Raw genomic sequence first — 72,089 nt, forward strand, 5'->3', positions numbered from 1 at the left:
GAGAGACTTTTCAGCTCATTAACACTTAACAATCTCTTGTAATCATAGCACTGACTACCTGGGAATGTTGTGGTGCTTGGTCTTTGGATGCGTTCCTTATTCTCTTGGCCCTTTTCCACAGTGCCCAGGGTCTGGGACTTCTTTTCATGAATCACCTGAATATCTATGTGGAGTATGAGTCTGGTACACTTTTTGGAGCAGTCAGCAAGAAAAAGATTAGCAGATATTTCTCTAGCCAAGTTCACCAGCTTTTTTATTGGGGAAAATATTTGCTCCGAATTGATTTGCTTTTCAAATTTAGTGATGTGGACTAAATCCCCTAGGAGACACTAAACACTCTCTCTCTCATCTTCTTGCTCACTCTCCTCTTGGGACAGCAAGGCAAGGGCTCTGGTCTGAGGCTTTGAGGATTTGCTTATTTGTAGATCTGCCACTAGCCAGCTGTGTAGCCTTGAGCAAATTTTGCAATCACTCTGAGCTTGGGTAGTCTCAAAATGGAGCCCCCTATTTACCTCCGTGAGTAGTTACTGCTATCAACTGGGATAATGTTTGTCAAATGTCTGGATCAGTACTCAACAAATATCAAGTCCTTTCCCCTTATCTTCTCATCTTCTCTCTCTCTCTCTTTCTCTTTCTGTGTGTGTATGTGGGGGTCAGTGGCAGTACAGACACATCTGGACATGTCAGATGATATAATGGTGGCCATCTTCAAGTTTCCATTTACATAAAAGCCAATAATTCTTGAAGAATTTAAATAAAGAGAAAGCAGGAGCTTGATGTGATAAGCCTGACCCAGTAAAATAAATGATACTCACCCTCAGAGAGGTATAAAATCTGAGAACAGTATGGAGCTATCACTGAGATTTGACTCCATGCCATTTCTCTGCCTTTTCATGGTATTAGAGGGAACAAAACCCAAAAATCTCATTGTAGTGGAAACCTCTGTAAGATGTGGCTGCACCATTAGCATTTCTCGGATTGACATGTGGCAAAAACATGTCGGCCAAACGTAAAAACGTGTCTCCACTTCACTGACCTTCTACTCTTCAGTGAACCTCTAATCTGTTAGAGCTTACGTAGCTAGCAACGGCCTGTAGATGCTGCCCCACAGTCGTGGGTAGTGCTGGGGCAGAGACTCTCCTGAGGGAGGTGTTTCTAGTACTAATGACAGTGACAATGAGAGTGTATGAGGCTGTGTGTAGAGCCTACAGTTTGGTCCAAACCTAAGTGCACTAACTAAAAGCCTCAGAAAGCTCTGGGTTTTAAAAAGGTTAAAATGCAAAACAATAAACAAGCAAACAAACAAACTAAAAAACATACAGCAAAGACAAAAACAAAAAACACAAAACCACCTCTAGCATCCTGGCTTTATACCAGCTCATCTGACTTTATAATTTTTTCATTTCTCTGCCTAGTGACAGCATCCTGAATCTTGGTGTTTGAGTGTTGACAAGTGAGAAAAGGAAGAAGAGAACTTCATCCAAATCATTCTGTCTTTATATTTCTATCTCTGTGTGACTTCTTGACCTCCATGTTTAATATCATTATAGAAACTCCCCCAGAGGAAGCACAGGAGAGTAACTGGATGTAAAGTCAGATCCATCTTCTATAATTTTATCCCCAAAGTAGTATCTAAGTTGTTTTTCACATTAGTTATTTCACTTGATCCAATACTTCAAATCTTATATCCTTTGCCTAATATTTAAAGAGAATGCCCTCCATGTGCCTGGGTGGCTCAGTCGGTTAAGCATCCAACTTGGGCTCAAGCAATGATGTCATGGTTAGTGAGTTCAAGCCCCGTGTCAGGCTCTGTGCTGACAGCTCGGAGCCTGGAGCCCGCTTCGGATTCTGTGTCTCCTTCTCTCTGCCCCTCCCCCATTCACGCTTTGTCTCTTCCTCTCTCTCTCTGTAAAAAATAAATAAAACATAAAAGATATAAAGAAATAAATAAAGAGAATGCCCTCCCAGGGCAACATATACCCTAACATTTTTTAAAAAAATTTTAATGTTTATTTATTTTTGAGAGAGAGACTGAGTGTGAGCAGGGGAGGGGCAGAGAGAGACAGAGACACAGAATCAGAAGCAAGCTCCAGGCTTTGAGCTGTCAGCACAGAGCCCGATTCCGTGCTCGAACTCACAGACCTCAAGATCGTGACCTGAGCTGAAGTGGGATACTTAACCGACTGAGCCACCCAGTGCCCCTACCTTAATATTTTTTTCAGTTGATTCTACCGTTGCCAGTGGTGGAAGATAAATCATGTAATTATGTGTATGGGAATGAAGATCAATGATTTACTGGGCTCATCAGAGAAAGAGTTATCTATCAGGAATGATTACTCTAAGTCAAGCAACACATTAACAGTTATATGTAGGGTCTCAGCTCACCTTCGATTCAGTGATAAAGTAGAACATAGAGTTACATTCCACATTGGAAGGAACTCCTGCTTTAACCATTAAGACATTGCTTTCATTGAGTCAACTTTGACGTATCCACATTACAATGAAGAATACCAGACATCTGAACATTTCTTTTTGCCTTTGGATCATATTGTATTGTACGATCAGACACCCCCACATATTTACATAACAAATTACAAATAGCTTTTTTAAAATATATTTTATTATTTAAGTAATCTCTATACCCAACGTGGGGCTCAAACTTACAACCTTGAGGTCAGGAGCCATAGTTACTTATGGCCCCATAAATAACTTCCTATTCCAAAATAAACTACTTTCATGGTGAGGCAGACACACACACACACACACACACACAAACACACACACACACACCATAATAGGATGATCTGAGATTTATTTTACTAAACATTATTCAAAATACATATGCTTCATGGGCTGTCAGTGAGTATCTTTATTATGCTTCAAGTGTAGGGTTTAAAATACACTTCCAGTAAACCCCTATGAAATAATATCTCTAGAACAACTATAAATAAAATAGATAATTATCTATAATATTTGATTTTAAGAATAAGCTAATACCATAAACTTTATCATTCATGATTGATTTTTTTTTTTGGTTAAGAGTTGATCTCATTCCAAATTTTGAGTCTACAATATGATATTCTGAACTAGAGTCACCAGGCTGTGTATTAGATCCCCAAAACTTATTCATCTTATATATGAAAATTTCGTTTTTTTTTTCTGAGAGAGAGATACAGCACGAGCAGGAAAGAGTCAGAGAGAGAGAGAGACACAGAATCTGAAGTAGGCTCCAGGCTCTGAGCTAGCTGTCAACACAGAGTCCAACGCGGGGCTCAAACTCATGAACCGCGAGATCATGACCTGAGCCGAAGTTGGGTGCTTAACCAACTGAGTCATCCAGGCGCCCCAAATGAAACCTTCTTAAAATTGTGAGTATGTGAGGTTATTGATGTCTTAATTAGTTTGATTGTGGAAACCATTCACAATGTGTGTGTGCTTGTGTGTATATCGATTCATCACATTATACACCGTAAATATATACCATTTTTATTTGTCAACTCTATCTCCAGAAAGCTGGATAAAAAAGTTGATCTCATTTTGCAATTTTTCTGGTAAATGGAAATCCTCCTCTGTAAGTTAGTCTATTTTCATGCTTCTCAGATCATGATTTTCTAGATAGGAAGTAATAGTTTTTCTTTTTTAAGTTTATTCATTTGTTTCGAGAGAGAGAGAGAGAGAGAGAGTGGGTGAGCAGCAGAGAGAGAGAGAGAGAGCCAACAGTGAGATCTGGAACCAAGAGTCAGATGCTTAACCAACTGAGCCACGCAGGCACCCAAAAACCAAGTATTGTGATTGAATTAAATGCCTTGTGGGGATAAGATGGTGAAAAGAACAAATTCAACGATATACCAGGCATGGTGCTAGGTCCTAGCAACACAGTGATGAATGAGAAATTATCCCTCTTTCAAGAGGTTCCCAAACAGTTAGGAGGCCTGCACATGCATATGTGTGGTGGAGGAAGAGCTAATGTGGTGGTCCGCACGGAAGGGAAATAGCGGGGGGTGGGGGGGTGAGGGCCTGGTGGGTTAAGTGTCTGGCTCTTGGTTTCGGCTTGGGTCATGATCTCACTGTTTGTTGGTTCGAGCCCCACATCGAGCTTCATGCTGACAATGCAAAGCCTGACTAGGATTCTCTCTCTCCCTCTCTCTCTCTGCTCCTCCCCTGCTCTCTCTTTCTCTCGAAAACAAACTTTATTAAAAATTAAAAAAAAAAAGAAATATAGCCAGGGAGGTATGACTGGTACCAAAAGCACTTTTACCCAAGAAAAGAAATTGTTTCACAGTAAGCGTTATGTTTTATTCGCCTTTTTGCCACCTCCAAAAATTTAGCATGTTTTAATGTAGTAGATACTAATTGTGAAGTCGCTGACAATAATGTCATAATTTCTGCCAAAGCCAGACCTGAGTCCAATAGTCCGTTCTGAAAATGTGGAGTTTTCATATGCATTTGTCAGTTAAGGGTGTCACGAGGGGCTCATCCCAAGATCACCAGACACAATGTGCTCCCTGCCCTGGAAACCAGTGCTGGGGCCGCCTGGCTGGTCGCAGAGCCATCCCTGACACGGTTTGCCCATAATCAGGAAGCAGAAACACTGGACTCTGTTGCCTTTATCCCAAGGTTCTTCACATCTTCCTTCCACGTTCTGTTTCCTGGGTTTTTTTTGTTTTGTTTTGTTTTGTTTTGTTTTTTTGCTTAGGACCTTTCTACTCTTTGAATATCCTTTTGTATTCACTTAGCTTGAGCAAATTCTCCCCACTTTTGAAGGCATATTCTAAAATCTACCCTCCCAGGGGTGCCTGGGTGACTGAGTCTGTTAAGTGTCTAACTTCAACACGGGTCATAATCTCACAGTTCATGGGTTCCAGCCCCACGTCGGGCTCTGTGCTGACATCTCAGAGCAAGGAGCCTGCTTCAGATTCTGTGTCTCCCTCTCTTTCTGCCCCTTCCCCACTCATGCTCTGTCTCCTTCTGTCTCTCAAAAATGAATAAACAGTAAAAACAATATTTTTACATCTACCCTTCCATAAAGATTATCTTTATCACTATAGACAATAGTGGTCTGCTCCCTCTCTGAGCTCAAACACTACTTACTGCTTAGTACACAGAGCACTGCATATAATGCTTCATTCATACAATCATTTGTCAGGCTAGTCACGTGTTGAACAATATACTCTGCCTCACTAAATTGCAGAGTTCTGAAGGGGTTCATATTAAATCCTCATTAAGTATGCCTAATCTATGATAGAGGGTTTAATATACTTAATAAACAAATTAAAAAGATTTCATCATGCAATGAACACCAGCTGTTGTATGGAAATGTTGGATCACTATAGTGTTCAGCTGAAACTAATATTACACTGTATATTATTAACGGGAATTTAAATAAAAACATTAAAAACAGTTTTAAACTTAAAAAATTTTTTAATGTTTTTATTTATTTTTGAGAGAGACAGAGAGACAGAGCGTGAGTGGGGGAGGGGCAGAAGGAGAGGGAGACACAGTGCTGGAGCCGAACTGGCCTCTCTGGATGGCAATCACGGCAAGGAAGTGACAATATTTGCAGCTCCTCCCATGAGAAATGAAAACTGGTATCTCCTTCTACTACTACTGGCTCATGTTGGATATAAGCCTGCTGGTATTGACCAGGCCTCACAATATTCCATATCAGACCCATATTCTGAATACAGATACCTCATAAGGAAAAGCATATTCCTGCCTTTGCAAGAGAGATTTTAGATGAAAGCTCTAAGGAAGATTGTCAAAAGGCTCTTCCTATGGGCCTTGCAGATCCAAGACTTAAGGGGTTAAGAACACAAGAGTTACAATTGAGCCTGGCCCTGAGACAAAGAGCCTATTTTGGGGTTAAGAGCAGCACACAGCTACTACATATATCTTTGCTAATTGGTAAAGCATAGCAGTCCCTTCCTCAAGGCCTGCATTCCACAAACACCCTCCCTTACACTGGCAACTGGGATGAGGATAGATAAAGAGTAGCTAAAACATAAACCCAGGTGCAAAGACTGACAATTTAGGGCCCCCTGTTAGTTTCCACAAATAAACCAATTCAGAAACATTTATCTTCTTGAGATAACTCCTAGCTTATCTATATACAATTTAACTTGTATGTGATGCTGTTTTTCACTAAGAACATTCTGTTATTTCCTTGGTCGAAATAATTCTGTAATTGATATCACAAAAGGCCTCCCATTGTAAGAAATTCCTTTCTATGACTTCATCTTGTTGCTGAACCTTTAAATAAAAATACCAAAACCGACAGGACAGAGATGCCTGCCTGGTGGTCAGAAAGAATCCCGGGGCTCTCTCATTCTCTTTCGCTGACACCATCCATCCTTCAGGGACCCCTGGACCTGTCGGAGCCGGCGCGGCCTCGGACAACACAGAATCTGAAGCAGGCTCCAGGCTCTGAGCTGACAGCACAGAGCCCGATGCGAGGCTCCAACTCATGAACTGAGAGATCATGACCTGAGCCAAAGTCGGACGCTTAACCGACTGAGCCACCCAGGTGCCCCTAAAATTTTTAATTAAAAAAATTAAAAGGCTTCATCGTTTGTCATTTAAAAATATATAACTAGGGGTTATATATTTTGGCTGGTTAAGCAGCCAACTTGATTTCAGCTCAGGTCACGATCTCATGGTTCATGAGCTCAGTCCCCTCGAAAGTGGATTCTCTCTCCCTCTCCCTCTTTGCCCCTTCCCAACTCGTTCTCTCTCTTTCTCAAAATAAATAAATAAACTTTAAAATATATACATAAAACTAGAAATCTACTTCTATAGTTTAAAAGAATTTCCGTGAGAAAACAATACACTTTTTAAAATCCATTCCATTGCTTTAGCATTGTGTTCTAAATAATTCCTAACATTGGGCTATATTAATTGCATTACTCTAGAAACATGACCACATTAAATTGGCTAAGTTTACTTATGTAAAAAGAGGATGATAGGCCAGCGCGGGGACAGTTCTTACAAATACACAAATACGCTAAACCCCAGGAGGTAAGAAACCCTTGAGAATTACTGATCTTTATTTTTCCAGACATACAATACTTAAACCGAGAGTAGAAGTCACAGATTCATTTAAACCTACTCTTCATTCTGCTGCGATTGAGTAGACATTTAAGGATGAACAGGTATAATTAACCCATCTTTATTCCTAACGTAGAAAGGATAAGAAAAGGAAGAGACACCCAGCAAGCATCTTCATCGGAGGAAAGGGAGTTTCACAGTTACAATGTTCGTATTTCGTATTGTAGAGGAACTAAAACAGGTTCTACCATCAGCTCCTGATTATCCACAGGCACGCTACAGCCCACTGCACCACAGAAAAAGAGGGCAGAGGCCACAGGCACTCATCTTGGACATGGCTATGTGTTGCCCCCTCATCCAGGAAACCTAGAGTCTAATCTGTGAATTAATCTGTGAAATGACAATAGGGATTTTACAAATACATGTATATAGACCTTGCAATGCACAGAATGTGTTTATACTTATTGTCTTATTTAATTTGCACACAAAAAATATTTATTATCTTTTACAGATTAAAACATGAACCTCTAAGAGAATTTACAAGGAGTCCACTATTATACAGTAAGTCTTAGAGCAGTGGTTGAACTAAATCCTGTGACTCATAGTTCAGTGATCTTTTTGCCACCTCTGTGCTAATGGTTTTCTTCTTGACCCTGGGTGGCTCAGTTGGTTAAGCGTCCAACTCTTGATTTCAGCTCAGGTCTGATCTCACTGTTCGTGAGTTCGAGCCCCACATTGTGCTCCGCACTGATGGTGCAGAACCTGCTTGGTCTTTTCTTTCTCCCTCTATCTCTGCCTCTCCCCCACTCATGCTCTCGGTCTTCCAAAATAAGGAATTTTTTTAAAAAGTTGGGGCCATGGAGATTTAACAATTAGGTCTGATTTAAAAATATATATACTGGACCTGTGCTGTCCAATACTGCAACCACTAGCCATATGCAGCTACTAAGCATTTCAAATGTGGCTCGTTTGATTTGAGAAGTGCTGTAAGTATAAAATCCATTAACAACTTTAATGATCTGTACCAAAACAAACAAACAAACCATGAAATAGTTCATTAGGATTTTTATATCTTAAAATGTTGAGATGAGAAAATTTTGGATATATCAAGTTAAATAAACTGAAGTATTAAAATTGACTTCAACTATTTGTTTTTATTTGGGGAAAAATGGACTTAAAGAATTTTAAATTACCCATATGACTGCATATATTTCTACTGGGCCACGCTGATCTGGACTCCACCTTTGTAAAATATTTTCAATTGTCATTGTTTGTTTTTTTTTAATGTTTTTTTTTTTTTATTTCTAGGAGAGAGAGAGAGACAGCGTGAGCAGGGGAGGGTCAGAGAGAGAGGGAGTCACAGACTGAAACAGGCTCCAGGCTCTGAGCTGACAGTCAGCACAGAGCCTGACGCGGGGCTCGAACCCACGAACCGCGAGATCATGACCTAAGCGAAAGTCGGACGCTTAACGACTAAGCCACCCAGGCGCCCCTCAATTGTCATTGTTTTAACAGTGCTGCGTGGTGCATTAAAATGTTTTAATTTTTTTAATGTTTTCATTTATTTCTGAGAGAGAGAGAGAGAGAGAGAGACAGCATGAGCAGGGGAAGGTCAGAGAGAGGGGGAGACACAGAATCCGAAGCAGGCTCCAGGCTCTGAGTTGTCAGCACAGAGCCAGATGTGGGGCTTGAACCCACGAACCGTGAGATCATGACCTGAGCTGAAGTCAGGTGTTTAACCAACTGAGCCACCCAGGCACCCCTAAAATGTTTAAAAACACCTTTTACTTTCGAGTTCCTGAAATTATGTGAGATCTGAATCAGGTCTGAGTCAGTGTAAGCAGATCATTTTGGAAAGTGGTCAAACACAACATAAAAAGTTTTAACCCCAGAATCACAGATCTTACTGTTTGGTAGATAGTTAAATAAAGTAGATAACTATTTTTCTGCAATGTGCTAGCTCACATTGCTAGCATTGTTCCATGTAGATTAAGATACAATTTTATAACATTTCTTCCCTGAAAACACAAAAGCTTAATACAACTTGTCATAATAAACTATTGGACACACACATTTCATTCACTGCCATGGAGTCTGAGTCTATATAGGAAGCAAAATACTGATGTGGAAAATACAGATTTTATCCTTCATCCAAGAAAGTGATTCTTAAGAAGCTGTTTTCAGGGGCACCTGAGTGGCTCAGTTAGTTGAGTATCTGCTTCAGCTGAGGTCATGATCTCACAGTTCATGGGTTTGGACTGCTGGGTTCAGGCTGTCTGCTATCAGTGTGGAGCCTGCTTCAGACCCTCTGCCCCCTCTTTCTCTGCCCCTCCTCTGCTCATGCTCTCTCTCTCTCTCTCTCTCTCTCTCTCTCTCCCTCTCTAAAATAAATAAATAAACTTTCTTTTAAGAAAGACTAAAAATGACCTTATTTTAAAAAAGAAGGAGCAGTTTTCAAAGATGGGCTTTACATGATTGCATAATGCCTTTTGGCACAAAGAAAAAGCAAAGAAAGGGGTTCAGAAGAAGAAACCAGAACAAAGAAAGGTGATTTCAGCTCCAGAAGAGAAAAACCTGCAATAGTGCTTCTCACACTTTAATTTGTATGCAGATCCTGTGGGGAATTTTGCTGAAATGTAGATCCTGATTCAGTTGGTATGGGTTAGGTTTTGAGATGGTTCATTTTTTTAAGTTTATTTCTTTTTCAGAGAGATAGAGATAGCATGAGCAGGGGAGGGGCAGAGAGAGAGGATGAGAAAAAGAGAGAACCCCAAGCAGGCTCTGCCCTACTAGCACAGAGCCCGATGCAGGGCTAAAACTCATGAAGCTGTGAGATCAGGACCTGAGGTGAAACCGAGTCAAGAGTTGGATATTTAACCAATCCAGCCACCTAAGTGGCCCCTAAGATGGTGCATTTCTTACAAATTTCCAAGTGATGTTGGTGCTGGGTCTATGGACTCCACATTGAGTAGCCAGGACCTAAATCACTGAAATGTGTGGGAAATAGGAAAGATAGGAGAGAGAAGCCTAACCTGAATAGAGAGAGGGCAGACAGGTTCAGGGCCCCAGAAGAGAGCAATGAACAGAAGGAACAAGATGGAAGATAGAGAGCCCAGTAGGAATTAGGGGAAGTGTAGGAGAATTAGACACATGGCCAGACAGATTGGTGTGTTTGTGATGCTCAGGACAGTCTGAAGGCACACATGGAAAGAGACTAAAGGCCAAAACTGAGTATATGTGTCTTCTTGAGCATCCTTTGCTATTTCTCTCCATGTTGTCTCTGAGACTAGACTATACCTGTGCATATTATTTGGTAAGGAATAAGGGGAAGAAAGACTCTGGGGGTATTTCAACATAAGGCTAAGGGCAATTGGACAATCCCTCTTTTGCACGTGGTTCTCCTATTTATATCCCTCATGATGGGAGAAGAAGAGGGGCTCCTGGGTGGCTCAATCTGTTAAGTGTTCAACTTCGGCTCAGGTCATGATTTCACGGTTAGTGAGTTCGAGCCCCACATTAGGCTCTCTGCTGTCAGCACGGAACCCATCTTCAGATCCTCTGTCTCCCTCTATCTCTGCCCCCTCCCCTGCTCACTCTTGCTCTCTCTCTCTGTCTCTCAAACTTAAGTAAAAACATTTTTAAAAAAATAAATAATTAATTTAGAAAGATGGAGGTAGAAGAGCAGATGCAAAAGTCCTTTGTTCTGCAGAATCTGGAAACCTCAGAAAACAGCTATTTGGTGTTAATGAAGCTTCTTTATTTTCACTTGATTTGGGAAATCAGGAGGAGACACCTGCATCCTTGGGAAGGCAACTGGCCAAAGGAAGTGTGTGCCTTGTTCTAACGTGTCCTTAGATTGAAAGGAAGAGGACATGAAGAGCTTCTTGAAGAGCCAAGCAGAAAGGTAGGCACTGGGCCGAGCAGGTTGAGAAAACCCTAAACCACATGTCAGAGCAGAGCTCTGTATAAACTGGGTAAACACGAGAGAGTGTAGATAGGGCCCAATGGCAACCCAACGCTAAAAGAAAATAAGAGATAGGGCCTTGGTTGGCCCCAGAGCAGGCAGCTCCAGGCCACGTGCCATCTTTGTTCCCTCATGGGAAAAGTGTGAGTGGAAGACAGCATGCACTACATGGGACCCTCAGCGGGAGCACCACTGTCTGGTTGTTTGCATTTCCAGAATCATCAGTGCCAGCCATCGGGCATTAAATTATGCTCAGGGGCCTTGATGAGAGAAGTAGAGTGAGCCCACAAGATGGCCAGAGAGTCAGAAGGCAAAGACTGTTTTAGGAAGTCTCCTGTTCTACCATCATTCGGCTTTACTGAACTATATGAAGAATAAACTACCTCCCTGGAAATTAGCTTGGGATCAGATTAAAAACGGAACAAACATGCAAATGAAAACAGTTTCTTAAAAGGTTCTGAGCTGGGGCGCCTTGGTAGCTCAGTCAGTTGAGCGTCTGACTTCAGCTCAGGTCATGATCTCGCAGTTTATGAGTTTGAGTCCTGCGAGTTTTGCTGACAGCCCAGAGCCTGAAGCCTGCTTTGGATTCTGTGTCTCCCTCTCTCTCTGCTCCTCCCCTGCTTGTGTTCTGTCTCTCTCTCAAAAATAAATAAACATTAAACATTTTTGGAAAAAACGTTCTGAGCCAAAGTAGGTTTTCTGAGACTAATATAGGTTTTGTTAAACAGTGGGTGAAGAGCTCTATCAACAGATATGTTTGGAAAGTATTGTATGTTACAGAGTTCTAGAAGATTCTGAAAGATCCTTCAGTTATGAAACCTCTTTAACTTTGTGAACTCTGTGTGTCTGAAATCATGGGCTACTTATTTCATGTAACACCTTTTAATATCTCCTGAGAATTAATATTCTGCTGAACACCCTTGGAAACCTTGACCTGAAAAATATAGTTGACCCAATAATGGACATTTTCTCCGTGGGAAAGCCTGGAGGCAGGCCAGCCCTAGGCAAATGTGCCATTAACAAAAGTATTTTCTCAGTCCACAGCCCCTTTTTTAAATGAACATCTTCGGTTGATTTGCTGAAGAAAGCCTCTCCTATGTCTTTTGTCTTCTCTCTCTGACTCTAGGCTTAAAGGCTTTATACTTGGCTGAAAGAATTTGAGACACTGGGGAGAATGTTAAAGTTTATTTATAGTTCCTAACATCTATAGTTAAATGGATGCTTACTTGCTGTGTTATAGGAGGGGTGACTTTGGGCAGGTGGATGGAGGTGGGGGTGTCAAAGTCCTTGAACATCAATGAAGGTACGAGCTTGGTGTCAAAGGGATAAGATAACCTTTGTTCCATGTTTTCATACTAGAAATACCTGTGATACAGGGAATCAGAGACAAGCGGGGATCCTGCCTGTCTGATTTGGCTCTTTTCTCTCATCTCCAGATTTCTCAGGAGAGAATGGGCATAAGAAATCATTCCACAGTGACTGAGTTTCTTCTTTCCGGACTAACGGACCGACCAGAGCTTCAGCTGCCTCTTTTCTGCCTCTTCTTAGGCATTTATACGGTCACGGTGGTAGGAAATATCGGCATGATCTCGATAATCAAGTTGAGTTCCCAGCTTCACACCCCTATGTACCATTTCCTCAGTAGTTTGTCTTTTGTAGATTTGTGCTATTCTTCTGTTATAACTCCCAAGTTGCTGGCAGAGCTTTTATGCAGAGATAAAGCTATCTCCTATTCTGGATGCATGACTCAGCTATTTTTTTTCTGTATTTTTGTCATTTCTGAGTGCTACATGTTAGCGGCAATGGCCTATGATCGCTATGTCGCCGTCTGCAACCCCCTGCTCTACAATGTCATCATGTCCCCTCGAGCCTGTTCTCTGCTGGTGGCTTCTGGCTTCTCAGTAGGATTTACTGATGCTATGATTCATGGAGGTTGTATATTAAGGCTGAATTTCTGTGGCTCGAACATCATTAAACATTATTTCTGTGACATCATCCCACTTATTAAACTTTCTTGTTCAAGCACTTATATTGATGAGCTTTTGATTTTTGTCATTGGTGGATTTAACATGATAGCCACAAGCCTGACAATCATCATTTCTTATGCGTTTATTCTCTCGAGCATCCTCCGCATGCACTCTACAGAAGGTAGGTCCAAAGCCTTCGGCACCTGCAGCTCCCACTTGACAGCTGTTCTTGTATTTTATGGGACTCTCATGTCCATGTATCTCAAACCTGCTTCCCGCAGCTCACTCATCCAGGAGAAAGTGTCCTCAGTATTTTATACCACCGTGATTCCCATGTTGAATCCCCTGATATATAGTCTGAGGAACAAGGAGGTGAAAAATGCACTGATAAAACTCTTAAAAAGAAAAATATCTTTACAATGCATATGCTCTTAGTAAGGTTTATTTATGTATTTATAATCATAGTATGTATATGTGTTTATACGTTGACTCTTTAAAAGTAATTTGAAGTGAGATGAAAATATATACCTAATGTTATAAATTAGTATATATATATTTAGCATACATTAATAATATTTAAAATGTAATTAATATAGGGCTAAGTTGGTTCAGCATCCAACTCAAGTCATGAACTCATGGTTCGTGAGTTTGATCCCCACGTCGTGATCTATGATGATAGTATGAGAGTATGTGATGACAGCTTGCTTGGGATTCTCTCTCTCTCTCTCTCTCTGACCCTCCCTGACCTGTGCTCTATCTCTCAAAAATAAACATTTTAAATGAATAAATAAATAAAATGTAACTAATATATATTTATTAAAATGTGTACTTTCCTGAGAATACCTCTTCATTTCAGTCCATGATATATAAAACAGATAAAATTTTATAGAGGGAAAAGTCAATAAATTCAAGTAGCAGAGAAGTCACTAACCACAACACAATAAAACAAATTAGTAGGTGCAGTTTAAGCACAACAAGTCTTATATGGACATTTAAAACAACCAAACTCCTTGGAATAGTTCCTGAGTCAAAAGAAAACAAAGCTCTAATAAATGAGAAGCTTCTATACTGCCTGTGATAAAATAATTGAGATCAGAGAAAATTTCCTGCCATAAACAACTAGAAAAACAAAACATCTTTAGAGTTTACACAGTGTGTCCTTCTCAATTCTTTCACCTTTAACATGTCTGTGCTCTTATATTTAAGGTCTTTATAGAAGCATATGGTTGGGATTTGCATCTAGTCTGGTGATGTAGATCTTTTAATTTGAAATTTTAACACATTTACATATAGTATACACTGACATATTTGTATACATATTTGCCATCTCATTGTTTTTTCTACTTAACCAACCAGTTTTATTTGTTTTTCTTTCATCTCCTGCTTTCTTTTGAATTGAGCAAGTTATTTAATTATTCTATTTTTCTATTAATTTTTAGTCATACATGGGATTTTTAGTGGTTACACCAGAAATTAAAAATACATCTTTGACTAATTACAATTGTGTACGAATGATTACTCTTATTAGTTCCCCAATTGTGTTAGAAATTTAGAATCCTGAACTACTTGTACTTTATTATCATAAATTTTTATTATAAATATATTTTAAATTTCATAAAATCATATATTTTTTGTAAAGTCAAGATTAATTCTTATTATCCATGTATTTACCTTCTATGTTATTCTTAGTTTCTTTCTATATAATTTCTCCTTGGGATTATAGTTTTCCATATTAATAACTACCCTTAATATTTTGTGTGTGTGCAAATGTGCTGATAATTGCCACTCTTGGGTTTCCATTTTTTTACCTAAAAATTACTTTATTTTGTGTTTTTTTAAATTTTTTAAAATGTTTATTTGTTTTTGAGAGAGACAGACAGAGCATGGGTGGGGAAGGGGCAGAGATAGAGGGGGACACACAGAATCTGAAACAGGCGCCAGGCTCTGAACTGTCAGCATAGAGCCTGATGCAGGGCTTTAACTCAGGAACGGCAAGATCATGACCTAGGCCAAAGTCGGAGGCTTGACCAAATGAGCCATCCAGGCGCCCCTGTTGTTACAGCAAATACTCGGCACCCAGGAAGAGACAAGTGACATGCACTTGGGGAATCAGTCAGCCCAATGGAGTCACCTCCAAAGGCTGTGACCAAAGCCCTGGTGCTGGCCCTCTTTTATGCCTGGCTGGCTTCCAGCTACTTGGAAACATTCTATTGGCTGCACTGGGGTTACACTGAGCCAATTGTGCTCAGCAGGCAGTTGCCTGATGCAAGAGGCAAGCAAGATTACAGAAGTCAAAAGCATGCAGGGGAGTATCTAGCCTTAGACATCTTGCTGGCTTGCCTTCTCACTGTGCTTATTTTTGATGGATTTTTTTTCTAGACTTGGAGTCTAGGTTATGTCATGTTATGTCTTGGTGATGTTATCTGCATTAACAAACAATCTCCCAAATTTCGATAGCTAACAAAAATTTTGGAGGATTTTTTTCCCCTTCACATTGCATGCTGGTGAATCCCAATCTGCTCAGTCTCTATCCCACATATGCTTTCATTCTAAATTCAGATGAAAGGCATCCCCCACCAGCAACATCCCAGTCTTGTGACAGAGGGAATAGAAGAATAGCACAAATTTTCGCTCAGACATGCTTCACTTTAGGGATGACACATGGTCAGTGACACAATGAGATGTGTATGTGGAAATATGTAATCATCTTATAGAGAAAGAGGGGAAGGGAGGAGGGGAGATGGGCAAAATCCATGAAGGGGAGAGAGGGATAAAGACTTCCAGTTATGGAATGAATAAGTCATGGGAACAGAAGGCACAGCACAGGGAATAATACAGTCTATCGTATTGCAATATGTGTTACGCGGTGACAGATGGTAGCTACCCTTGCAGTGAGCACAGCCTAACACATACACTTGTTGAATCACTGTATTATACATCTGAAACTAATGTAACATTGTGTGCTAACTGTATTTCAGTAAAAAAAAATTGTTTTAAAAAGAAAAGTACATAAGAATTGGGAACAGTAATACAATCCACCAACGTTGGTGAATGTTCGCCATGTGTATCCTTTTTGGGTCCTTGCATTTTCCAGTCATTATTTCTGCTTCTGTTTTAGATGTGTCTCCAATAACCAGAAGATAGTTGGAGTTTTTCATCGAATCCAAGTTTCTGGCTTTTAATAGAAATGTTAATGTTTCAAGCCTTTGACAGGAAGAATTGATGGGCCCTGGAAGCTAAGTGATGCTGTGTGCTGGGACCAAATAGACAAGAGCCACAATGGAAATAATAACCACAGGAGGACACTGCTAGACAGTAGTGTCAATTGGACCCTTCTCCATCACATGTCTGACTACTTCGGAAGGTGTCCACCCCATATCTTTTGGAGATTATTTTCAGCCCATTTAGAAAATGTCTGTATTCACTTCCTTGTGCTTACCCATTACCCCAATTCTCCAGCCTAAGGATTTTTAGGCTACTATAAGGATTAGGTATAGACTAGTATAATAAACGAAGAGAAAGTCACCTTTTATAGATTTGGGCAGTAGGAGAACATTTCTTCATTTTGACAGAGGAAAAAAGGAGAATTTATCGTATTCAGAGCATCGGAAGGATTATTATTGCCAGCATTCCCAGGAAAGGAAAACTGACATCATTTTGTCAATTATTGGAGAACATCAAAAGTTTTCCATGTTTTGTTACCCTTAAGCTCAAAAGCAGGCCACCAAGCTTTGATTCATGGAATAAAACAACACCCCTGGGATAATTCCCCTGGAGCCCTGAATATGTCTGTTTGGCATCTCCAACTAAACTTTGTGATCGTGATTGGTTTTTCATGATTAAAATTCTTTGATTACAAAATAGTAATTAACCTATTTCACCTCCTATTCCCAAGAGCTATCCTCAATTAAATCCTTGAGAGCAAGCAAGAGCTTCAAATATTACTGCTGATTCGTGGCCTATTTTCATAGCAGAAAGGACTCATCACATCCCAGATACAGAAAAAAAAAAAAAAAAAGGTAGAGATTCAAAGTTCCATTTATCTTAAAAGGATTCAGAGTTTTCAGAATAAATACAGAAAACAAGTGGTAATCAGCTTCCAGGTCAATGTAATGACGTTTTATGTGGAACTGTACAAAGATAAAACAGAGAGTAAGTCTCTCCGGGGAGAGAAATATTTGGGAAGGATGTGACATTTAGACCTTGACAGAACTACATGATCCTAAATATCTCTTCTAATCATGAGATTTTTCTGAATCTAAAATATTATGGTTATTCAATTAGTCAAAGTAGCAAGACTAGCATTTCCAGACTCGTAACATGAGGTGACAGTAACATTTCTGTCCTGGCTGAACTAGAGAGCTGTGTCTTGGTTTGACTTTATGTGTCTTACCCCTCATTCAGTCCACTCAGACCTTTTTATTCTCTCTACAAGAGTGGGATAAGAGTCTACATTATGCTTATCTCTAAAGAATGCGTCTTTGGAGTCAGACAGACCGTATTTCAATCTGGCCCTGCCACACACTAGCTATGGGACTTTGGGTAAGTTATTCAGCCTCTGTAAATGTCAGTTTTTTCATGTGCAAAATGTAGACCACAGCCACACCTACCTCCTACTTCAGAAGGTTGTTCAATTTATACCTATGAAAGAGCAGAGCCTTGAATAAATTAAAACAACTACCAGAAGAATATGACAAAGTCAAAATCAATCATAGGGATGATTTAATACTCATCTATCAGAAACAGCTCAAACCAAAAAGGTTGTGTGGAAACAAAACCTCCAAATCTAAAAATTAGCAAGAAAATACTGCATTTAAGAAATAGCTGATACACATTCTTTTCTGTTGTTTTTTTTTAAGGCTTGTTTATTTTTGAGAGAGACAGAGACAGAGTGCAAGCATGGGAGGGGCAGAGAGAGATGGAAATACAGAATCAGAAGCAGGCTCCTGGCTCTGAGCTGTCAGCACAGAGCCCGACACGGGGCTCGAACTCACAAACTGTGAGATCATGACCTGAGCCAAAGTCGGACGCTTAACCAACTGAGTCACCCAGTTGCCCTAATACACATTCTTTTCTGATGCCACTTAAAGCTTTTTAAGAGGCTAACTGAGTGCCTGGCACAAAATACCAAGAACTCAGTGTATGTTAGCTAGTATCACAGCATGACTTGAAACCTAAAAAGGAGAAATCAAGGTGTTTTGATGAGATGAGAATAGTGACTTTGTCTGAACAAGCCTCAGTCTAGTACTAGGAACAACGGGTGGAAGTAGATGGAAAAAAGGTATTACCTCAGGTTAATAAAGGATTTTCAAAGGGTCAGAGACAATCAAATATGAAATAAGATACATGAATTAGCAGTGAGTTCCCCACAACTTAAACATCCTAAGCATAGATGGTTTGACTTTTGCAGAGGAAGAAGCAGTAAGTTTGTACAACGACCCCTGGGCAGCCAATATTGTGAAATTTTCCAAGAAATCCAAACCAGAGGGGAAAACTTTTTATCATACAGCATTTAGAAGGAATAAAACAAATGCAATTCTGAAAAATTAAAGTTCTTTCTATGTTTCTTTTTAAGTTTATTTATTTTGAGAGAGAGCACGAGTGGGGAAGGGACAGAGAGAAAGAGAGAATCCCAAGCAGGCTCCACACTGTCAGCACAGAGCCCAGTGCAGGGTTCGCTGAAATCAAGAGTTGGATGCTCGACTGGCTGAGCCACCCATGTGCCCCATCTTTTTATATTTAAATATAAAAACAGATGCTGAAAATTGTGAGGTCAATTTTTAACTGTCTTCAGGGTATAAAGAATATCTTCTATTTTATTGTTATGATAAAAAGATATGCTAAAAAGATGCATATGCAGGAAGCAGTGTGGCTTACAAGGTCAAATAGTTTAGGGATCTTCACACAAATTTTATTGTGGACAAAGTCAAGCAGGTTTAGTAAAGGTCTGTGTTACCACATCTCCACTGCATATTAATATTTTTACATTTTGGGGCACCTGGGTGGCTCAGTCGGTTAAGTGTCCGACTTGGTTTCGGCTCAGGTCATGAACTCACAGTTTGTGAGTTCGAGCCTCACACTGGGCTCTGTGCTGACAGCATGGAGCCTGCTTGGGATTCTCTGTCTCTCTCTCTCTCTGTTCCTCTCCCACTTGCTCTCTCTGTCTCTCAAAATAAGTACTTAACAATATTTTTGCATTTTTATTACCCATGGAGATGGAGTTGTCAATATTTTTCTCTTCATGTTTTATCCTTATAGGTGCGTCCTTTATTTCCATCCACTGCTCACAGTCTTGTTTATTTTGTTTGCTTTTTAGCAAGATGCGTCAAGTCCTGTTAGTTATTCGCTGATAAGAACGTTTTGTCCTTCCAGCCCTCACTGTCATCCTAAGCAGAAGATATTTATGGCATTTTCATTTACAAGTGAGAGAACTAAAGCCACATCTAGAAATCAGGGGACCAGAACTCATGCTACCACTTTCCAACCACAACCACACTTACCACTATATCGCTCAGCTTATACGTGAAACTTGAGACATTATTTGAGGGTTTTTTTTTAATTTTTTAATGTTTTATTCATTTCTGAGAGAGTGAGAGAGACAGCATGAGCAGGGGAGGGTGAGAGAGAGAGGGAGACACAGACTCTGAAGCAGGCTCCAGGCTCTGAGCTAGCTGTCAGCACAGAGCCCGACATGGGGCTCAAACCCACAAACTGTGAGATCATGACCTGAGCCGAAGTCGGATGCTTAACTGACTAAGCCACCCAGGCGCCCCTATTTGAGTTTTTAAAGACTCATCCACAATTTCAGATATTTAGGGTTTGTGAAAGGATTTCAGAGTAATTTGTATTTGTATGAACTGACCCACGGAAATGAAGGGGAATATAAACGATACTAATGAGACTGAGATCTAGAATTTAACAGAGATTGTTAAAAGATCAAATATTTAATTATTTTCAGATTTCAGTTCAAGTTCAGTGACCTGTTTTGTCTATAGTCCAGTCAGCAGGGAACAAGTTTATATGGCTAGAAGGAATACTAACACATGCACAGGAATCTTGGCTAAACTTTGAAAGAGGTAAGCCTCAGTAACTCGCAAAAGGGGTCACATAAAATTCTTTGTGTGTTTAATGAATTGTTCATGTAAACAGTGACTTGCTGAGGTTGTTACACACACACACACACACGCACAAATGTTTTAGAATTTATTTTTTTTTTAAATTTTTTAATGTTTTATTTATTTCTAGGAGAGAGAGAGAGAGAGAGACTGCGTCAGCAGGGGAGGGTCAGAGAGAGAGGGAGTCACAGACTGAAATAGGCTCCAGGCTCTGAGCTGGCAGTCAGCACAGAGCCCGACGCGGGGCTCGAACCCACGAACCGCGAGATCATGACCTAAGCGAAAGTCGGACGCTTAACCGAATAAGCCACCCAGGCGCCCCTCAAATGTTTTAGAATTTAAAATATTATAAAATAAGTGTGCCTGGTGGCCTAGTTGGTTAAGCATCTGACTCTTGATTTCAACTCAGGTCATGATCTCGCAGTTCCTGAGTCAAGCCCCATGTCAGGCTCTGTGCTGACAGCATGGAGCCTGCTTGGGAAGCTCAGTCTCCCCTCTCTCTGCCCTTACCCTGCTCACTCACACTCTCTCTCTCCTTCAAAATAAACTTTTAAAAATATTATAAAATAAGTTTATGTACTGAATTCTTCCACTATGATGATACTTTGATCTTACAGCTCTGGGATTTTTTTTTCTTTATGTGTGTTGAAGCTGGTTACTAAATATCTATGTATTTAAAAGGGTAATGAGTTAATGATGAATTGAAATTTTTAAAATCAAACAGTGGCCCTGTCAATCCCTAATGCCACATTTTGTCTTACTATTTTGTCAGTTATTAATACAGATGTCCCCACTCTCCAGAAATAGAGCATTCATTCCTATGAAATCTTTTGTAAGCCAAAGTGGCAGAAAATGAAGCAATTACCATTAATTTATATGGGTAACTTTTTGAGCATTCCAGGACTCCAAATATAACCTCTCTTAGGTTTGTTTTTTTTTTTTATCACCTTTAGGACACATCTTGTTAAGAGATGCACAAAATAAATCAAGATAAAGAACAGATACTGGCAGCCACAGTTCAAAGCGGAGTTCAATGCTGAGGCGCTGAGTGTAGTTCCTTGGGAAAAACGCTTGGTGGCGCCACTCTGCTCAGCGTGGGTGCTGCCTCTGCAATGGTTTGGCTCCCTGAAAAACAAACACGAAAGTTCTCATGGAATTTCTGGATTCCTTTAAGATAGCAAGAACAGGTACAATATATTGTCCATGAAAATGAAGTGGCAAAATGGAAATTTTCAAACAGTGGGGGACACTTGCTTAGCCACATTAATTTTCTTGGGGATTAGTATATGTTTGGCATATCTTTCTTAAAAAATCCTTTTATTTTCAATTCTTCTATGTTCTTGCCTTTTATATCTCTTATAAATAGAATACAACAGGAATTTTTTTTTTAATATAGTATTACAAACGTCTGTCTTTAAAGAATTTAGTTCAGTTTTCTTTACTGTGAAAATTGATATGTGAGAACTGGTTTATACAGCTTACTTTTTATTTTTATTTGTTCCAATTTTCTATTTTTCTGTTTCTTTTTCCATAATTTATTTCTTCTTTTTTTTGGGGGGGGGGATGGAATTGATGGATTGCTATGAATGCTGGTATTTATTTATATCTTTGTTATAGTTGAGTTTTGTTTTCCTTACATCATTTTTGCCTTTCCATAAATTTGGAAGTTATCTACTTATTTCTATTCTTTCAGTGAATACCCTAGAAATTTTTTTAGGCTTTTTTACCTTAAAACCTAAAAGACAGGTGCTTGAGTGGCTCCGCAATTAAGCATCCAACTCTTGATCTCAGCTCAGGTTTTAAGCTCAGAGTGGTGAGTTCAAGCCCTGCTTTGGGAATCTCACTGCGCATGGAGACTTCTAAAACCAACCAACCAACCGAACAAACAAAAACTAAAAGAAAACAATGTTTCATCCCCTCACAAATGGTACAAGAAGGCTTTGGCTCCAATTTTCCTCTCCACACTTTTTTCCTGTCATCATCCATATGCCAATTCTAGCTTAACTCCAGAAATTCAAGTTATTACTTTAAAATTTTTTTTTTAATGTTTACTTATTTTTGAGAGAGAGAAAAAGAGAGAGAGAGAGAACGAGAACAAACGGGAGAGGAGCAGAGAGATAGAGACACAGATTCCAAAGCAGGTTCCAGGCCCTGAGCTGTCAGCACAGATCCCGATGTGGGGCTCAAACCCATGAACCACGAGATCATGACCTAAGCTGAAGTCAGACACTCAACCAACTGAGCCACCCAGGTGCCCCCAACACTGTTATTACTTTCTACAAAGAATTTCTGTTTAGATTTATGTACATGTTTACCATTTCATGTCTTTATTATTCCTCTTTATACCTTAAATGATCTCCATTATTTTCTTTATTCTTGAATTATATTTTGAAATTACTATATCATTTGTCCTTTGATAGTAAATTCCTGAAGCTTTTATCTAAAATAGATTTATTTTACAATGGAAGAGAATCTTCCTGGATTACCTGAGTTGGCAGTTGCTTTCTTGCCACACTTTAGAGATATTATTTAATTAATTTTTGCCTTGCATTGCTGCTGTGCGGAAGCGAACAGGTCATGCTCACTGCTGATCTACCCTTTCTTGCTGATTTTCATGTCTTCCCTTTTGTGCTCTGACTCTGTCTGTAACTACTATCCAGCTTCACTTCCTGTGTTCTCTCCTGCAGGACACAGAACACACATATAAATGTTCCCATTCCATTGTTATTTTTAAAAACTAAATTCCATCCCTTTGCACTCTTCCATATTTTGCAAGCTTATCTCTGTTTCATGAAAGAGAAATTCTTTAGATAGATCTGCCTATTTGCTAATCCATTTATTTAAAATTTTAGGAGGCATGAGATGACCTAAGAAGAAGGGTTTTCTTTTTGTTTCATTTTTGAGTACAGTTGGCACACAATGTTACATTAGTTTCAGGTGTACAACCAGGTGTTTTACATTACATCTGATCCATTGTTTATCCCATCTAACCTCACTTGAAACAACTGAATTGTTACTTCCACAATAATCTTTTTTTTTTAATTCTGTAAGTTCCACTGGGTCTTTTTATTTTTATTTTTTGTTTATTTATTTAATGTTTATTTGAGAGAGAGAGAGACAGAGAGAGAGCGTGAGTGGGGGAGGGGCAGAGAGAGAGAAAGACACAGAATCTGAAGCAGGCTCCAGGTTCTGAGCTGTCAGCACGGAGACAGATGTGGGGCTCAATCCCACAACCCTGGGAGTTGAAGTCAAGAGTCAGATGCTCAAGTGAATGAGCCACCCAGGCTCCCAACACTGGGTCTTTTTAAAAAGTCAATTTGGTAGTTTTTAAAAGCCTTGATTCTTGTGGCATTCTCACTTTTAAAATTGCATCCTTTATTTCTTGAAATATTCCATATATAAGTGTCCTATATAACACATCTAACAATTCCAAATTCTGTTGTCCTTGTGCTGAATCTCTATCATTTCTTTTTTTCTACTCTCATTTATAGCAGTGCAATTGTTAGCATGTTTGGAAATCTTTGTCCAAAAGTTCTTTGTTTCTTCTTAATGCCTGGGAGTTCTTGGTGGCTATGTTGGGGAATTTTTCTTCTGGAAGGGATTTGCTTCTCCTCCTGTCGTTCGGCATGCCTCACCCAGGACCCCTTCACCTTCTCGCTTCACATTTGGTTCAGAGAGGAAGTCTCAGGTTTGCTTTTCCAGCTTTGCTGATGTTCCAGCCCTGGATGTGCCATAGAAATGTCTCCTTAAACATATGATCACAGGGCGACCCTTCTCCTCACTGAGGCTTGTCGGTACAAATCTTCTGCTTTGGTTCCCTGTTTCATCAGTTCTCTGTGTTTCCCTTACCAATTCTCTGTTTTGGCTGATTCATATGCCAGCCATCCTGATCTTGGCTATTGGGTCTTCAGGCTCCAACTCCAGCCACCAAAGCTCTGACCTGACTGCCCGGCCTCAGTCCTTCCTACTGTTTCTTTGTTCGTTTTTTATAACATGGATCCAGACACCTCTCCTAACTTTTGACATAATGAGCAATATCTCAGAGAGTGTGTCTGATCCGACTCTTGTCATGACTTAAAAGGATTCTTCATTCAGATCATAATATGCTGGTCAGCCTTGATACAGGAACGGTAACAGAATTTTCATCTGATGACTTCTCTTTCCTCGATAAAGTATGATATGAGGCTATCAGCTAAGATATCCATATTATTAAAGATTAAAATATACCACGATCAAAATGAGTTGAGTGAATTTCAGTTAATTATACACTTCAGTTAACTTGCACAGATTTGGATTTAAGGAAGGAAATAAAGAGAAGAAATATATACATGAAGTAGAAATTGAAAAGTTAAAGTTTAAAGGGACCATAGAAAAATTTTTTCCAACCCATCAACTATGAAGATGAGAACTGAGGCCAAGCAAGCTAATTTGATTTGCCTGAGGCCACATGATACGGGACACAGGACCACACCCTCTTGAATGTTTTCTCTAATCTATATTTAGTAAGATCGTAGAAAAACCGGAAAGAGATCTTCAAAGATTCTACGTTTTCTTTGTTTCTTCCCCTTCCAGTTGACATGGCTATGAGAAATCAGACTACCTTGACTGAATTCACATTGGTCTCCTTTCCTGTCATCCAGGAGATTCAGGTCTTGCTGTTTGTCATTCTCCTGCTGGTTTATATGCTCACTATAACGGGAAACATTATCATCATTTCCTTAATATGGACCGATAATCGTCTCCAGACACCAATGTATTTCTTTCTTAGTAATTTGTCATTTTTGGACATCTTGTTCACAACTACTATTGCCCCAAAGTTGCTAGCCTGTCTCTTAGAAAAGAAGAAAACCATATCTTTTGCTGGCTGCATCACTCAAGTTTATTTCTACTTCTTTCTGGGGACAGTGGAGTTTCTCCTCCTAGCGGTGATGTCCTTTGACCGCTACGTGGCCATCTGTAACCCCCTGCGCTATACCATCATCATGAACAGTAGGGTCTGTCTCCTACTGGTTCTGGGGTGCTGGGTGGGAGCCTTCCTCTCAGTGCTGTGCCCAACGATTGTGGTGTCCAGACTGCCCTTCTGTTTTAGAGAAATCAGTCATTTCTTCTGTGACATTGCACCTATAATACAGGTGGCCTGAATAGAAACACAATTAATTGAGATGATAAACTTCCTCTTATCTTCAATAGTAATCCTGAAATCACTGGTACTCACCAAAAAGTCCTACACCTACATCATCTCTACCATCTTGCGCATCCCCTCAGCCCAAGGACGTCAGAAGGCCTTTTCCACCTGTGTTTCTCACATCACAGTCGTCTCCATTGCCTACGGCAGCTCCATCTTCACGTATGTGAGGCCCGACCAGAGCCATTCACTGGATTTTGATAAAGTGACGGCTGTCCTCACTACAATGGTGACCCCTCTCCTGAACCCCTTCATTTATAGCTTGAGGAATGAAAAGGTAAAGGAAGTCTTGAAAGAGTCAGTTAGCAGGATAGTTCCACCACATTCCAAGGGAACATAATACTAAGCAATTTCAGGACATATAAGCTATGCTTTCTCTCTATGGCACCTTGTGCTTTATGAAGAGTGACGCCAAAGTGTGACTGAAGACTCAGAACTTGTCAGCAGGATGGATAAGCATCATACATCATCAATAGTGAAGTATAGACAACCAGGAGAAAAAAGGAATTCTATGTCTGTTCAGTCCTTGAAACATTTTTCATATAGTAACATAGGATCATGGAAACTCTCCAGACCCTGAGTCACAAGAGCTAATGTCTAATATTTGTTTAGGCACTAACTTAAATGGACTTGGGAACTTAGTTACTTAGTTACAGGATTTCTCCAAGATTCCACTTGCCCATCTGCAAAGTGGTGGCAGGAATGTCTGCTCTGATTATTTTCCAGGGCACTTGTGGCTATAAAATGAGATCATTTGTATAAAAATAATATTGTCATCACACAGAGATATTGGTAAGGTGGAAAGTGAGACATTTTCACCAGGCTCTGAGATGCTTCTCCTTTGATGATCTTGACTAGATTAAGAGGCACAATTTAAAAAAAAAATTTTTTTAATGTTTTATTTATTTCTGAGAGAGAGAGAAAAAGAGACAGAGCATGACCCGGGGAGGGTCAGAGAGAGAGGGAGACACAGAATCTGAAACAGGCTCCAAGCTCTGAGCTGGCAGACAGCACAGAGCCTGATGTGAGGCTGGAACCCACAAACCGTGAGATCACAACCTGAGCTGAAGTTAGACGCTTAACCAGATGAGCCATCCAGGCACCCCAAGAAGCAAGATTTTTAATTCTCTTAGTCAATATAGAAGAAAAAATTTAAAAGACTGACAAATGCAAAGACTCTCAAATGCTGCTCTAGGAAGAAGGTCTGTCCTGCATACAAGTTAGGTATGTGCCTGCTGTGGCATTGGGAGCTTCAAGTTATCTTTATTTTTACCTGATTCCATTAAACATTTTCTTTGAGTTACAAACTTTTTCTTGTGCTGACTCTAAGTTCACCAAGCACCTTTGTACTTATTTTTGCCTTTCCCATATAGCTTGCCTACTTGGAGAAAATATTTTGGTCAAAGCAAAGGTTGCCTAGCCATGACATACTGTCTTTGTTGTTGAAAATTAATTACTATTATATTTTTGATTAATGTGAATCTGATCTCAGATTCATTGTGATGATACATAGAAATGTGCTGAATTTATCAATATAATATGACCCTACAAGGTACATAGCTAGAAGGTAGAATCACCTTTTATTTGTTATTTTATTTATTTATTTATAATAAATAAATGCAGGGCTCTATGCTACCACCTTGGGATCATGACCTGAGACGAAATCAGAAGTTGGATGCATAACTGACTGAGCCACCCAGATGCCCATAAGTTATTATCATTTCTATAACAATGTGCATAGTGTTGTTCTTCAAACTTTTATATTCTGCTGGGTCTTCACTGGTGAGAAAGGGCAACTGGACACTGCACAGTGTAGCCAAGAAGAGGTGGGAAGGAGAGGATTATTAGGAACCAAGATTATAAAGAGGGAAGTAACCATGGAAATTCAGATCTTGTTGTCTGAGAGAAAAAGAAAGCCTGATTTACATCAAAGGGGGATGAGGTGTTCAACAATGAACTATAATCTTAAGAAACAAAGCAGGATTACTACCAAAATTCAAACAGGAAGAGAGAAAATCTGAATAGACACATAATTAGAGAAGAAATTGAATCAGTTATCAAAAATTTCCCAACACATAAGAGCCCTGGGCCAGATGGCTTCCCTGGAGAATTCTACCAGACATTTAAATCAGAGTTAATACCCATTCTTCTCAGGCTATTCCAAAAAAATAGAAATTGAAGGAAAACTTCTGGACTCATTCTACAAAGCCAGCATCACCTTGATTCCCAAACCAGATAGAGACCTAGCAAAAAAAAAAAGAGAACTACAGGCCAATATCCTTGATGAATACGGATGCAAAAATCCTCAACAAGATACTTCCAAATCGAATTCAACAGCATATAAAAAGAGTTATCTACCATGATCAAGTGGGATTCATCCTTAGGTTACAGGACTGGTTCAATATTCACAAATCAATTGTATATTATTTGTACATCATACAGCAATTAAAATATGCACGTAGACATAAAACCTATGCAATAATCTCTGTAAAGCATCTTAAAGCATTTTTTCAATTTTATTTTATTTCATTTTATTTTTGTTGTATGATATTTATTTATTTAAATATAACTTTTTGTCAAAATTGGCTAACATAGAGTGTGTAAAGTGTGTTCTTGGTTTTGGGGGTCAATTCCCCTAGTTCATCACCCTTAACACTTATTTTAATACATTATGATCATTTCAGAAAAAAAATGTGTTTTAAGTTTTCCAAGTCTTTAGTTCCCTGAGACTTTAAAGCAGCTCTGTAAATTTCACTTTAAATAAATAAAATAAACAAACATGGATTCTCCCAGGAGACCTTAACTTTATAACTGATTAGTTACTTCAATTCTAATGTTCTGCCATTGCAATAATAATAATTAACCTTTTTTTATGCTATAATCCCAGGTGCCATTGCAAACCAAATCTCTGAAGGTAACACAAAATCTCATTAACTATCAAAGTTCATATTTAATAGAGGCAGAGTACTGTTATTTTCTGGAGAGAGGAAATAAAGGCGGTTACATTTAAAATCAAGTCACAATATACCTGATGAATGAACAGGGATGACCTGATAAATGGGGACAGTTTAGAGAGATGTTTCAGTGAAAGCAAATATGAGTTCTTGTAACATTCAGGGCCGTTCGGGTAGAATGAGTTGCCTCAAGAAACAGTGAGTTTAGCATCCCTGGACAGTACCTGGGTGGAGACACTGCAGAATATTTGAGGGCCAGACTGACTCATCTGCCTATGAAGTTCTCTTTTGGTCTAATGTCCTGTGGCTTGAATAATGCCAAGTTTCCAGGTTCATCCACAGAAGAAAGAGAAATTCACCAACTAGAGAGGAAATTACATTCCTGCAACTAAAAACAAACAAACAAACAAACAAAAGCCCAAACAAACAAAAAACCCCTGAAATTTGAGAAGCTCTTGGTCACTTTTGCCAGAGATCAAAATAGAAGTCAGGGGACCTGTTGGTGATTCAGGGTGTGACTTCCCCATTTGTCACCAAACCTCACTCTTCCATTCTTCTGGACAAAAATGTGCTCCAGGATACACATTACTTGAAAGTCAGGGGAATATCTGAGATTAAGATACACTGGACATGCAACACGAAAAGATGATAACACTAAGGACCTCTGCTTAGTGTATGTCGACACTTAACTTTTCTGTGGAAATGCGAAAAGAGAACTGAGAAAAATCCACAGAGGTTATTAAAAAGGATGGCTTTTCATTCAGAGGAAGGCAGATGGAACACTTCAGCAAAAACTGAATAACCATTTGGTGTGGTTTTCAAAGGGCGATTACATACCACGTGGGGAAAAGGCTCAGACTAAGCCTGAGATATACTCAGATTTCAAAACTGAAGCAATAACAGAATTTAAAGAAAAATAGATAGAATGCAGTAGGAAAAACATACCCAAATTTCGAGTTTCTTGGCATACTTGAATGGAGAAAATACCAACTGTGCTACAATCAGCATGATGTAAGTATACTGTAATATGCAATTATCCATAATTATATGTTAAGCAGTTTGAGTCTCTCTTTATTTGTTTATATGTATATTTGATGAATTAAAGTGTAATTACTGCTTTCCCAAAACGTAGGCTGTCGGCAGATGTCAAGTATTAGAGCTTTACCATAAGTCTGTAGATGAAAGTTTTTAATGTACTTCAGTTACAATTAAACTTTGTCACATTTTACTGACAGCAGCGAAGATCCCAAATTATCTCTAATCCCCACCTCCTGCCACATCCTAGTCCTTTTCTGTTTCTACTTCCTCAACCCTATGTTCTTAACAGGTACATACTGAACATCAACTACATATACATTGCTGTGCTAGATGCTAGCTGAGGACCTGAACCTGCCATGTTCTAACAAGTCATTATCCTCACGTTAGAGATGAGACAGTAAGCACAGGATGCTTAGGGCTCATTAAAGACCCAAAGCTACAAGTGGCCACATGAGAAAAAAAACACAGGCTCTCTGATTGAAAATCTGCCATGACTTTTCCAATAGTCCACATTTATCTCATTAAATCTGACATCTTGAAATGTGCAAACATGCAATTCAAACCCATTTTTTAAGGATCCACAAATGGTAATGAGGAACACTACTCCCCCCCCCCCCCCCCCCCCCCCCCCCCCCCATCCAATGAAAGCTTTAACCTGGCAAAGTTGTCATTAAATTGTTAAACACAGATGGTCTAAGCCAGAACCATTCCCCCTTACACCAGATGGGCTCTGGAGGGTGCAGAGGTCATCTAGAGAAGACCAACACAAAGCCAAGTTATTTCCCACTATCATGAAGTTAAGAGACTCCCCAAAGGAGAGAAATGCTACATCTTTAGTTCATCTCAGAGAAGTTTATTGGACTTCAGCAGAACAGAAAGCTCTCCATGCCCATTTTTTCTATTCCTATGTGACCCAATGACAACCACGACAAAGAGCAACTCTATTTGTGTTCAACCATCCCAGATTCTTGTTATTAAAAACTGGCACAGTGCTTTGGAAGATCCTGAACTGTTTAACTCTTATATTACCAGAGGGGAATCAAGCTCCTATCAGGCTCATCAAAGACTCCAGAGGCAAGAAGGAAAACGATTACATTACAGAGGTTGTGAAACAGTTGTCTAGACAAATGGAAAGAACAATGGAATAGATGAGAGGCAGCTCCATAAGAATCCACATCAGTCTGTCTTAACACCCACTAGTCTCTGGAGTTGTCAGCAAGGAAGGTGAGAAGGGGGAAATGAAAGGGAAATTCAAAGCATTTTTACTTGTCCACATATCATGCTCTATTATGCTTTAGTATTAGACCACAGTAATATCAACACGTGTCCACCCTGCTATGGTTTTGCCTTTTTGTCCAGTAGGAATCAGTCTGGAAATTTATTATGTGGGGGGAGGAATCAATATTTTAGTATTAGTGGTGGAAGCATATGTACTGGTACCAAGACCCTATTTCAATAGATCAGACCCGTTAAGGTCTTTGATTACTTAAAAGCAGTTTATTTTTGGAATAAATGAATGCTGAATACAAATAATGAACAACTATAGGGACCAGAAAAGTCACAGCAAACTTTTCAAATGGAAATCAATTCAAAAAAAAAGTCTTTAAGGCAAAATAATCCTAGGAATTATTCTTCAGAGAGAGAGAGAGAGCCTGAGGAAAACGAACTTCTTTCAAGAGGAACACAGTAGGTTCCAAACCTAAAAACAACCTAGCTCAGGTTCATAAATTTGTCATTTTAACCAATTTAATTGTGACACAAAACTAAAGGATTAGCTACAAAATAAATTCAGCTTCACTGAATTATAGAGACATGCAATGGATGTTCACATTCCAAGATGAGCATTTCAAACACCATCACCTGCAAGTACTTTCTTTCACTACTATTAACAAGCCGATGTTCAAATTGCTGAAAAGAATACAAGGTATAAGGGACTTATTAAAGAGAACCCATAAGCATTCCTAGTTGGAGAATGGAAGGGAAAAGCTTTGTTACTCTTCTGGATCCTGACATATACATGACATTGCAAGCAACAAAGAGGAAATACACTAATCATTTTCCCAGTAGACGGTTTTCAAATGTTCGAAATAGGTTATGCAAATGATGAACCATACATCATGCACCTACTTGCTCTGGACACTGTAGACATCAAAGACTTTAATCAGTATAAGAAATAAAAACAAAGGAAACCTATGTGGCCTTATGGAGATCAATTATTATCCCATCAGAATAGCTCGGGGACAACCAGATATCACCTTGAGACCCATACAACACCAGTCACAAATGTGAGGTGAGACAAATACAGGTTCCCTTTCATTGGACTCTCTTGGTCAGTTTCTTAGTTTCTGCTCTTTTATGTAGATGATACCTGAAGGGTTGAGATGACTTGGAGAAAAGTAACTCAACTTTTATTAATATTCCCTTTTACCATTTTGCAAATGGATTTAGGAGATTCTCAGTTAAGGATTCTGTCTTCTCAGGCACAGAACTTACCTAGGAAAATAGTAGATCAGGAAGAATGAAAGAGAGAAGAGAAGGAGCATTGAGTCAAAGAGATCACCATCATAAAGACTAGAGCTTAATGAGACCATGGAGAAAATTTCAATCAATCAAAAATGTTAAATATGACAATACCGAGGTTGGAAGAAGTCATGTAACTTATCCAAGGTCCTACATTTTTTAGAGCGAGTGGAAGGATGAAAACACTCTTGACTCTTCATTCACTCGCTTTTACTACTTGGGGCGCCTGGGTGGCTCTGTCGGTTAAGAGTCTGACTTTGTCTCAAGTCATGATCTCATGGTTCGGCTTTGTGCTGACAGATAGCTCAGAGCCTGGAGCCTGTTTTGGATTCTGTGTCTCCCTTTCTCTCTGACCTTTCCCTGCTCACGCTGTCAATCTCTCTCTCTCAGAAATAAATAAAACATAAAAACGAGCTTTTACTGCTTTAAATGTATTACTGATAAGAGGATTGAAAACTCATTTAAGCTGATTTTCATCTCTATAATTTTTTTTTCAGAGACGTGCTGCCCACTAGGTATTGCATGCAATGGATGTGCAAAATCAGAGCACAGTGACTGAATTTACCCTGACCGCCTTCCCTGTTATCCGGAAGCTTCAAATCTCCCTCTTTGTGGTCCTCTTGTTTACTTACATGCTAACTCTCACAGGAAATATTGTCATCATTTCCCTAATATGGGCTGATAATCGCCTCCAAACCCCGATGTACTTCTTCCTCAGTAATTTGTCATTTTTGGACATTTTATACACTACCTCAGTCACCCCAAAACTGTTAGCTTGTCTCCTAGAGGACAGGAAGACCATATCTTTTGCTGGTTGCATGATTCAAACATACTTCTTCTTTTTCTTGGGGACAGTGGAGTTTATCCTCCTAGCGGTGATGTCCTTTGACCGCTACGTGGCCATCTGTAACCCCCTGCGCTATACCATCATCATGAACAGTAGGGTCTGTCTCCTACTGGTTCTGGGGTGCTGGGTGGGAGCCTTCCTCTCAGTGCTGTGCCCAATTATTGTGGTTTCCAGACTGCCCTACTGTTATAAAGAAATCAGTCATTTCTTCTGTGACATTGCTCCTCTGCTACAGGTGGCCTGCATAGACACTCATTTCATTGAGATGATAAACTTCCTCTTATCTTCTTTTGTCCTCCTGACCTCCCTGGTACTCACCATTGTGTCCTACACCTACATCATCTCTACCATCTTGCGCATCCCCTCAGCCCAAGGACGTCAGAAGGCCTTTTCCACCTGTGCTTCTCACATCACAGTCGTCTCCATTGCCTACGGGAGCAACATCTTCATGTATGTGAGGCCCAGCCAGAGCCATTCACTGGATTTTGACAAAGTGACTGCTGTCATGACCATAATGGTGACCCCTCTCCTGAACCCTTTCATTTATAGTCTGAGGAATGAAAAGGTGAAAGAAGTTTTGAGAGAAGCAATCAACAAAATCATGGTCTTATTATGCAAGAGAATATGAAAGTTTGTTTGCTAGAATGGCTTTTTTTTCAACCCTTGGACTGTGTGTGGAGAGAAGCATGGTTGAAGACCAGAAAATCACAGATTCATGGGAAGATATAAAAAGACTTCATGCCACATCAGATACAAAGTATTGTAGTCACATGCAGAGCAGAAAATTCAAGGATAGAGAAAATAATATTCTTGAAACCTTTGAAAATACTATGTTTGAATCCTTTCTGGCCAATTCACACACAAAATATCATGAATTAATGAAAAATACTTCTGTCAAAAATTTGAAATTTAAGCCTGGCTCTATTATATATTTTATCCCATGATACTTAGTCTATTTGAACCTTAGCTTTGTCATCTTTAAAGTAGGAAATATTTTATGCTTTTCTTGTCTCTTTTTTTTTTTTTTTTTTTAACGCTAGGCTTAACCAAGATAGTCTAAGAAATGCAACCACAGATAAACATAAATCATTGTTCCCTCTCGGTATTAGAGACGATGCAAGAGGATTGGCTTCATCCATCGTATAGAAAATTATAGTAGAGGGCGCATGTGTGACTTCGTCGGTTGAGCGTCCAACTTTCACCTAGGTCATGGTCTCGCGGTTCGTGGGTTCGAGCCCCACGTCGGGCTCTGTGCTGACTGCCAGCTCAGAGCCTGGAGCCTGTTTCAGTCTGTGACTCCCTCTCTCTCTGACCCTCCCCTGCTCACGCTGTCTCTCTCTCTCTCTCCTAGAAATAAATAAAACATTAAAAAAAAGAAAAAAAGAAAATTATAGTAGCAATGATAATAATATTAATAATAATACTACAAAAATAAGGAAGAGCTGAAACATATCCCAGGATTTGTATAGTGAACCTAAATATGAACTTATATATCGATACACAGGGAATTTGTAAGAATATGTATTATAACTCCTCTGAGTTCAAAATCCAAATTCCTGGAAAGAGGAGGCAATTGGTCCAATTGAAGTGAGATGTCCTCTCCTGATTCACATCTTTGTACAAGGAAAAATTGGCAAGGGATTGCATTGCCCTCTGTCTTCACCATCACTGAACGGGTGCTATGGGACAAGTACTCTGAAAGATGATATAAATATAAGCGTCTGTAAGATCAAAATAGGATTATGACTGGAGTGGCCATTAACCTTCTAGCTGCATGAACAGTGACTGACACTTTAAGAGTTGGCATGACTCTATCTTAGAAAAACAGGTAGAGAAAGTGCTACCTTAAGAATGGTTTCAGGGGCACCTGGGTGGCTCAGTCGGTTAAGTGTCCGACTTCAGCTCCGGTCATGATCTCATGGTTCGTGGGTTCAAGCCCCACGTCGGGCTCTGTGCTGACAGCCAGCTCAGAGCCTGGAGGCTGTTTTGGATTCTTTGTCTCCCTCTCTATCTGACCCTTCCCTGCTCATGATGTCTCTCTCTCTCTCCCTTTCTCTCTTTCTCTCTCTCCGTCTCTCTCAGAAATAAAACATTAAAAATTTAAAAAAAAGAATGGATTCAGAATATCATAAAGGAACACCATCCATCCTAAGATATTGCAGGAAACAAATGTTCAAAGATCAAAAGAAACTAGAACAATATCACCAGAAACGAAGCAGTCATATAGGACCTGCTCTGCACTCACTTTCAGACACTAAATAAAATAGGATTTGGAAAGTTAGTATATTAGCTTTCTATCACTGCCATAATAAAGTTACACAGCTTAACACAACCCAAATGTATCATCTGACTGTTCTGTAGGTCACAAGTTCAATACAAGCCTCCCCAGGCCAAATTCAGCAGGCTGCATTCCTTTCTAGGGGCTCTAGGGGAAAATCTATTTCCTATTCATGTGAGTTGTTGACAGAATTCCCTTCCTTGAAGTCATGGGACCAAGTCCTGTTTTCTTGCTGGCTATCAACCCAGGGCCAGTTCCAGTTTCTAGAAGATGCTGCAGTTCTTGGCTCATGGCCTCCCTTCCTCCATCTTCAAAGCCAACAACAGCAGGACATGTCTCTCTCAAGTTTCAAATGTCTCCTTTTTCCATCTCCCCTATGACCTGGCTGACAAAGGTTTACACTTTGAAGGACTCATTTGGCTGGAGTGGGCCCACCCTCGTATCCAGGATGATATCACCAACTCAAGGTCCTTTTCCTGAATTACATTTGCAATGTCCTTTCTTCCCAGTAAAGTAACAGATTCGCAGATTCTGGGGATGAAAACAGGAGTATGTTTAGGTGCCATTATTCTGCTTGCCAGCGCCGCGTTGTTAGTGGTGATGATCCAAGAAAGGATGAATAAAGATCAGAGCACAGAAGGATTTTTTTAAAGCCAATATTAAATCCTGAACTGTCTCTATTGCCATCACTTAAAACAAAAAAATATTTATAAACCCCAAATAATGACGGGCTAGAAAAAATCAGCAAAATATCTGGACAATGCATATTTAAAATTAACCATGCTTGTTTTTCTTTAAGTTATTGTTAGGTAAAGATGAACATAGCTGCCCCTTTGTGCTGTTTTGCTGTTTATCATGAGTTCCCATGTTATTCAAAACCCCTGTTCCAGTATCCTTAATACAGAAAAGAAAAACCCGAGTGAATAAGGGAAATTACGCATAATTTTGGTACCCAGCTGGGGCTGGCCCCAGGTTGGCGAGGCTTGAAAGTGCAAATATAAAAAGGCTTCATAAACTCTGAAAAACAACATAAATACACTGTTTTACTTTGATGTTTATTATTCTTATGATCAACATTTCTTATTTATTTTGACAAAGAGAGAGAGAGAGAAAGAGAGCCCATGAATGAGGGAGGGGTGCAGGCAAAGAGGGACAGAGAGAATCCCAAGCAGGCTCACCCTCATCAGCACAGAGACTGAAGTGGGATTTGATCCCACAAACCATGAGATCATGATCTGAGCCAAAACCAAGAGTTGGACACTTAACCGACTGAGCCACCCAGGTGCCCCATGATCAATATTGTTATAAGAGAGGATAATAATAGCAGTTTCTACATTGATTCTAATTAGTTGAGTAACTTGCCCCAAATTTTTGTAAAGTCCCTTACTTGTCCCATATTCAACCATGACGAGGCATTTTACCCTTTTCAATATGGGGGAAGGAGGAGGAACAGACCAAAATAGCCAGTCGACATTCCAAAGCACTTCCACTTGCTCAGTAAACTCTATTCCTCCAACTATGGATGAAGGGAATCCAAACCAGGGAAACACTGTCATATGTAATGAGTTTAACGAATTCATTGATCCTTCCACTTGCCAGGTAATTCTCACGTGCTCCTTCCTCCTGACTCCGTTGTGATTAAGTACTCAGTAACAACAACTATTAACACACATCTCAACTACATCACCAGAATGCAGTAAAACATACCACATTATTTGTTATCGGTGGTCAAGGGTTTAGCTAAGCTACTCCATGGCATTGCTGCCCTGGCACCAATTTGGCCAAGCTGCCTGCTGTGACTTTAAACTGACACTAGTCCCCTCATGCAAGCACACACCCTAGACAGAAGTCTGCAGGGTCACAGACATATGNATCACAGTCGTCTCCATTGCCTACGGGAGCAACATCTTCATGTATGTGAGGCCCAGCCAGAGCCATTCACTGGATTTTGACAAAGTGACTGCTGTTCTCACCACTATGGTGACCCCTCTCCTGAACCCCTTCATTTATAGTCTGAGGAATGAAAAGGTGAAAGAAGTTTTGAGAGAAACAACCAACAAAATAATTTACTTATTACACAGAAGAACTTGAACTTTATTGCCTAGGCAAACTTGTAAGTTAGTTTGCTAAGAATGCCTATTTTCAACCCTTGGACTCCAAATGGAGATATGCATGCTTGAAGACCACAAAATCACAGATTCATGAGAAGATATAAAAAGACTTCATGCCACATCAGATACAAATGTCCAGAGGAGGTAATTCAAGCATAGAGAAAATAACACATTTTGAATCCTATTATTAGCCCATCTCACACACAGAACATCATGAATTAATGAAAAATACTTAACTGAAATCAGAAAAACATGAATTTTAAGCCTGAGTCTATTGCTTTTTTCATCATTTGACACTTAGCCTATCTGAACCTTACTTTCTTCAACAGTAATGTGGGAAATACATTTGGTGATTTTTCTTTCTCTCTTTGTTATCATAGGCCTACCCAAGACAGTCTAAGAAATACAATAGTGAGCACTCCTGACTGGTTCTTTTCAGATGTTTGATATGACGGGCTTCATCCCTGACAGCTAAATACTGTAAATAATAACAGAAACAAGGAAGAAGAATCCCCCAGGTTCGTACAGCATACTTAAATATGTACATCTGTATATCTCACTTCATCCTCTTAACCTTGAGAAGCTGTTACTATTACCTCTGCTTTACAGATGAGAAAACCAAGGTTCACAGAGGTGAAGCTTCTTGCCCCAAACCATACCCCTGGAGGGTGGCACAAATTTAGAGAATGCAGACTTCAGTCTACTTTACACCTCACTGTACCAGGAAGTGTGGAACAGGAAGAAACTTAAGAGGGAAAAGAGTCAGCCTGGAAGTTAGCCACTTTCTTCTGAAACCAAGGCCTTGCCTGCCTGCCCTAACCTTCTGGCAGAGTTGCAGATGAGGACAGACCAAGATACAGTCAGAATAGATTGTGAGAGGCAATTGACTTGAAAGGAAAACAAGTTAGCCTGAGGCCATAATGGATCAGGGGTCTAGACTAATCCACTGTGGCAGCTGACCAAAGTGGCAATCGTATACAGAAAAAATAATCATCCTAGAATTCCTCTCGTTTGTGGAAAACAAAATAAAAAATGAATCAAGCCAGTTTAAGTAAAATGGTGTTTATGATAATAATAATCAAGATATATGGAATCCCAGAAGGTAAGGACCAGGAAGACCTACCTGCTAAGGGTTTGAGAATCAGGAATTAGAAAACCTTAAGGAACCAAGGCAGGTACCCTCTTCCCCTCAGAACCTCTGATCTTTCTCTTGCTCTCTCTGGGGTTATATGATCTCTATATTACTGTTCTCCCCCATGTATCTTGGAGTAGGCTGAATAATGGTCCCCCAAAGTATTCAGGTCTTAATCTCTAAACCTGTGAATGTAAATAACAAATAAGGTATATATGGCAAAGGGATTTTGCAGATGTGATTAAATTAAAGATCTTGAGAGAGGGAGATAATCCTGGATTCTCTATATGGGTCCTAATTATAATCACAAATGTCGTTATGTGAGAGGCAGTAGAGGGAGATTTTACCTCTCAAAAGTCAGAGATGTGATAACAGAAGCAGAGAGAAATTTGAAGATGCTGTGTTGCTGCCTTGAAGGTAGAGGAAGGAGCCATGAGCCAAGGAATGAACTTCTAGAAGCTGGAAAAGGCAAGAAAATGGGTTCTTTCCTCTGGCACAGCCCACTGACCCCTGTTTAGGCCACAAAAACTGATTTTGGACTTCTGGTCTCCAGACTGTAATAAAATATCTTAGTGCCATTTTAAGACCTCAACTTTGTGGTAATTTGCTATAGCAGGCACATTTCTCTCTTTGCCAACTATTTTACTCCACTTTTTTGTGCACACAGAAGATGATGGTTGCCTCAGTCATTTGTATATATGCATACAGCCAGTCATAGCTATATATTCATATATAAGCATATATACTGAATACATTTTAATATATATATATAAGACAGAGAGAGAATTTATTTGGATATATATTTAAAATGATCTCAGGTCAAAATCCAAATTCCTGGAAGGAGAATCCAATTGGTCGATTGGAGGTGAGATGCCCTCTCCTGATTCACTGATTTGTAAGAGGAAAGGTTCACAGGGAGTTAAATTGCCTTCTATTCATGCAGCCACTGACCGGGTGGGATGTGACGGAGACAAGCACTCTAAAAAGACAGCATAAGAACAGGGAGAAAACAATAGCTATCTCTAGGATCAAAAAGAGTCCCTACCAGTGTGGTCATTAACTTTAGCTCCATGGATAAAGATGGAGACCTTAAGAGCTGGCATGACTCTATCTTGGGAATACAGGTAGAGAAAGTGCTACCTGAAGAATGGATTCAGAATATTATAAAAGAACTCTATCCATCCTAAGATACTGCAGCAAACAAATGTTTAAAGATCGAAAGAATCTAGAACATTATCACCAGAAATGAAGCAGTCATATAATGATCTGCTATGTACTGATTGCTAGACACTAAATAAGATAGGATTTAGAAAGGTACTATATTAGCTTCCTAATGCTGCCATTACAAATTTAGCAGCTTAACACAAACCAAATGTATCATCTGACTGTTCTGTAGGTCACAAGTTCAATACAAGCCTCCCCAGGCCAAATTCAGCAGGCTGCATTCCTTTCTAGGGGCTCTAGGGGAAAATCTATTTCCTATTCATGTGAGTTGTTGACAGTATTCCCTTCCTTGAAGTCATGGGACCAAGTCCTGTTTTCTTGCTGGCTATCAATCCAGGGCCATTCACAGTTTCTAGAAGGTGCTGCAGTTCTTGGCTCATGGCCTCCCTTCCTCCACCTTCAAAGTCACCAATAGAAGGACATGTCTCTCTGAAGTTTGAAATCTCTCCTTTTTCCATCTCCCCTATGACCTGGCTGACAAAGGTCTCTACTTTTAAGGACTCATTTAATTGGAGTGGGCCCACCCTCATATCCAGGATGATATCACCAACTCAGGGGCACCTGGGTGGCTCAGTTGGTTAAGCGTCCCACTTCAGCTCAGGTCATAATCCTATGGTTTGTGAGTCCGAGCCCCATGTCGGGCTCTGTGCTGATGGCTCAGAGACTGGAGCCTGCTTCAGATTGTGTGTCTCACTCTCTGCCTGCCCTTCCCCAACTTGTGCTCTCTCTCTCTCAAAAATAAACATTAAAATTTTTTAAAATAAATAAACATTAAAATTTTTAAAAATATATATCACCAACTCAAAGTCATTTTCCTGAATTACATTTGCAAAGTCCTTTCGGCCAAGTAAAGTAACAGATTCACAATTCTGGGGATGAGGACAGGCGTATGTTTAGGTGCCATTATTCTGCTTGCAAGTACTGCATTGCTATTGGTGATGATCCAAGAAAGGACAAATAAAGATCAGAGCACAGTAGGGTTTTTTGAAGCCAATATTAAATCCTAAACTCTATCTTTCATCACTTAAAACCAGAAGAATTTACAAATCCCAGAATATGAAAGACTAGTAAAATGCAGCAATGTATGAAATACATATATGAATTAGCTATGTTTGTTTTTTATTTAAGTCCTTATTTGATAAAAATGAATATATTTTTCCCTTTCTGCTCTTTTAATTTTTTAAAGAAATTCCCATGTTACTCAAAGGCCCTATTCTGGTATCATTAATACAGAAAAGGAAAAGCAGAGCAAATAAGTGAATTTAAGCATGATTTTGGTACTCAGCTGGGGCTGGCCCCAGGTTTGGCCAGGTATAAAACTGCAAATATTTTAAAAAGTTCATACTCTGAAAAATAACATAAATATATTGTTTTATTTTGATGTTGGTTATTATTCTTATGATCAATATTGTTATAATAGAAGATAACCATAGCAGTTTCTATATTGATTCTAATTAGTTGAGTTACTTTTCCCAAATGTTGGGACACCTGGAAGGTTCCTTACTTTTCCCATCCTCAACTATGACCAGGTATTGTAAACTACTCTCTTTTTCAATATGGGCGGGGGGTGGGGGGGAAGGAGGAACAAACCAAAGCATATCCACTTGCTTGGTAAACTCTATTCCTCCAACTATGGATGAAGGGAATCCAAACCAGGGAAACACTGTCATATGTAATGAGTTTAACAAATTCATTGATCCTTCCACTTGCCAGGTAATTCTCACGTGCTCCTTCCTCCTGACTCCATTGTGATTAAGTATTCAGTAACAACAACTATTAACACACACCTCAACTACATCACCAGAATGCAGTAAAACATACCACATTATTTGTTATTGGTGGTCAAGGGTTTAGCTAAGCTACTCCATGGTATTGCTTCCCTGGCATCCATTTGGCCAAGCTGCCTGCTGTGACTTTAAACTGACACTAGTCCCCTCATGCAAGCACACACCCTAGACAGAAGTCTGCAGGGTCACAGACATATGTCACTTTGTGACACGACCTCCCCAGTGGCCCTTGTGCTCAACTGTCTTCCCCATCCACCGGCATCTTCCCTTCATGTGCCCCTTCAATAAGGCCCTGGTGGAACTAACCAAAACTCACTCTTTTGGTTACAATTGGCCCATGTGGCCTTAGCCCTGGAGCCCAAAGCCTTCCACCCATAGGCTCTAATGAAGGCATGTGCCCCGGGTCCTGCCTCAGTCTGCACTCTGCCTCCAAGAGCAGCTCCCAAGGTATGCCAGGCACTTCCACCAGGACCTGTGAGTGATAGACTCTATCATAACCACTCTTGTGGTCTGTCGAACTACAGCTCACCATCGGCACCCTCTTCTCCACTTAAGAAATGTTACCTTGACAAATTAAAAATAGGGTGGTACAAGTACATGAGTATTTGCTTCATTTTTAATATATACTTGTATATACTTAAATGTGTGTGTGTGTGTGTGTGTGTGTGTGTGTACGCGGGTGGTACATTTCAGAGGTGTGTACTTCGCCTGATATCTTTAAAAACTATTTAAAAAATTATTTATTGTCTAGAATTGCTGGCTAAAACTAATTAGGGATTCTTTCATTAACACACTTCTTTTTTTTAATGTTATATTCATTGACTTATTTTTGAGAGAGAGAGATTGAGAGTGCACCAGTGGGGGAGGGGCAGAGAGAGAGGGAGACACAGAATCTGAAGCAGGCTCCAGGCTCTGAGCTGTCAGCACAGAGCCCGACAAAGAGCCTGACACAGGACTCAAACCCACAAACCGCAAGAGCATGATCTGAACTGAAATCAGACATTTAACTGACTGACCCACCCAGGTGCCCCAAAATTCTTTCTTATTTTCAGCATTTGGCACCAAATAAGCCCCCTCTTTTTAAAATATGATGTCAAAAATAATAATGTATAAGCTCTTTCTGGTTATAAATTTATAGTAACTAATAGTTTTTTAAATCTTACCCTCTTTTAGGTTTTTTTTAGCCATTCTGAGTACAGATCTTGAGAAGAAATGACCATCACATAACTATGTAATTATTGGGTTATGGGGGTTTTGTTAATGATTATTTATTTATTTTTGAGAGAGACAGAGCACAAGCAGGGTAAGTGCAGAGAGAGAGAGGGAGACACCGAATCCAAAACAGGATCCAGGCTCTGAGCTATCAGTGCAGAGGCTGATGCAGGACTTGAATCCATGAATCATGGGATCGTGACCTGAGCCTAAGTCAGACACTTAACTAACTGAGCCAACCAGGTGACCCAACCATTAATTATTGTAAAAGAGAGAAACTTGAAATGACATGTTACATAAGAGAACACTATATATGACCAATAGATAAAATATAAAGCTATTCTACTGCTATTTATAATTATATAGTCTCTTCATGGCAGAAATGCACGTATATGTCCTCCTGAGGTAGAACTAAATTCAGAGTCATCACCTGACTTTAGGAAGAGTATATAAACAATGTAGTGGGGGCACCTGGGTGGCTCAGTCGGTTAGGTGTCTGACTTCAGCTCAGGTCATGATCTCATGGTTTGTGAGTTGAAGCCCCAGGTTGGGCTCTGTGCTGACAGCTCAGAGCCTGGAGCCTGCTTTGGATTCTGTGTCTCCCTCTTTCTCTGCCTCTCTCCGCTCACGCTGTCTCTCTCTAAAAAATAAATAAAAACATTAAATAAATAAGCAAAAATCCCAAATTCAAAAGAACCATATGATTACATTTTGTGAAGTCCACAAACAGGCAAATCTGACCTGTGCTAATAGAAATCAGAAAATTATTGCAAGCAATGAAAGGTATATAATGACTGGCAAGGATATGAAGGAACTTTCTAGGATGAATAAAATGTTCTATATCTTCTTTGAACTGGTGGTTTATGGTCATATACCATCATCAAAGCTCTCAAACTCAATTTTAAATTATGGTGCCTTTTATATATAAATTAAACCTCAATAAAAAGTTTTCTTATATCCCCACATAAGGAAAACTCCAGGCTAAGATAAATTTACAAGTAAATTTACCAAATATATAACTCACCAAGAGAATGTTTTAATGTAAAATACTCTTACTAATATTTTAATATAATTTATGGTAAAATTGGCTAGCATACAATGTGTAAACTTTTAAAGGCTACTTTAATTTAGATCCCAACACCAGATTGTATAAGAAAGGAAAAGTATAGGCTAATCTCACCCAGACATGAAATCTATATGAAAAAACACTTCAAGAAAATACTAGCAAACGGGATTCAGATATGTGCAAAAAGAGTTGGGTGTATGCCAGGAATGCAAAAATGGTTTGACATGAAAAAAACATAAGTCATAATTTGCCATGCCAACACAAACTATTTTTCCTTATAAGAGAAGCAGAATATAGCTGATAATATTCAACCTCCATTAATTATAAAACTTCTTTGCAAACTAAGTCTAGAAGGAAACTGTCTTAATCTGATAAACAGTATCTATATCTAATACATTCAAAAATTATCATTTTTAATAATGATACATATTCCCCTTAAAATAACAAGTGATGGGTGCCTGAGTGGCTCAGTCAGTTAAGTATCCAACTCTTGATCTCAGCTCAGGTCTTGATCTCAGGATTGTGAGTTCAAGTCCTTAATTGGGCTCCATGTTGGGCATGGTGCCTACTTAAGAAAAATAAAATAAATATAAATACATACATACATACACAAAGAAACAAATAAAAAATGAGAAAACAGTGCCCATGTCACCATTTCTATTAAATATTATATTAAAGCCTAGCCTATGGAATAAGAAAAGAAAAAAATTAAAATGCACAAGGCATGAAGAAAAAGTAAAACTGTCTTACAAGATTCATGCATAACATGAGTGGAAAACTCTTATCTTTTTGCTCTATCACCCTCACAGACCATTTTCATCCTCAACGCCAACTTGTCCTGAATGGTTGTTGGGACCCCAAATATTACATGTTAACTCCCAAACATGCAAGAAGGAGAAAAGGAGAAAAGGATCATTCCCTCTCTTTTAAGAAACCTTACTGGTAGACTCACTCAAAAATTCTACTTGCATCTGTTTGGCTAAAATTAGTCACATAGTTTCACCTACATGAAAAGAAGATTAAGGAAATAATCTCTTTTTTTTCAGGCAGCAATACACTCAACTTATAGTCATACTAAAAAGGAGAGAGATCATGAATTTTAAATTGTGCAAAATATATTCTCTGACCAAAATAGAATTAAACAAACTTCATAATAAATTGTATGAAATCCCAAAACATTTGGAAATTAGAACACAAAGCATTAAATGATCTATGGTCCGAAGAGGAAGTCAGGTGGGAAATTTTAAAATATTTTAAGTCAAATGAAAATAAAAACACAGGGGGCATCTGGCTGGCTCAGCTGGGGAAGCCTGTGACCGTTGATCTCGGGGTTGTGATTTCAATACCCATGTTTTGTGTAGAGATTACTTAAAAAATAAAATTTTTAAAACGAAAAAGAAAAGAAAAACACAATATAACAAAATTACTAGGGCACAGCTAAGGGAAAGCTTAAAGAGAAAAATATAGCATTAAAAGCTTAGATTGGCAGGATTGGTGTAGCCACTCTGGAAAACAGTATGGAGGTTCCTCAAAAAATTAAAAATAGAACGACCCTACAAACCCAGAAATTGCACTACTAAGTATTTATCCAAGGGATATGCTGTGCTGTTTCAAAGGGACACATGCACCCCAGTGTTTATAGCAGCAGTATTGACAATTGCCAAAGTATGGAAAGAGTGCAAATTTTCATCAATGAATGAATAGATAAAGAAGCTGTGGTATATATATAGAATGGAGTATTACTTGGCAATCAAAAAGAATGAAATCTTGCCCTTTGCAACAATGTGGGTGGAACTAGAGAGTATTATGCTAAGTGAAATTAGTCAGAGAAAGACAAATATCATATGACTTCACTCATGAGGAATTTAAGATACAAAACAGATGAATATAAGGGAAGGGGAGCAAAAATTATATGTGTATATATATATGTGTGCGTATATATATAATATGAGGGCAGCTGGGGGGCGAGATTGTGGGTGGGGGCATGGGGTAAATGGGTAAGGGTTATTAAGGAAGACACTTGTTGGGATGAGCATTGGGCATTATACATAGGGGATGACTCACTGGATTCTACTCCTGAAATTATTATTGTAGTGCAATAACTAACTTGGATGTAAATTTAAAAAATTAATTAATTTTTTAGAAAGCTTTGATCCAAAAAGAAGTGAAGTCTCATACCAATGATCTAAGCTCACACCTTAATAATCTGGTAAAAGAAGAACAAATTAATCCAAATGGAAAGAAATAGCAAAAATGAGGAACCAATAAAATTAAATAGAGAAAAATCACAAAGAAAATCAACAAACCAGAAGTCTTCCCTGGTGGCCACACAGAGAAAGGGAAATGGTCTTTTTTGGGTACATTTGATCTACTTTGGTCTGTCATGATCTTTTACCATAATGTTGAATATAAAATGTGAAAGTAGGAGACATGCAAATAAGCAAGAAAATAATCCCAAATTAAGAGAAAAGATGAGTCAATAAGAACATACTCCCAGATGCTAGAATTTTTACACAAGAACTTCAAACCCACTACAGTTCATCTGTTAAAGAAATTAGTGAAAAGGGTGGAAAACAATCATGAAAAGATGTAAAATTTACTCAGAGACATGGGCAATGTTAAAGTGAAATTAATGGGGGCACCTGGGTGTCTCCGTCAGTTAAGCTTCCAGCTCTTGGTTTCAGTTCAAGTCATGATACCAAAGCTTGTGAGCTTGAGCCCCTCGTCGGGCTAAAGTGTGAAGCCTACTTGAAATTTTCTCTCTCTCTCTGTCTCTCTCTCTCTGTCTCTCTCTCTCTCTCTCTCAAGTAAATAAACTTTAAAAAAAGAATATAAATGAATTTAATGAAAGGCTATAAGCAAAAGCTACACTATGAAAAATAACAAATCCATTCCATGGTGTTAACAGAAGACGAAAGGATCAGTCAACTTAAAGAGCACTTAGTATAAATTATTCAAACTATAATACAAAGAAAAAAAAGAGTTTTTAAATGTATCCAAGACCTATGGGTTAGTAGCAAAAGGTCTTACACATGTGTAAGTGGAATTCCAGAAGAGAATAGAAAAAAAAACAGGGCAGAAAACTATTGGAAGAGAGAAGAGAAAACATTTTCTGAATGTAGTGAAACATAACAGCCCAAAGGTCTGAGAACCTTAGGAAGCCCAATTAGGATAAATTCCAAAAAAAAAAAAAAAAAAAAAAAAAGGGGGGGGGATCACAAGAAAATGCTGAAATGCAAAAGAAAAGAAAGAGACAATATTAAAAAATAGACAACAAAAAGCATTATGCCTCACTTCTCATCAGAAATAATGGAGGCCACAGGGCACCTGGGTGGCTTNAAAAAAAAAAAAAAAAAAAAAAAAAATGGGGGGGGAATCACAAGAAATTGCTGAAATGCAAAAGAAAGCAAAGAGACAATATTAAAAAATAGACAACAAAAAGCATTATGCCTCACTTCTCATCAGAAATAATGGAGGCCACAGGGCACCTGGGTGGCTTAGTCTTGTTAAGCATCAACTTCAGTTCAGGTCATGATATGTCTTGTGAATTCAAGCCCCACGTCAGGCTCTGTGCTGACAACTCAGAGCCTGGATCCTGCTTCAGATTCTCTCCGTCTCTCTTTCTGCCCCTCTCCGACTTGTGTGCACATGTGTGCACGCTCTCTCTCTCTCTCTCTCTCTCAAATATAAATAAACTTTAAAAAACATTTTTTAAAGAGAGAAAATGGAGGCCAGAAGGTGATGCAATGGCTTTTTAAAGTGATAATAGATTATAACAATATTTAGAGGATAAAGAACTGCTTACTAATGTCTCAGAGCTAAGCTAAGCTAAGATGTAAGTGTTCAGAGACAGACATCCCTGTGAGAAGCAAGACAATTTACCCTGATGAACTCAGATAATCTCAAAATATAAAGACAATAACCATTGTTGACATGGTTGGAGGGGAGGTTAGAAAGAGTGGCTGATAATAGTGATAAAGGTGTCAATTCGTCAAGAGGATATAACAATTATAAGTATAAATGCATCCAAGATCAGATTGCTTAAATAGATTAAGCAAATACTAGCAGATCTGAAGGGAGAAGTAGACAATAATGCAGTAAAATAATAGGGAGCTTCAATTTCTCACTTTCAACAATGGAAACATCATTCAGATAAAAAATCGGTAAGGAAACATTGGACTTGAACTATATGTTAGACTGAACACAACACATTCAAAACATCGCATCCAACAGCCACAGAACACATCTTATTGTGGACACATCTATCCACAATGTGGTTATCTATCTAAGGATGTGTCTATCTAAGGACACATAGAACATTCTTAGGATAGAGCCTATGTTAGGTCACAATGTAAGTCTTAAGAAACTTAAGGAGATTGAAATCATATCAAGCACCAGAATTTCCTAACCACAATGGTATGAAACTGGAAATCAGTCACAAGAAGAGAATTGGAAAAACTACAAATATTTGGAGAGTATTGTAGAAAACTACAATATGTGGAGAAATCAGTAACAAGAGGAAAGCTGGTTATGGATTAGAAGAACTTATACTGCAAACATGTTCATATTAACCAAAGTGATTTACAAATTCGATGCAATCTTTATTAAAATTCTTCTGGAATTTTTCACAAAAATAGGAAAACAATCTGAAAATTCATGTGAAACCATAAAAGACCCCCAAATAGCCAAAGAAATTTTAAGAAAGAAGAACAAATCTGGAGGATTTCTACACTCTCTCAGTTCACTCTGTACTGAACATGGAAACATCTGCACTCTCATGTTCATCATGTCATGTTTCACAAGATAGGGAAACATCCTCAGGGTCCACTGATGGATGAGTAGATAAAGAAGATGCAGTATATATACAGTAAAATATTATTCACCCTTAAAAATAAGGGAATTCTGACACTTACAACACCATGGATGAGCCTAGAGGGTATTATGCTAAGTGAAAATAGCCAGAACATGTAAGAAAAATATGGTATGTGCTCTCACTTTTATGTGGAATAAAAAAAAAGTCAAACTTGTAGAAACAGAGAGTAGAATGGTAGTTATGAGAAGCTAAGGAATAAAGGAAGATGGGGATGGGAAGGGAGGAGAAGGGAGGGGAAGGGAGGGGAAGGGAGGGGAAGGGAGGGGAGGGGAGGGGAGGGGAGGGAAGGGAAGGGAAGGGAAGGGAAGGGAAGGGAAGGGAAGGGAAGGGAAGGGAAAGAAACGAAAATATATGTGGTGAAGGATGTGACAATCATTTTCCAAAACGTATACTTGGGTCAAAGCTTCATGATGTACACTTAAAATATATGCAATTTTGTTTGTGAATTATACATCAATAAAGGTTAAAAATTAAAAAAAAAATATATAATACATTAGATTATGCCACCAAACGTGCACTAGAATGGCTAAAACTTAAAAGACTGACACCACCAAATAAGGGTGTGGGACTCCGAGAGTCTGATAGATAATCAGTACAAATGAAAATGGTACAATGATGTTAGAGAACATTTTGATGGTTTCTTATAATTAAACGTTTACTTACCATAAAACATAGTAATCTTACTTCTAGGATGTATCTAACAGAAGTGAAAACAGATACTCAGATAAGGCCATGAACTGTTCTGGGCACCTGGTGTCTCAGTCAGTTAAACTCCCACTCTTGATTTCTGTTTAGGTCATGATCTCCCAGTTCAAAGGATTGAACCTCATGTGGGGCTTGAGGTGACAGCGTAAAGCCTGCTTGGGATTCTCTCTCTCCCTCTCTCATTCTGCCACTCTCCTGCTCTTGCATGTATGGGTGCTCTCTCTCGCTCTCTCTCTTTCTCAAAATACATAAATAAACATTTTAAAAAATGAACTATTCATAGATGTTTTATTCATAATAGCCAAATACTGAAAAGAACTCAAGTATCCCTCATCTGGTGACTAGATAAACAAACCATTCTGTACCTACACAATTTACATTATAGATAATCCTCAGTAATACAAAGAAAGAAACTTCTGATACCTGAAACACGTGGATTAACCTCAAAGCATCTGATTACGTGAAAGAAAACAAACACAAAAGACTACATGCTGTAACACTGCATTTAGATAAAAATCCGAAAAATTCAAAGTTACACTGACAGAAAATGCATCAGTGGTTATCAGGGGCAGAGGTGGGGAGGGAGCGCATTTACTGCTAAGGGCACAGGAAACTTTCTAGGACAATGGAAGTACCATCGTAGAGGTTACCATGAGGCTACATGAGTGTATGCATGTGTCAAAGCCCAACCAACTTTACACTTAAATTGTCTATTATGTGTCCATCACACAGCAATAAAATAGATTTAAAATATGGACATAGGGGCAGCTGGGTGGCTCAGTCGGTTAGGCGTCCGACTTCGGCTCAGGTCATGATCTCACGGTTCGTGGGTTTGAGCCCCGCATCTGGCTCTGTGCTGACAGCTAGCTTGGAGCCTGGAGCCTGTTTAGGATTCTGTATCTCCTCTCTTTGACCCTCCACTGTTCATGCTCTTGCTCTCTCAGAAATAAGTAAAATATTAAAAAATTATTTAAAAATAAAATAAAATATGGACACAGACATAAAAATCTATGCAAATAATCTGTTTGGAAAGCAGCTTAAACCTTCTTTCAGTACATTATGATCCTTTCAGGGGGAAAAAAACATGCTTTAAGTTTTTCAAATTTCTAGATCCCTGAGGCTTTAAAGCAGCTCTGTAAGTTTCACTTTAAATAAATAAAATAAACAAACATGGATTCTCCCAGGAGACCTTAACTTTATAACTGATTAGTTACTTCAATTCTAATGTTCTGCCATTGCAATAATAATAATTAACCTTTTTTTAAGGCCATAATCCCAGGTGCCATTGCAAACCAAATCTCTGAAGGTAACACAAAATCTCATTAACTATCGAAGTTCATATTTAATAGAGGCAGAGTATTGTTATTTTCTGGAGAGAGGAAATAAAGGCAGTTACACTTAAAATCAAGTCACAATATACCCGATGGATGAACAGGGATGACCTGATAAATGGGGACAGTTTAGAGAGATGTTTCAGTGAAAGCAAATATGAGTTCTTGTGACAGTCAAGGCCATTTGGGTAGAATGAGTTGCCTCAAGAAACAGTGAGTTTAGCATCCCTGGACAGTACCTGGGTGGAGACACTGCAGAATATTTGAGGGCCAGACTGACTCATCTGCCTATGAAGTTCTCTTTTGGTCTAATGTCCTGTGGCTTGAATAATGCCAAGTTTCCAGGTTCATCCACAGAAGAAAGAGAAATTCACCAACTAGAGAGGAAATTACATTCCTGCAACTAAAAACAAACAAACAAACAAACAAAAGCCCAAACAAACAAAAAACCCCTGAAATTTGAGAAGCTCTTGGTCACTTTTGCCAGAGATCAAAATAGAAGTCAGGGGACCTGTTGGTGATTCAGGGTGTGACTTCCCCATTTGTCACCAAACCTCACTCTTCCATTCTTCTGGACAAAAATGTGCTCCAGGATACACATTACTTGAAAGTCAGGGGAATATCTGAGATTAAGATACACTGGACATGCAACACGAAAAGATGATAACACTAAGGACCTCTGCTTAGTGTATGTCGACACTTAACTTTTCTGTGGAAATGCGAAAAGAGAACTGAGAAAAATCCACAGAGGTTATTAAAAAGGATGGCTTTTCATTCAGAGGAAGGCAGATGGAACACTTCAGCAAAAACTGAATAACCATTTGGTGTGGTTTTCAAAGGGCGATTACATACCACGTGGGGAAAAGGCTCAGACTAAGCCTGAGATATACTCAGATTTCAAAACTGAAGCAATAACAGAATTTAAAGAAAAATAGATAGAATGCAGTAGGAAAAACATACCCAAATTTCGAGTTTCTTGGCATACTTGAATGGAGAAAATACCAACTGTGCTACAATCAGCATGATGTAAGTATACTGTAATATGCAATTATCCATAATTATATGTTAAGCAGTTTGAGTCTCTCTTTATTTGTTTATATGTATATTTGATGAATTAAAGTGTAATTACTGCTTTCCCAAAACGTAGGCTGTCGGCAGATGTCAAGTATTAGAGCTTTACCATAAGTCTGTAGATGAAAGTTTTTAATGTACTTCAGTTACAATTAAACTTTGTCACATTTTACTGACAGCAGCGAAGATCCCAAATTATCTCTAATCCCCACCTCCTGCCACATCCTAGTCCTTTTCTGTTTCTACTTCCTCAACCCTATGTTCTTAACAGGTACATACTGAACATCAACTACATATACATTGCTGTGCTAGATGCTAGCTGAGGACCTGAACCTGCCATGTTCTAACAAGTCATTATCCTCACGTTAGAGATGAGACAGTAAGCACAGGATGCTTAGGGCTCATTAAAGACCCAAAGCTACAAGTGGCCACATGAGAAAAAAAACACAGGCTCTCTGATTGAAAATCTGCCATGACTTTTCCAATAGTCCACATTTATCTCATTAAATCTGACATCTTGAAATGTGCAAACATGCAATTCAAACCCATTTTTTAAGGATCCACAAATGGTAATGAGGAACACTACTNTTACCCATGAAAGCCTAAACCTGGCAAAGTTGTCATTAAATTGTTAAACACAGATGGTCTAAGCCAGAACCATTCCCCCTTACACCAGATGGGCTCTGGAGGGTGCAGAGGTCATCTAGAGAAGACCAACACAAAGCCAAGTTATTTCCCACTATCATGAAGTTAAGAGACTCCCCAAAGGAGAGAAATGCTACATCTTTAGTTCATCTCAGAGAAGTTTATTGGACTTCAGCAGAACAGAAAGCTCTCCATGCCCATTTTTTCTATTCCTGTGTGACCCAATGACAACCACGACAAAGAGCAACTCTATTTGTGTTCAACCATCCTAGATTCTTGTTATTAAAAATTGCCACAGTGCTTTGAAAGATCCTGAACTGTCTAACTCTTACATTACCAGAGGGGAATCAAGCTCCTATCAGGCTCATCAAAGACTCCGGAGGCAATGAACACCATGACATTACAGAGGTTGTGAAACAGTTGTCTACACAAATGGAAGGAACAATGGAATAGGTGAGAGGAGCTCCATGAGAATCCACAGTACTCTGTCCTAACACCTACCAGTCTCTGGAGTTGTCAGCAAGGAAGGTGGGAAGGGGGAAATGAAAGGGAATTTCAAAGCCTTTCTTTTTTTTAATATTTTAAAATGTTTTTCTTTGGGGTGCCTGGGTGGCTCAGTCAGTTAAGCATCCGACTCAGGTCATGATCACATGGTTTGTGGGTTTGAGCCCTGCATCTGGCTCTGTCCTGACAGCTCAGAGCCTGGAGCCTGCTTCAGATTCTGTGTCTCCCTCTCTCTCTGACCCTCCCCTGCTCACGTTCTCTCTCTCTCTTTCTTTCTCTCTCTCTCTCCTCTCAGAAATAAATAAAAAACATTTTAAAAAATAAGAAAAAACTTTTAAATGTTTTTCTTTATTTTTGAGAGAGAGAGCAGGAACAGGGAAGGGGCAGAGAGAGAGGGAGACACAGAATCTGAAGCAGGCTCCAGACTGAGCTGTCAGCACAAAGCCCAATGTAGGGCTCAAACCTGTGAACTTTGAGATCATGACCTGAGCTGTAGATGGATGCCTGACCAACTGAGCCACCCAGGTGCCCCAAATTTTAAAGTACTTCTATTTGTCCACCTATCATGCTCTGTTCTGTTTTTGTATTAGACCTTAGTAACATTAACATGTGTCCACCCAGATATGGATACGGCTTCTTGTGCTGTAGGAATCTGTCTGGAGGTTTATTACCTGGCTCCGTGAGCAGTAGGGAGAGAGGCCAATATTACAGTATTTGTGGTGGGGGAATATCTACTAGTCCCAGACCCTATTTTAATAGATCAGACCCTTTAAGGTCCTTTGATAATGTAAAGGTAGTTTGTTTCTAGAATAAATAAATGGTGAATACAAATAATGAGCAACTACAGGGACCAGAAAAGCCATAGCAAATTTTTCAAATAGAAATCCACTCCCCTCCACTAAAAAAAAATCTTTAAGGCAAAAAAGACTCCTAGGAATTACTTTTCAGAGAGAGAGAGACTGAGAAAAATGACCTTTCAAGAGGAACTCCATGGGTTCCAAACCTGGAGACAATCTAGCTCAGGTTCATAAATCGGTCATTTTAACATAAAACTAAAGGATTAGCAGCCACAAAATAAAACACCAAAGGGCAGAGCTTCACCGAATTATACAGACATGCACTACATATTCAGCCAACCTGAGCCATATTCCAAGATAAGCATTTCAAACACCATCACCTGCAAGCACTTTCTTTCACTACTATTAACAAGCCGATGTTCAAATTGCTGAAAAGAATACAAGGTATAAGGGACTTATTAAAGAGAACCCATAAGCATTCCTAGTTGGAGAATGGAAGGGAAAAGCTTTGTTACTCTTATGGATCCTGACATATACATGACATTGCAAGCAACAAAGAGGAAATACACTAATCATTTTCCCAGTAGAAGGTTTTCAAATGTTAGAAATAGGTTATGCAAATGATGAACCATACATCATGCACCTACTTACTCTGGACACTGTAGACATCAAAGACTTTAATCAGTATAAGAAATAAAAACAAAGGAAACCTATGTGGCCTTATGGAGATCAATTATTATCCCATCAGAATAGCTCGGGGACAACCAGATATCACCTTGAGACCCATACAACACCAGTCACAAATGTGAGGTGAGACAAATACAGGTTCCCTTTCATTGGAATCTCTTGGTCAGTTTCTTAGTTTCTACTCTTTTATGTAGATGATACCTGAAGGGTTGAGATGACTTGGAGAAAAGTAACTCAACTTTTATTAATATTCCCTTTTACCATTTTGCAAATGGATTTAGGAGATTCTCAGTTAAGGATTCTGTCTTCTCAGGCACAGAACTTACCTAGGAAAATAGTAGATCAGGAAGAATGAAAGAGAGAAGAGAAGGAGCATTGAGTCAAAGAGATCACCATCATAAAGACTAGAGCTTAATGAGACCATGGAGAAAATTTCAATCAAACAAAAATGTTAAATATGACAATACCGAGGTTGGAAGAAGTCATGTAACTTATCCAAGGTCCTACATTTTTTAGAGCGAGTGGAAGGATGAAAACACTCTTGACTCTTCATTCATAGCTTTTACTACTTTAAATGTATCACTGATACTGAGAGTTGAAAACTCATTTAAGCTGATTTTCATCTCTATAATTTTTTTTTCAGAGACGTGCTGCCCACTAGGTAATGCATGCAATGGATGTGCAAAATCAGAGCACAGTGACTGAATTTACCCTGACCGCCTTCCCTGTTATCCGGAAGCTTCAAATCTCCCTCTTTGTGGTCCTCTTGTTTACATACATGCTAACTCTCACAGGAAATATTGTCATCATTTCCCTAATATGGGCTGATAATCGCCTCCAAACCCCGATGTACTTCTTCCTCAGTAATTTGTCATTTTTGGACATTTTATACACTACCTCAGTCACCCCAAAACTGTTAGCTTGTCTCCTAGAGGACAGGAAGACCATATCTTTTGATGGATGCATAAAACAAAAATACTTCTTCTTTTTCTTGGGGACAGTGGAGTTTATCCTCCTAGCGGTGATGTCCTTTGACCGCTACGTGGCCATCTGTAACCCCCTGCGCTATACCATCATCATGAACAGTAGGGTCTGTCTCCTACTGGTTCTGGGGTGCTGGGTGGGAGCCTTCCTCTCAGTGCTGTGCCCAAAAATTGTGGTATCCAGACAGCCCTACTGTTATAAAGAAATCAGTCATTTCTTCTGTGACATTGCTCCTCTGCTACAGGTGGCCTGCATAGACACTCATTTCATTGAGATGATAAACTTCCTCTTATCTTCTTTTGTCCTCCTGACCTCCCTGGTACTCACCATTGTGTCCTACACCTACATCATCTCTACCATCTTGCGCATCCCCTCAGCCCAAGGACGTCAGAAGGCCTTTTCCACCTGTGATTCTCACATCACAGTCGTCTCCATTGCCTACGGGAGCAACATCTTCATGTATGTGAGGCCCAGCCAGAGCCATTCACTGGATTTTGACAAAGTGACTGCTGTCATGACCATAATGGTGACCCCTCTCCTGAACCCCTTCATTTATAGTCTGAGGAATGAAAAGGTGAAAGAAGTTTTGAGAGAAACAACCAACAAAATAATTTACTTATTACACAGAAGAACTTGAACTTTATTGCCTAGGCAAACTTGTAAGTTAGTTTGCTAAGAATGCCTATTTTCAACCCTTGGACTCCAAATGGAGATATGCATGCTTGAAGACCACAAAATCACAGATTCATGAGAAGATATAAAAAGACTTCATGCCACATCAGATACAAATGTCCAGAGGAGGTAATTCAAGCATAGAGAAAATAACACATTTTGAATCCTATTATTAGCCCATCTCACACACAGAACATCATGAATTAATGAAAAATACTTAACTGAAATCAGAAAAACATGAATTTTAAGCCTGAGTCTATTGCTTTTTTCATCATTTGACACTTAGCCTATCTGAACCTTACTTTCTTCAACAGTAATGTGGGAAATACATTTGGTGATTTTTCTTTCTCTCTTTGTTATCATAGGCCTACCCAAGACAGTCTAAGAAATACAATAGTGAGCACTCCTGACTGGTTCTTTTCAGATGTTTGATATGACGGGCTTCATCCCTGACAGCTAAATACTGTAAATAATAACAGAAACAAGGAAGAAGAATCCCCCAGGTTCGTACAGCATACTTAAATATGTACATCTGTATATCTCACTTCATCCTCTTAACCTTGAGAAGCTGTTACTATTACCTCTGCTTTACAGATGAGAAAACCAAGGTTCACAGAGGTGAAGCTTCTTGCCCCAAACCATACCCCTGGAGGGTGGCACAAATTTAGAGAATGCAGACTTCAGTCTACTTTACACCTCACTGTACCAGGAAGTGTGGAACAGGAAGAAACTTAAGAGGGAAAAGAGTCAGCCTGGAAGTTAGCCACTTTCTTCTGAAACCAAGGCCTTGCCTGCCTGCCCTAACCTTCTGGCAGAGTTGCAGATGAGGACAGACCAAGATACAGTCAGAATAGATTGTGAGAGGCAATTGACTTGAAAGGAAAACAAGTTAGCCTGAGGCCATAATGGATCAGGGGTCTAGACTAATCCACTGTGGCAGCTGACCAAAGTGGCAATCGTATACAGAAAAAATAATCATCCTAGAATTCCTCTCGTTTGTGGAAAACAAAATAAAAAATGAATCAAGCCAGTTTAAGTAAAATGGTGTTTATGATAATAATAATCAAGATATATGGAATCCCAGAAGGTAAGGACCAGGAAGACCTACCTGCTAAGGGTTTGAGAATCAGGAATTAGAAAACCTTAAGGAACCAAGGCAGGTACCCTCTTCCCCTCAGAACCTCTGATCTTTCTCTTGCTCTCTCTGGGGTTATATGATCTCTATATTACTGTTCTCCCCCATGTATCTTGGAGTAGGCTGAATAATGGTCCCCCAAAGTATTCAGGTCTTAATCTCTAAACCTGTGAATGTAAATAACAAATAAGGTATATATGGCAAAGGGATTTTGCAGATGTGATTAAATTAAAGATCTTGAGAGAGGGAGATAATCCTGGATTCTCTATATGGGTCCTAATTATAATCACAAATGTCGTTATGTGAGAGGCAGTAGAGGGAGATTTTACCTCTCAAAAGTCAGAGATGTGATAACAGAAGCAGAGAGAAATTTGAAGATGCTGTGTTGCTGCCTTGAAGGTAGAGGAAGGAGCCATGAGCCAAGGAATGAACTTCTAGAAGCTGGAAAAGGCAAGAAAATGGGTTCTTTCCTCTGGCACAGCCCACTGACCCCTGTTTAGGCCACAAAAACTGATTTTGGACTTCTGGTCTCCAGACTGTAATAAAATATCTTAGTGCCATTTTAAGACCTCAACTTTGTGGTAATTTGCTATAGCAGGCACATTTCTCTCTTTGCCAACTATTTTACTCCACTTTTTTGTGCACACAGAAGATGATGGTTGCCTCAGTCATTTGTATATATGCATACAGCCAGTCATAGCTATATATTCATATATAAGCATATATACTGAATACATTTTAATATATATATATAAGACAGAGAGAGAATTTATTTGGATATATATTTAAAATGATCTCAGGTCAAAATCCAAATTCCTGGAAGGAGAATCCAATTGGTCGATTGGAGGTGAGATGCCCTCTCCTGATTCACTGATTTGTAAGAGGAAAGGTTCACAGGGAGTTAAATTGCCTTCTATTCATGCAGCCACTGACCGGGTGGGATGTGACGGAGACAAGCACTCTAAAAAGACAGCATAAGAACAGGGAGAAAACAATAGCTATCTCTAGGATCAAAAAGAGTCCCTACCAGTGTGGTCATTAACTTTAGCTCCATGGATAAAGATGGAGACCTTAAGAGCTGGCATGACTCTATCTTGGGAATACAGGTAGAGAAAGTGCTACCTGAAGAATGGATTCAGAATATTATAAAAGAACTCTATCCATCCTAAGATACTGCAGCAAACAAATGTTTAAAGATCGAAAGAATCTAGAACATTATCACCAGAAATGAAGCAGTCATATAATGATCTGCTATGTACTGATTGCTAGACACTAAATAAGATAGGATTTAGAAAGGTACTATATTAGCTTCCTAATGCTGCCATTACAAATTTAGCAGCTTAACACAAACCAAATGTATCATCTGACTGTTCTGTAGGTCACAAGTTCAATACAAGCCTCCCCAGGCCAAATTCAGCAGGCTGCATTCCTTTCTAGGGGCTCTAGGGGAAAATCTATTTCCTATTCATGTGAGTTGTTGACAGTATTCCCTTCCTTGAAGTCATGGGACCAAGTCCTGTTTTCTTGCTGGCTATCAATCCAGGGCCATTCACAGTTTCTAGAAGGTGCTGCAGTTCTTGGCTCATGGCCTCCCTTCCTCCACCTTCAAAGTCACCAATAGAAGGACATGTCTCTCTGAAGTTTGAAATCTCTCCTTTTTCCATCTCCCCTATGACCTGGCTGACAAAGGTCTCTACTTTTAAGGACTCATTTAATTGGAGTGGGCCCACCCTCATATCCAGGATGATATCACCAACTCAGGGGCACCTGGGTGGCTCAGTTGGTTAAGCGTCCCACTTCAGCTCAGGTCATAATCCTATGGTTTGTGAGTCCGAGCCCCATGTCGGGCTCTGTGCTGATGGCTCAGAGACTGGAGCCTGCTTCAGATTGTGTGTCTCACTCTCTGCCTGCCCTTCCCCAACTTGTGCTCTCTCTCTCTCAAAAATAAACATTAAAATTTTTTAAAATAAATAAACATTAAAATTTTTAAAAATATATATCACCAACTCAAAGTCATTTTCCTGAATTACATTTGCAAAGTCCTTTCGGCCAAGTAAAGTAACAGATTCACAATTCTGGGGATGAGGACAGGCGTATGTTTAGGTGCCATTATTCTGCTTGCAAGTACTGCATTGCTATTGGTGATGATCCAAGAAAGGACAAATAAAGATCAGAGCACAGTAGGGTTTTTTGAAGCCAATATTAAATCCTAAACTCTATCTTTCATCACTTAAAACCAGAAGAATTTACAAATCCCAGAATATGAAAGACTAGTAAAATGCAGCAATGTATGAAATACATATATGAATTAGCTATGTTTGTTTTTTATTTAAGTCCTTATTTGATAAAAATGAATATATTTTTCCCTTTCTGCTCTTTTAATTTTTTAAAGAAATTCCCATGTTACTCAAAGGCCCTATTCTGGTATCATTAATACAGAAAAGGAAAAGCAGAGCAAATAAGTGAATTTAAGCATGATTTTGGTACTCAGCTGGGGCTGGCCCCAGGTTTGGCCAGGTATAAAACTGCAAATATTTTAAAAAGTTCATACTCTGAAAAATAACATAAATATATTGTTTTATTTTGATGTTGGTTATTATTCTTATGATCAATATTGTTATAATAGAAGATAACCATAGCAGTTTCTATATTGATTCTAATTAGTTGAGTTACTTTTCCCAAATGTTGGGACACCTGGAAGGTTCCTTACTTTTCCCATCCTCAACTATGACCAGGTATTGTAAACTACTCTCTTTTTCAATATGGGCGGGGGGTGGGGGGGAAGGAGGAACAAACCAAAGCATATCCACTTGCTTGGTAAACTCTATTCCTCCAACTATGGATGAAGGGAATCCAAACCAGGGAAACACTGTCATATGTAATGAGTTTAACAAATTCATTGATCCTTCCACTTGCCAGGTAATTCTCACGTGCTCCTTCCTCCTGACTCCATTGTGATTAAGTATTCAGTAACAACAACTATTAACACACACCTCAACTACATCACCAGAATGCAGTAAAACATACCACATTATTTGTTATTGGTGGTCAAGGGTTTAGCTAAGCTACTCCATGGTATTGCTTCCCTGGCATCCATTTGGCCAAGCTGCCTGCTGTGACTTTAAACTGACACTAGTCCCCTCATGCAAGCACACACCCTAGACAGAAGTCTGCAGGGTCACAGACATATGTCACTTTGTGACACGACCTCCCCAGTGGCCCTTGTGCTCAACTGTCTTCCCCGTCCACCAGCATCTTCCCTTCATGCGCCCCTTCAATAAGGCCCTGGTGGAACTAACCAAAACTCACTCTTTTGGTTACAATTGGCCAATGTGGCCTTAGCCCTGGAGCACAAAGCCTTCCACCCATAGGCTCTAATGAAGGCATGTGCCCCGGGTCCTGCCTCAGTCTGCACTCTGCCTCCAAGAGCGGCTCTCAAGGTATGCCAGGCACTTCCACCAGGACCTGTGAGTGATAGACTCTATCATAACCCCTCTTGTGGTCTGTCGAACTACAGCTCACCATCGGCACCCTCTTCTCCACTTAAGAAATGTTACCTTGACAAATTAAAAATAGGGTGGTACAAGTACATGAGTATTTGCTTCATTCTTAAAATGCACTGAAAAATAATTTGTGTTTGTGTGCATACACATGTGTAGTATATTTTAGAACTGTGTATTTCTTCTGCGATCTTTAAAAATCTCTTATTAAAAAAAATCTTTTATCGTCTAGGATCACTCGCCCTCCCTAAGGATGTTGTTTGAAACAAATTAGGAATTCATTCATTAATATGCTTCCTTACTTTCAGCATTTGGCAGAAAGTAAGGCCCCCTTTTTAGATGATGAAAATGTTGAGGGGAACCTGGGTGGCTCAGTTGGGTAAATGTCTGACTTCAGTTCAGGTCACAATCTTGTGGTTCATGAGTTTGAGTCCTGCATCAGGCTCTGTTCCGACAGCTCAGAGCCTGGAGCCTGCTTCGGATTCTGTGACTCCCTCCTCTCTGCCTCTCCCCTGCTCATGCTTTGTGTCTCTCTGTTTCTCAATAAATAAATAAATATTAAAAAAAATTTTTTAAAGATGATAATATTGAAAATGATAATGTAAAATTCTAGTTACAAAAATTTTATTAATTATTTTTTACTCAACCTATTTTTTTATGTTTATTTACTTTTAAGAAAGAGAGAAAGACAGAGTGCAAGCAGTGGAGGGGCAGAGATAGAGGAAGACACAGAACCAATACAGGCTCAAGGCTCTGAGTTGTCAGCACACAGCCCAAAGAGGTGCTCAAACTCGTGAACTTTGAAATCATGACCTGAGCCCAAGTCGGATACTTAACTGACTGAGCCACGCAGGTGCCCCATATTCTTGACCTGTTTTAGATATTTTAGCCATTCTGAGATCTTGAAAAGAATTGACCATGATATAACCACACAATCAATGTAAAAGAGAAGAGGTTGAAATAATACGTCAAATGAGAGAATATTATGTATGACCAATAAGTAAAATATCAAGTTATTCTAATACTATTAGTAGCTATATAGTCTCTTCATGTGCAGAAATGCATATATATGCCTTCCTGACTTAGAACTGAGATCAGGGTCATCACCTGACTTGAGGAGAGTATATAAAAAATATATAAAATGTAGTGAGTCATTTTACTTGTTTAGACAAACACATCTCATCCTGTTCGGGCAGCAGTCACAACAGTGACTGTGTAAAAACCTTGCACTTAACGTACACAACCATTTCATTCATAATATCTAAAAATTTTAAAAAATCCAAATGTCTATTTGCAAGATAATGGATAAACAGATATAGTATTTTTTTTTAAGTTTATTTGTTTATTTTTGAGGAGAGAGAGAGAAAGACAGGGGCAGAGAGAGAGAGAGAGAGAGAAATGGAGAGAGAGAATCCCAAGCAGGTCCCGCGCTGTCAGCACAGAGCCTGACATGGGGCTCGAACTCCTAAACCATGAGATCATGACCTGAGCCAAAATCAAGAGTTGAATGCTCAACCAACTGAGCCACCCAGGTGCCCCAGATGTTTTTACAATGGGATATTATTCAACATTAAATGGAAGCAACCAATGATGCATTAACCTGGAGGAATTTTGAAAAACAGTATGTTGAGTGAAATAACCCCATTGTCAAAGAACTACATGATTACATTTGTGAAATCCATGAACAGGCAAATCTGACCTATGCCAGTAGAAACCAGAAAATCATTGCAGGAAATGGGAGGTATGTAATGACTGGGAAGGACATGAACGAACTTCTGGGATAATTAAAATGTTCTGCATCTTGTTGGAACTGGAGGTTTATGGTCTTGTGCCATCATCAAAACTTTTTGAACCAAATTTTAAAGTATAGTGCCTGTTATATATAAGTTAAACCATAATAAACAATTTTCTTATATATCCACACAAGGAAAACCCAGGCTCAAATTTACAAGTGAATTTACCAATTATCAAAACAGATCATTTCAATCTTGTATCTCATCAAACTATTTTTTTAAATATATAATTCTCTCTCAATGATTTTAAGGGTTACTTTAACTTAGATCCCACCACCAAATTTTATGAGAAAGGAAGAGTATAGGCTAATCTCACCCATGAATCTAGATGGAAAGGTTCTCAAGAAATGCTAGCAAACAAAATATATTAAGAGTTGGGTAGGGGCGCCTGGGTGGCTTAGTCGGTTAAGCGTCCGACTTTCGCTTAGGTCATGATCTCGCGGTTCGTGGGTTCGAGCCCCGCGTCGGGCTCTGTGCTGACTGCCAGCTCAGAGCCTGGAGCCTGTTTCAGTCTGTGACTCCCTCTCTCTGACCCTCCCCTGCTCACGCCGTCTCTCTCTCCTAGAAATAAATAAAAAAAACATTTAAAAAAATTAAAAAAAAAAAAAAAGAGTTGGGTATAGGGGCGCCTGGGTGGCTCAGTCCATTGGGCATCCGACTTCGGCTTAGGTCATGATCTCACAGTTCATGGGTTCGAGCCCCACGTCGGGCTCTGTGCTGACAGCCAGCTCAAAGCCTGGAGCCTGCTTCAGATTCTGTATCTTCCTCTCTTTCTGACCCTCCCCTGCTCACGCTGTCTCTCTCTCTCTCAGAAATAAATAAAATATTAAAAAATTAAAAAACAAAGAGTTGGGTGTATCCCAGGAATGCAAAAATAGTACGACATTAAAATATCAAGAATTATAATTTACCACATCAACGTAAACTATTTTTTTCATTGGAAGACATCTGAATGGAAAAAAAAGAAACAACAAAACAAAATGACAACAACAACAACAACAACAACAACAACAACTGTGGTATCCAGACAACAGAATGTGACTCAGGGCTAAAAAGAAATGAGCTGTCAAGCTATGAAAAAACATGGAGGGGAACGTAAATGCATATTATCAAACAAAACAATTTGAAAACGCTACTTCTCTATGACTCCAATTCTATGACATTCCAGAAAAAGCAAAAGAATGGAGCCTGTAAAAAGGCCAGTGGTGCTGTGAATGGAGGGAAGTCAACAGAAAGCACAGAGGATTTTTAGAGCAGTGAAATACTCTGTGTGATATATAATAATGGGTACATTTGTCCACACCCACGGAAGATACAACACCAAGGGTGAGCCCTAAAATAAACTATGGGCTCTGTATGATGTGACAGTGGTAGGTTCATCAATGGCAATAAATGTACCACTTTGGTGAGGGATGTTGCTAATGGGGAGGCCATGCATGCAGAGGGGCAGCGGGCATATGGGAAATCTTTGCACCTTCCTCACACTATCGCTGTAGACCTAAAACGGCTCTAAGGAAATAAAGTCCTTTGAGCAAATAATGGAATTAATACTAAGAAAAAGTATCTTTCAAAGGAAAAGAAATACTTAAAATACCCTCCATGTATCGACACGTGAACAGTATTAGCATAACGCAAACGCATAAAAAGTCAGTTTGGGGGCACCTGGTGATTCAGTCAGTTAAGCGTCCGACTCTTGATTTCAGCTCACGTCATGGTCTCACAGCTGTGGGATCAATCCCTGCGTCAGTCTCTGTACTGACAGCATGAAGCTTGGTTGGGATTCACAACCTCCCTCTCTCTCTGCCTCTCTCCTCCCCTCTCTGGTTCTTAAGATAAACAAATAAATAAAACATTTTAAAAAGCCAGTTTGTTGAACCAGAAGTTATGATATCTCTGTACAGGAGATATAGGAGAAAGAAAAATGACCAAAGAACTTAACACTCATCTTCATAACAGGAATTTAATAGACAATGTGTAAATCTTATAAATTAAGAAAGAAGAATATAAGCATTCATTTTAAAATATGAAGGAACATTAGAAGAAACAAAAGCATTTAAAGGGCTAAGAGAAGGGAAGGAGTAAGTGACCTCTCATTTTCTATACAAAAATTTTAATATTCATTCATTTTTAACTATGTAATCTGTTTAGTTTAGTTGTTTTTTTTTTGTTTATTTATTTATTTTGAGAGAGAGTGCATGCGCGTGCATGAAGGGTACAGAGATTGAGAATACCAAGCAAGCTGGGAGCTGTCAGCACAGAGCCCCGTGCAGGGCTGGACCTCACAAACTGCAAGATCATGACCTGAGCTGCAATTGAGAGTCAGATGCTTAACTAAGCCACCCAGGCTCTGCCTGTACTCTGTTTAGTTTTTAAAATGAATATCAACTTTAAAACAATGGGAGGAAAGGGGCACCTGGGTGGCTTAGTCGGTTAAGCGTCCGACTTTCGCTTGGGTAATGATCTCGCGGTTGGTGGGTTCGAGCCCCGCGTCAGGCTCTGTGCTGACAGCCAGCTCGGAGCCTGGAGCCTGTTTCAGTTTGTGACTCCCTCTGTCTCTGACCCTCCCCTGCTCACGCTGTCTCTCTCTTTCTCTCCTAGAAATAAATAAAACATTAAAAAAAAAACTTTAAAAACAATGGGAGGAAAGTATATCAGTTCAGAATGAGGGAAAATGAGATCAGAGGACAACAGCTTAGCTCCCAACCAGGAGAGCACGGAAGTAAAGATGCCAACACTCCCAGAAAATTCTCCGCTCACAGTGATGGACCGCAAGTTACTTAAGGAGCCAAGAAGAGTTCATCTCAGGGTAGATGGAAAAGCCATTCAAGTGTCTGAGTTACTGGCTCTTAACACCCTTGAGATAAACAGCAGGGACAATTGACTTTCAGCTAAAACAGTGAACATGAAGGCTGGTGCTGAAAAGTCAAAGCAGTAGCTTTCAAGTACTTAGGGACCCCAGGGAGACCAAGAATCCCCATCGCCAAAGCACAAGCTATGGATTCCTCCACTATGGAAACGAACTTCTGTAGCAATACCCGTATCATGTACATGTAGAAAGATGAATGAATCCCAGGCCACAATGACACCCCTGAAAACACCCCAAGTGCCAATTTCTTCCCAAGGGTAGAGCACAAAGGAGAGAATCAGAGTGACTGCATCAGTATGTTAATGCTGATGATCTCTATAAGAGAGTTTTAATTGGTTGTATTTTTCCCTTCATAGTTTCAGATTTATCTTCTTATGTTTATGTATTATGTCAAGTGTCAAGCGTTAAAAAATGGCACTGTTGTTCAGATGAATCATTGCCCATATGGTCTTAGGGCAAGATACAACTTGAATCAACCTTGGTGCCTGACCTCTAACTTGAGAAAGAGTTGGGAACTCTTCCTAAAACACTATATTTTATCAAAACAGTGTCTAGTTAGTCCTTCTGCAAATATGTTCAATATTTTCAATCTGTCTGTTTCATTAAAAAAGAAGGAAAATGTATTCAAGCATAATGATGTATTTAAAGAGTCATAGAAAATCCAATGTCTGTAGCCAGAAGATACCATAGAAAAAGTCCATTACAGAATGTCTATGAACACCCAAGGAGGATCCAATACAAATGAGTGCATGAATGATAAATTCATGGATAAGCAAAAAGAATGAAATAAACTATGGAACTAAGAATATTTAAGGCAGCACATTCAGAGACAAAACAGCATGACCTAAATTACAAAATTCTTCCCAGGTCTTGTTTCCTGACTGTTCTGAATTTGTTATAGCAGAATTATGTAGAGCTACTTCATTAGACTCTGCTCTTCTGGATTCTCTTTCCTTATGGCTCTCAGCCTTCTTCCTTTGGTAATTATTCCCATGCTTACTGTTCTCCAGCTCACCTCCTGAGTCCACAAGGAATAGCCTGGAAAGGTTGAGGAGTTTAAGAGTCCAAAATGTAGTTCTCGGGTTCTTGGCAGTTGCAGAGTTAGAATACAAGATACAAACAAGGTAGTTAAAATAACAGCATCAGACACAAAAATCAAATAAGTCCTGCTGGGAAAATCTTATTGCCAGAAGAAGATGAACTAATATTCATAAATTAAAATTTTTTCGGGTAGGTACAAGTTCACAGACTCCTTAAATACGTATGAGCAGTCTATAAACTTGGGAGTAAGTAGCTTAATTCTAGACAGAAATTTATTTCTCTATACATCTTTGTAGATAGAGACCTATCACAAGTTCAGTTAAAATCCAACAGCAGTCCATCCTAGACGAACGATTCGAGAACAAAGCTACTACATTTTAGGGAACGTAAGAAGCATTGCTACTTCCTCCTTTGAGCACTGATCCTCAGGGATTATGAGCTTTAATCCCAGGCACAGCTAAGTGAACTCCTGAGCACATAACCATGGGCACACGCAGGGAAAACTGCCAGCGCCTTCCAAGCTTCATTGTGTCTCACTTTGAGATAATGCTACCATGATAATATTATCCCCGCTTTACAGATGAGTTAACTGAGGAGCTGATTAACTGTCCCACGGGCACTCACCTTGTAAGTGGAGTCAAAACAAGAACTCTCTGATGTCAAAACCCATGATCTTACTTCCTACGCCATCCTGTTTCCCTCTGTGGTAAAACGCTGCAGGAAAGGTACTTGTGGTGAGTACGTCTCACAGATAGAGATGTAAAACCGAAGACATGGAAAGAGAGGATTTCAAAGAGCATCCTGCTCAAGTATTTCAGTTTACAGATGAGGGAACTGAGACTCAGTGGGGTAGAATTTCCTAGATCTAGGTGGTAAGAAAGGCAGAACAAGAATCTGTCATTCTGGTTGCCAATTTAATATTATTTCTTTTCACATTTATTAAACATTTATTAAATGTTAAAAGAGAGTTCTATAAATACAAAATAGAAGATAACAGATGATAACAAATCTATACTGGTGTGGACATAGAAGAAGGAAAATTCAGGAAAACACTGAAGAAAATTTGTGTTCAAGTCAAATGCATTTGTTCTAAAATAACACTCTTGGTGGGGTGCTTGGGGTGGCTCAGTTGGCTGAGTGTCTGACTCTTGATTTCAGCTCAGATCATGATCCCAGGGTTATGGGATTGAGCCCCACACGGGGTTCTACAGTGGACATGGAGCCTGCTTGGGATTCTCTCTCTCTCTCTGCCCCTTCCCCATTCATGCTCTCTCTCTCTCTCTTTCTCTCTCTCTCAAAATAAATAAATAAACTTTAAAAATTTTTTTAATAAAAATAAAAAATAAATTAAAATAACAGTCTTGGCTTGTTAGTAAATGAAAAGGTCCATTCTATCATAGAGCACCCCTCTCACATTTTATCCCCTTTATACTGGACTCCTTAAAAACAAATTGTTTTGGTTTTCTAAACGTTAATAATAAAGAATAAAGCCTGGGTGGCTCAGTACATTAAGCCTCTGAATTTGTCTCAGGTCATGATCTTGCGGTTTGCGAGTTCGACCCCCGTGATGGGCTCTGTGCTGACAGCTCAGAGCCTAGAGCCTGCTTCTGATCTATGTCTCTCTCTCTGCTCCTCCCCTAATTGTTCTCTCTCTCTATCTATCTATCTATCTCTATCTGAAAAATCAATAAACATTAAAAAAGTGTTTAAGAATAAGGAATTTGTTCTAGGTTCTGGTGGTGGAGATACTGAACGTGGTGAGCACAGAAAAGAAGAAATGTTTCCATGACAATTAATTACCCTATCTAATTTACCATGATTGCCGCTTATTATTTCTTATATATTTTCTCAGCAGAGCTTCCTCTAAACTGCTCCCCAACTTATATCCCTTCTGGGTATCCCAAATACGAAACAACACAACACACACACAGCTCTAGAGGAAGTGTTGCACTACTCAGTCTTCACCCCACTGGTGAGGAAGCGAGCTCTGCCTTAGGGATTCAGGGATGGCTGAGCACAAGACTCTTGATACGGGACAGATAGGACTGACAGTGGCTTATTAGTCATGTAAGCTTACAGCCCAGGAGGAAGGACCCCCACCCCCCATGCAGGCCCGCGTGGGGGATGTACTCAGAGGCAGAGGGAACTGCTTACTTGGCAGGGAATGAAAGCCCTTTTCCTTTAATTTGTTTGTTTGGGTTTGGATTTGGTGTTTTGTTTTTTTAATTTTTATTTAAATTCCAGTTAGTTACTATACAGGGTAATATTAGCTTCAGGTGCAGAATTTAGTGATTCAAGACTTCCATACAGTCCCCGGTGCTCCCCACACGTGCCCCCGTTAGTCCCCATCACCTATTTCCCCCATCCTCCCACCCACCTCCCCCCGGTCACCAGCAGTGTGTTCTCTATAGCTAAGAGTCTGTTTCTTGGTTTGCCTCTTTCTCTCTCTCTTTCCCGTTGCTTGTTTGTTTTGTTTCTTAAATTCCACAGATAAAGTGAAATCACATGGTATTTGTCTTTCTCTGACTTGTTTTGTTTAACATAATACTCTCTAGCTCCATCCACGATATTACTAATGGTAAGATTTCATTCTTTTTGTGGCTAATATTCCATTGTAGATATATTCCACTCAACAGTCGACTGATGGCTGGGTGGGATGCAGCTGGTCTGGCTGAGAGGGAACTAGCCAGATGGGGGCTTTTCCTTACATGGAGGAGTATATCTGGCAAAAGCAGGGGAACTTCACTAGGCGTTTGGAGCCCTGTGAAGCTCAAAGATGTCATTATAATGCATCTCCTCAGTGTTACTTGAAATATATATTAATTTTTTAATGTTTTATTTATTTCTGAGAGACAGAGAGAGACAGCGTGAGCAGGGGAGGGTCAGAGAGAGAGGGAGATACAGAATCCAAAACAGACTCCAGGCTCTGAGCTAGCTGTCACCCCAGAGCCCGACGCGGGGCTCGAACCCACGAACTGTGAGATCATGACCTGAGCAGAAGTCGGACGCTTAACCAACTGAGCCACCCAGGCACCCCTTGAAATATATTTTAAAATATTTCCCTCAGGCTTTTTTAAATGCCAGCTTCCATTTTAGAGGCATTCATTCTACTGCAAGAAACTATATTCTCAGGGCGCATGGGTGGCTCTGTTGGTTGGGCATCTGACTTCGGTTCAGATCATGACCTCACAATTCTCTGCTGTGAGCATAGATTCTGCTTGGGATCCTCTGTCCTCCCCTCTCTCTCTGCATCTCTCTATCTCTCTCTCAAAAATAAACATTTTTTTGAAAAGAAAATATTTGTTCTCTTTCACTCTCTTCTCTTTGTAGAAATATATAGATTTGCAAAAAAATATATTTTATAAGTATATATTTGAAAAAACATATACACACACATTTTTTACAAGTATACATATATCAGGCAGAAAATCTGATAAGGGAAAACTGGGGTCTTTGATAGGCTGGAGATCTAGGTGAGGCCATGGAGTAAGCATTTAAGAAATAAAACTATAGAATTAGGGGATTATGGTCCAATGTCGATACCCTGGAGTTCGGGATTTCAGAGACTGAATAATTCTATAGAATGGCAATACCCATGTTAAAGTCATGGAGTTGATGATTTAAAGAGGAACACAGGTGATACTCACTGGAAGTAAGATTAAGAAGTTCAAATTTTAGTATATTTTATTAGCTGTTCACATGGAAATTAAGGTTTCCCACAATAATAGCAATCCTTAGGATGAAGTGGAAGACCACGAACCACTAAAAAAATCTTTACTCAATGTGTCACGGATGGTTTTCATGTTTTGAAATTCAACTTAAAAGACTCCTCCCTCATCATCTTATTTGAACGCTCCATGGCGGCTCCTTACTTCTTTCTTGAAACTCAGACAAAATACCGCAGAAACAAAGAACACTTAAAGGACTGTATAATGTAAGCTTTGGAGAAGTTTTATCAAAAAAACAGAGGAATAGTGATTTGAAAGTGGAATTGGGAGTAAAAAAACACCACCAACATTAGCAACAATAATACTGAGCCCGTCCTCCAGCCCTGCACCACTTGCCCTCTGGTACGTCGAAGGAAAATGGCGCACATACTTGCAAGAGCCTCAGGGCCCTCAGTGTCCTCCTCCAGTGAAAGTCAGATTTATGTTAAGATAAAAAGGTGCAGGGGGCCGCCTGGGTGGCTCAGTTGGTTGAGCGTCCAACTTTGGCTCAGGTCATGATTTCACTCACAGGTTCAAGCACCGTATTGGGCTCTGTGCTGATGGCTCAGAGTCTAGAACCTGCTGAAGCAGATTCTGTGTCTCCTTCTCTCTCTGCCCCTCCCCTGCTCACACTCTGTCTCTCTCTCAAAATAAATAAATGTTTTAAAAAATTGTTTTTAAAAAGGTGCAGGGATTTTGGTTCAGAGGAGAATGTTTGAAAGAATTTCCATTGAAAAAATATAAATATTAGAGAATACAATGGATACTTTTGGCAAGCTTGCTGCTGTGGGATAAAGTCAGGAGGTTGGGAGAACAGAGTTGAACTGGACTGAGTCCAGTCCAAGGGCTTCTCTTTCTGAACAGGAACATGATAGGAATTAAAAGCATAATGGAATTTGCTATGTTTCTCTGGAATTTTAAATAAAAACATTTTTAAAAAATCCTGTGCTGATAGAGACAGAAGTATTGGATGGTACCTGAAACTCTAGAATATTTATTATTGGAGGGCATTTTCTATTTCATCAATAACTTAAAAAAGACAAAAAAGTTTTTTAAAGTATTCATTTTCCTTTAAGTAAATAAAGCAAAATCCCTGAAGAAATCTCCGACGAGCCACTAACAGGTCTATTTGGCACCTTCTAAAACTTTGTAATTGTGATTAGGTAGTTCAAAGCCAACGTTCCTTTATAACAATATTATTAATTAACTTCCTTTGACCCATATCCCCAAGAGCTGTTTTCATCTAAGTCTCTAAGGCAAATAAGCCTGTGAAAAAATATAAATCACCCACTTATGAAAAAAAATTCATAGAAGAAAGGAAACTTTATGGAGAAAAGGAACAAGGTAATTTTTTAAAAAATTCAAGCCACCTTGAATTTGGTGATTTAGAGTATTCAAGACCATTTAGTAAAATAAATATTTAGTGGAAAGCTTAATATTCTAGTAACCATGAAAGGTGGAATGAGATACCAAAACCTATACTAAGTTCCCCTCCCTAGGCTGTCATTTGGCAAGGATGCCATAAGAATTCTGAATCAGCCATGTCTAAGTAAGTTAGTTGTAGGAGTTTTTCTATTCAAAACAGCCTAGTTACTAAATAATTCGAATGATTGAGAATTAACCAAAGAGTCAAAAATAGCCTGCTTGCAAAGGGAAAAATAACTTTGAACTGAGAATCAATGATTTTCTGGGATAAGTTTTTTAAATGGAGTCAGGGAGTATCTACTCCAATTGAGGTGATTCATTCCTGTAAGATTTTCAAGGCTGTTAACTCTTTACTACCACATCCTCTATCTGCAAAGCCAGACTCTAGAATCATGTTGTGCGCAACTCACTGGGAAGTTGTAGGGAAAGGGGGAGACGTAGATCGTAGATCGTTGAGGTGTTTAAGGGTTGCCACGGGGAAGAAGAGCAGTATTTGTTTTGAAAGGTCAGAATATGGACATGTGTTTGGAAGTTAGTTTTCCATTCAAGACGGGAGTTTTTCATTCAGCCAGGGCTAAAGCAAGATAGTGACTTCCAGTCACTGAAGTCACCCAAGCTGTGGCTGGACAGGTATATGGTAAAGATACTAATCAGGACACTTGTTGGGGTTAGCTGGTTCAGTGACCTAGTAAATGTTATCTTATCTTTAAGAGATATTTCTATGAGAGGTGCCTGGGTGGCTCAGTGGGTTAAGCTCAGGTCATGATCTTGTGGTCTGTAGATCCGAGCCCCTTGTCGGGCTTTGTGTGTGTGTGTGCCTGGAGCCTGCTTCAGATTCTGGGTCTCCCTCTCTCTCTGCCCCTCTCCTGCTCGCACTCTGTCTCTCTCTTTCAAAAATAAATAAACATT

The 72,089-nt window shown here is 39.3% G+C and overlaps 4 protein-coding genes across 4 annotated transcripts; all 4 read left to right on the forward strand.

Annotated features, from left to right (window-relative positions):
* Window positions 1-10,919: 10,919 nt before the first annotated feature.
* LOC120243979 (olfactory receptor 8D4) lies at window positions 10,920-13,410 on the forward strand. The gene is made up of 2 exons (XM_039250236.1): window positions 10,920-10,948; window positions 12,445-13,410. The coding sequence occupies exon 2, from the start codon at window positions 12,460-12,462 to the stop codon at window positions 13,408-13,410; it is 951 nt and encodes a 316-aa protein (XP_039106167.1). The 5' UTR covers window positions 10,920-10,948; window positions 12,445-12,459.
* An 11,257-nt stretch (window positions 13,411-24,667) lies between these two features.
* Window positions 24,668-25,615, forward strand: LOC120243963 (olfactory receptor 6M1-like). Its single transcript, XM_039250221.1, is given in 1 exon segment — window positions 24,668-25,615. A coding segment is annotated over 1 exon segment (948 nt).
* Window positions 25,616-32,292: 6,677 nt separating this feature from the next.
* On the forward strand, window positions 32,293-33,262 carry LOC120243980 (olfactory receptor 6M1-like). The gene has a single exon (XM_039250237.1). The coding sequence runs from the start codon at window positions 32,315-32,317 to the stop codon at window positions 33,260-33,262; it is 948 nt and encodes a 315-aa protein (XP_039106168.1). The 5' UTR covers window positions 32,293-32,314.
* A 21,468-nt stretch (window positions 33,263-54,730) lies between these two features.
* On the forward strand, window positions 54,731-55,678 carry LOC120243994 (olfactory receptor 6M1-like). The gene has a single exon (XM_039250263.1). It carries the CDS (start codon window positions 54,731-54,733, stop codon window positions 55,676-55,678), a length of 948 nt encoding a protein of 315 aa, XP_039106194.1.
* Window positions 55,679-72,089: the final 16,411 nt, after the last annotated feature.

This window comes from Hyaena hyaena, unplaced genomic scaffold (assembly GCF_003009895.1).
Source record: "Hyaena hyaena isolate Hyena2069 unplaced genomic scaffold, ASM300989v1 scaffold_364, whole genome shotgun sequence".
Taxonomy (NCBI): Eukaryota; Metazoa; Chordata; class Mammalia; order Carnivora; family Hyaenidae; genus Hyaena; species Hyaena hyaena.

What these genes read in the sequence shown, in the direction of transcription:
- LOC120243979 (XM_039250236.1), top strand. Translation starts at nt 12,460, where the DNA reads ATGGGCATAAGAAATCATTCCACAGTGACTGAGTTTCTTCTTTCCGGA.
- LOC120243980 (XM_039250237.1), top strand. Translation starts at nt 32,315, where the DNA reads ATGGATGTGCAAAATCAGAGCACAGTGACTGAATTTACCCTGACCGCC.
- LOC120243994 (XM_039250263.1), top strand. Translation starts at nt 54,731, where the DNA reads ATGGATGTGCAAAATCAGAGCACAGTGACTGAATTTACCCTGACCGCC.